Genomic DNA, 71,389 nt, shown 5'->3' on the forward strand with positions numbered 1-71,389 from the left:
CATCTCTACCTGCTTTTTTTTTTATTTTACTTTTTTCTTTTACTTTCTCCCCAAACATCCTTGGGGGGTAAAAATAAAACTCTGTTATTCGTCCGTTAGATCCTGTACAAAGAGAAGTTGTGAGCGGCTGAGTCCAGCCTCCTGGAGGGTAGGAGGCACAGGAGCTTCCTCAGTGGGAAGGCAAGGCAACACCCTACGAGGAAAGTTTGCCACAATCTGGAAATGCTCCGGGGTCTCCTTCAGCGAAAAGAGGAAATCATGAATCACCTGCAAAACAAAAATACAATAAAAAATTTAATTAGCCTAATGTGACATTAGGAGAGCACACAACAATGTAACAAAGAATAGCTAAAGTGGCTGTAATTAAATTGGACCCATGTATATGTAAAATCAAGGCATTCTCTATATATCTCTCTATATCAACCAGATTTTACTGTGGTATTATTAAAGAAAGTCATAGTTGTGGCATAACCACTACAATTGGTGGACTTACTGATAGGGACTCTGTAAAGAGGAACCTCCGCTCTACTCTGGTATCATTTGGCATCTTGAAAATGATTTTCACACTATCGGGATGGTCCGGCTGTGGTTCTACAGGAAGACACTCTGATCTGCGTTCCTTCTCTTCTTGCAGGGTCTGGAAAACAGGTTACAAAGAAAGTAGAATTTAAGAAACCAACAGTAATCCAGTAATAAATACTAATCCAATTGTATACAGCTAGTAAAAATACTTCATCTTCTCCATTTGCTTCCTGTATTCCCTTGTACTGCCCTCACTCAGACATGGCTGGGTTTCTGGCATCATAGCTGAGCTGCGCATACCCATAATCATCTTTTGTTGCCAGGGAAACCGGGCAATGCCAGCTGTCCTTGCGTGTGCCAGGGATGAATGATCTCCAATGAGCCTACGTAGAAGTTAGCTCATCCAAGCATGACCAATCAAGATGGCCAAAGTTGTCTGCACCAAATACTATGGCTCAAGAAAGAGAAGTTAGTTGTACACTTGTTCTGTCAGTTTATGAACATTACCCTTTTCTTCCTCTCCTCTGCCAGCTGCCTGAGTTGTTCCTCCTCCTCTTCTCTTCTCTTTTGCTCCAGTTTCTCCCTCTTCTTACGTTCCTTCTCCTGATCAGCTCTCAGGGATGCTAGGTATGCTTCATCCTGTTGCTGTCTTAGTACCTGCGTCTGGTTTCTCTCTTCCCTGAAAAAGAACAACAAATTACAAAGTGGCCTTCCTAACACGGCTGTAAACATCATCCTTCATAAATGCATCATGGCTGCAGCCACTGCCAAGTGAAAATCTTTTGGGCATTTTTTGTGTCTGTGCTGCATTACAGTGCACGTTAATCAGTGACTAGTCTGGTGGGGCTGGGATAGTATGACACTTCAATAAAGATTATACAGGCAGGATTCAATGAAAACAAGTTTACGGAAGGAAATACAGTATTCGGTCTTCTTAAATGCAGCTTCAATTTACTGCAGATTTTGCAGTGCACGTTTAAATCCTTGTATGTCATAAAGCCACACGCTGAACACCTTTGTTGACTTTTTTGTTTGTTTTTTTGTTTGTTAAAGAATTTGAACGTTTTGCAGTGCCAAAACTATGATGTCCTAGAAAGACTGCAGACAAGACTTTTTGCCTTGTTCATCAAATTGTCAACAGATGTGAGGGAATATATACCAAACTGCTTTCTGTGTTAAGCAAGAAAAAACAAAAAAGCGTCTAATTCTTTTTAAATGGGTTAAAAAAGAAAAAGTTCTTTTGGTAGTGTTGGTAATGATTATGTAGTTATAGAAAGGCACGTTGTTTGTCAATGTCAGATAACACTATCTATTAATTTATCAAAAGAATACAATTTTTATCAAAATATTGCGCTGTATGAATTTTCAAAGTTTACCACATTCTTTATGCAATTGAAAACCACAAAAAGGTTTTCCATCCACAGCTGTCTAGATGACTCACCGTTCCAGTCTCTCAGACACCAAGTAGGTCTGGTTGGCATCCATGATAAAAGTCAGTTGATTAATTAAGTCCTGGGGTTGAATTAAGCCTTCCAGCCTCCCCACCACTGTCATTCGGCGATCCTTCAGCGTTATCATGGCCAGGAATGGATAAGTGTTCTCACGCAGGGCCTGAGAAACTGGGGGGAAAAAAAATAAATAACTTTCCAACATTCATACATCTTTAAAAATGCAAAAATATAACACAAGGATACACTTACCTCTAAATCCTTCTGGCTTGTTAGTAGAGCACGCCCAAAACAGCATTCTGCTGTTGATGAACTGAGACACCTCTGATGTACATAGAGTATTCCTACAGAAATGGAAATAAGCACAACCTGATCACAAAGCCTTCAGGCTCAAGCAGTTTAGGTCAGGTCCATGTAACTGACCCAACTTTGGATATAGTGCATCAAGTAGAACAAATATTGTTTGAGGTACTAGTTAAAGCTACAGTATAATTTTGGATCACTCATGTGGCTTTACTTGAATAGTTGTAGTGCCACCTTCTGTCTTGTACCATAGTCTTAATATCTAGCCTGTATAGCAGTCTCATGAGATATACACCTCTCTCTGGTAACAGGCATTTCTTCATATTTGCACATCTCTTGTGATGTACACCTCTCAGTTAGCAAGTAATGTGGTTATTTCTTCCAAACATCTAATAGAGAACAGAAGCTCACCTGCAAAATTCATCTGAGTCTTGATGATCCTCCCCATGCAGATACACCAGCAAAAAACGCAACTCCTGTTTGGCATCATTTAGAGCCTACATGGCAGACAACTCAGATTAATAGTTAATCAACAATGTTTTATTGTTTTTGCCAGGCAAAGAAGTATGCTATGAGAGTACCAGAGAGAAGAAATGAGTTGTTTTATTAGACAAGGACACAGGTCAATGATGACAATGTACGTTCTGGATGGGAGTTCTCATTCTCACTACAAAGTGGCATTCTATTTAAGCCACATACAATAACAGCACTTCTGTACTATTAGGTATTACCTGACTGTAGGTCCCTTGGTAAAACACAGGGTGAGTTCTGCCATACTTCTCTTCAAACATTTGTATGAAGGAGACTATGTCTCCGACAGGGTCAGTAACTCGGCTGCGTGGGTCTGGTCGAATAAAACGAAGAGCAAACCTAAAATTGAAAACACATAATTTTTACACACATTCTCTGCTATAATCATAATCTAAAAAAAATAAAAAATAAAAAAAGTACCGTACCGTAAAAAAGTCACGTACCTAAATATATCAAGTAGTGTGTAATAGGTGATGCGGAATGGAAGCATGATCAGGTAATATCCCCAGCCCAGGAGCCCCTAAAGTAAAATACAAAAATGATAACTATTTACATTAATGGTATTGGCCAAATCAGCCAATTAGATTCTTCTACCATTAGGATATGAAGTCCTCCTGGGTTTTCTCTACTCACCCTGGGCTGGGGCCGGGAAACCACATAACTGTATACTCTATGGTCGGCTGTATTTACTTGCAAAGGCCGGTTGGGTGCTGTGTTAAAGACACTAGGAACACCCTCCTGTTCATTCAGTCTGTCCTGTACAGCTGCCTAAAAAGCAAGATCAACACTATTGTACCCATCTCCATTCTCCCCAACATAATTTAAGAGCCTCTCTTCCCTCTTTTACCTCTATGTTCCAGTTGTGCTGTTGCAAAGTTTGGCGACATTGGTCCATTGACTCTATTCCCGTCAAATCCTGGAAACAAAAAGGAGATAATAGATCTCTGAATACATTAAAAACAAAAAGAATTACAAAAAGACAAAACTATGACAATATGGCACCTAGCGGTTCATTATGCCAGGTGACCATCTAAGTCATGCTATACCCAAGTGCAAGATTGTTAAGGGTGATTTTAGGGCATTCTGTTCCTTAGGTTCTTCACCATAGTTTTCATTACCAATGTATTTGTGTGACACTAGCAATGCATTTGCAGCAAGGAACAATTCTTTTTAAGATTTGTTTTTCATAAATAGCCTCTGGACCAACACAATTTTAAAATAACGCAGATCCTTGCAGTCAAGGCCCTGGGGCTAAACTGATCATCTGGTCCCCTACTGCATTCAGAGGTTTGATCTGCCGACCCCATGTCAATAATCGTGTTCTGTAACCAGCTGCATTTTTTTTTTTTTTTTAAGCAGCCTGTCTGGATCTTGGAATTTGTTTAGATCAAAACGCGTTTCTCTAAATGCAGAGTGATACGTTAGGTTTACTGTAAATCACTACTAAGAAACTACACTGCTATATATTTACCACATTGTACCTTCAGTGTAATTACAAATCTATACATCTTCCTCATCTATGCTATTTTGAATAAAGTCATTCATTCATACATACATATCAAATTTATCATACAATAACTAATGAAGAACTATGTTTATTGATGGATTTATGTGTTTATTATCTGACTTATTTATGGATTCAATTGGCTCAACCAAGTGAAAAGTAATAAAATAAACATAGGAGCAGCATTTGTCCAAAACCCCTGACAATGTCATATTACGAAGCAGGTCTGGTTCAGGACAAGTAAAGCTCTGTTCCTGTGAACCAATAAGAATGTTCCATTTTGCGTTTCATACGTCAGCCATGACAATACGGCATTGAGTGGGAGGTTGGAATAGAAATAGTCTTTCTCTCAATAACATTACAGGAAATCTGTGTTGTCCTAAATATGCAATTTGGCTGGGTGGCTTTGTCTTCATTGTGAGTAGCAGATGCTGAACATTTATACAGCAAGTAAAGTTCGGGTAATATTAGAACTCCTAATCTGAATGATGGTGCTACATCTATATAATATGACAACAATGCTAATTGCCTTGATCAGCAATGAAAGCCTATGTGTTTCTGTTTTACATCCAAGAGAATTCAGAATTTTGTCCTTCCTGCCCCCTCCTAGCCTGTAAATGGACCATGAAGGAGCTGCAGCATACTAAGACATTAACCCAGTTCCTCTTTGTTAATATGCAAGCAAAAAAACTAGGATAAGTGTACTCCCTGTATGGAAAACCCCGGCTATATCCCATTATTCCCAGTACTACCTTCACTTAGGCAGTGACATGATGCTGATATACACCGGCTGGTGACATTAAAGCAGACAAATACAGGCAGTGCCGAATTACTTGTAATAGTGCTAGTTGCCTGGCTGTCATGCTAACCCTTAACGTTTAATACTTTGTGTCACACATGGGCCATGTTACCAGTCTGGTAACTCTCACAGGTCGCCTGATACCACATGCTTACACAGAGGCACAAACCAATACGCTCGCCAGCTATGGTAACAATTCTGTCTGTTCAACCCAAAGCTGCAAGTAGGGAGGACATAGAGGGAAAGTTTCAGACATAAGGTTCACCTATTGCTATTCTTCCTTACAGTTAAATATTGATGACATGACATCTATACAAATATATTCTTTTTCTGGTGGCTTACACCCAAATTTTAGTGAACCCAAGCAGTAAATCCAATGCTCAAATGTTTATACTTCATACTATTTAGGTTTATTGGGAGTTTATGGTTCCCTAGCCAGTCCCCGACCCTTTTAGCCTTATGCAACTTTTTCAATCCCCCCCCCGGCTGTTTTTGGGTGGTTACTGAATAGTTGGGTCACAATACAAGGGTCTGCCACCCACCTAAAGCTTCTTCCCACCCAGCCTAAAACAATACTGCCTGGCCCACACTTTATATTTGATTTTTCTTGGTTTATTCACTCATTGGTTTTTAGTAACTGAGATGTTCTGTGTAAGTCCTCCCTCTGATGGACCAGCCTGAGAGGACAGAGAACCGGGCAAAGAAGTCAGCAGGTTGGGTATCCAGCAGTAACAAGCTGTAGTTGTACACAGATATGCACCTAGAAAGTTCATCTTTCCGAAGGTTAAGGCTTTATGAACTGCCAACCCGCAGAATATTAGACACCACAAATCTGGAATCAAGCTAGAGAGGCTGGGGACTTGTGGCTCTCCAAATCGGGCCAAAGTGATATTTTTTGGGCTTTCCTGACGCAAAACAATGTGATCGGTGGTTTAATAATGATGATCTGGCTGGCAATCTACTATTTTGTACATTTGGAATAGAAATATGAAAGTCCCAATATAATCTGTGCTTAGAATATACCTCCAGACATCAGTCAGAGGCCACTTCCATACATTTCACCACACGACGCACGCAGTAGCTCGTCTGATGTGTTTTACATACGGTGCCTCATTTTTATCAAATAGGCACAGGACAACTTCTGATTGGGAAAATGTCATTTTTCCTGTGCGGTTTAGAAACAGGCCCTAAAGAAGAACCCTATCCTCCATTTGTGTATGTGACAATGATCGCCCGCCAGTCTGACAAACATCACTTCCCAGCTGTCCTCTCTGGCTCCCCGGCACAATACTCTGCTATTACAGCTGCTGCCCTTCTGGTGCTGGATTGTAAAGTCACCCTTCCGAATCCAATGAACTGAGCGATACAAATGGCTCAAACAACCCCCAGCAACCACCTGAGGGATTCACCAGTACCCCCTGCTTACATCCAAGGCTGGTGGGTGAATATGAGTATCAAGCAACATATCACAATATTCCACAGATTCCTATAGACCACACAGGACCTGGTTGTTTCCGGAATTACTGGTGGCAGCATCCAGGATAAAGGTTACGATAGACTCCGACAAGCCCTAACGTTTCAGAAAGATGTCGCTGATGTTCCGGCTATGATACTGTAATCTAATAATGTATTACAAAGTAATATTCCTAATAAAATCTGTGCCCAGAGGTCAGGCCACTGCCATACACGCAATCCGGGTGGAAAGTACAGACAGGGAAATGGTTGTAGCCGGAGGATCTCAAGTCTCCGATTCTGATCTCTCACCACAATCACAAATCCTGCTTTCAGATCATTTTATTCCGGCATGTTGGGAGGAATGATAACGATATGATAACAATGATGGGATGAGGCTATGGCACATTTATATCGCTATAGATGGTAATGTGAGGCCTGGGAATGACATTTGTGTCACAGTGCACGCCAACTACATACAGATCGCCAATAAAATGACTGGGAATCGTACAGATTTCCAAGATATATAGCATACAAGTGCATCTGCTGCCACTAAAATGATTTACAAGCAATAATGGGTGAAACAAATGTAACACAACAGCCATCAGCAGCAAGTGCCAGGCCGCAGAGCTGCCCTCCCTCCATATAGGGTGATAGAAGGATGGGTTGTGATATGTAATGAATGGGGCAGCTGATGGATGGGTAACACCTGGCTGCCCACACACTGCCCCCCGGTGTACCCAGCACAGCTGTGCCCCCTCTACTGAGATGCCAGGCTGAATCCTCACAGTCCTGGCTGCCATCCTCTCCGCAGGGCATCCACACAATTCCTCTACCTGGAATTGCAGCAGTTTCTCGGTCTGCTCCTGGCTCAGCTCCCGCTCCTCCGGCGCCGCCATCTTCCCTCTCCGCCTTCTGACCCGTCACTCCCAGCCACCGGAAATGACGGATTGGATTCGTGGGGCTCGGAGGTGACGAGTTTCCGGCGGACATCTTAATCGGCTGCCTAGCAACAGATGGTGTGTGTGTTCTGTGAGGGGGGCTGGGTGATCCGGCCATTACATAGAAGAGCACGGCTCCTGTCCAATGTGACTCCGCACAGTGCTGGGGAAAAGAGAGGGTAGTGAAAGGAAAGAGCTGATTGGTCGCTCATGGGGCATTGGGGTGGAGTCAGGAATCTGAATGGCTATCTGCTGCACATATTGCGAGGGACTGTCTGTGCGCCATTTACACCATTGTGCTCGCTTTACACCGCTGTGTTCAATGCAAGCTACAAAAGCTTCCACCATGTGCTGCCTGGGCACTCTATTTCTTCGTTTAACCTCAGTACACTCTTAACAGGTCTGAACTGGAAAAGTCATTGGCCACACCAGGACTGTGATGCAAATAACAAAAACCACATTTCTTTGTGCATTAGGACTTTTTGCGACCTGGAAGTCTGCTGCTGGGGTCAATGGACTTCATTGTTTTCTTGTGAATAAATATGTTTAAAAAAGGTCCATTGTCAAGGACAATAAAGATTTATTCATAACCTATTTTTTATGTGGACGCAGAATAGGAGGCGTGGTCAGTGCAGTCACGTGTACAGCACTGGTGTGTATATATAGAGGAGTAACCTATAACAGGTCACACAGATATCAATCAAAAGTCCTACAGCTTGCGTTGAGCTCCAAGGCTGACAACTTTACGAGTTTAAATTCAAAGGCTTTACACATAGTATTGTCACCAGAGTTGCTTGCTTTAAAAAAAAGGGGTGCAGCACCACCCCTTAATTCTCGGCTGCTTAGGTGATCAAGAATGAATGGGAGTGCAAAGCCTCTCGGGATACCTTACGTCGGGCACCCCGGGAGGCTCTTGGGCACTCCAATACACTTTCATCAGAGAGAGAATACACTTTCAGCAGTGAAGCTGGGAGATCCAGCAATGCTAGAATGGATCTGGTCCAGGATTGAAAACATTTGCTAACACTTAGCGAATGACTATTAGGAAATCCATTTCAGGTTTAATGGATCACCCAGCTTCACTCATGAAAGTGTATCCTCCCTAGCCTTGGAGAACTTTCATAAATCAGGCTGAACAATGTTTCTATGGCCCTGATTTATTAAAGCTTTCCAAGGCTGGAGAGAATACACTTTCATCAGTGAAGCTGGGTGATCCAGCAAACCTGGAATGGATATCCTAAAAGTAATTAGCATTGTTTTTCAATTCTGGACCAGAGCCATTCTAGGTTTGTGGATCACCTAGCTTCACTGATGAAAGTGTATTCTCTCCAGCCTTGGAGAGCTTTCATAAATAATTTTATATGGCTTGAACAAAATAACGTGCAGTTACTGGAAATGGTCACCAGATGGCACTATAAAACACAGCATAATAATTTTCAGCAGTAGTCAGTCACTTCCAAAAAGCAATACTTGTACAGTACTGTACATTCTTTAGTGATCAATGTCTCTCACTTTAGAGATGAGAGCAGCCTTTGGAAGCAAGGGTTATCACCTAGGATACAAGGCCTACGGGACAGCAGGCCACTCCATTGGAATTGGGACTTAGATAATAATTAGGAAGGTACTACAAAGGTAGCCAGATCTTCCAATGAAGCTGCATTATTGTTATTATTCTTCTTATTATTAATGATAATATTAATATTATTATTATTATTAATAATAAACAGGATTTATATAGCACCAACATATTACACAGCGCTGTTCATTAAATAGGGGTTGCAGATGACAGACAGATACAGACAGTGATACAGAAGGAGAGGACCCTGCCCAGAAGAGTTTACAATCTAGGAGCATGCTATTTGGCTTTCTGGCTGCCCACTCACCTGTTCTGACAGTGGAAGGTCACTCACCTATCTACAGATCACTTGCACAGCTACCTCTATCTTACGTGTGACCTCTCTGAGCACCTCAGGAAAGGAAACCCCAGAATTTTATACCCAGTCGGTGTGTACAGGGACCCTAGGCATCATGGGAAAGCCAGGTAAAGTAACCAGTACCCCCGTGCTAAGTAGACATTCTGTTACACACAATGTTGGATGGAGAGATTGCCTTGGATTACGCCTAGGGACATTGCCTACATAATGTACATAAAATAAAAAAAAACAAAATTGAAAGGTATACATACGTTCCCCTTTACAAACCCCCACAAACATTTGGGTAACAAATTGTAGAAAACAGGCTCTGTATTTCAACCCCTCTGGTATGGATTGCAAGGATTTGTGTAGTTGTAATGTTTTCATTACTTTAGAGAAAAATGTCAATACATTTATTGATCTGCATATGTTTTACTCTTTTCCAAGTCTCAATATTGGCCAGGTCATATTGCTTTTAACCCCAAGTCTTCAGCTCCCAGCAACCTCTTACCTCATGACAGCTGATGTACCAGACACACGGGCGGAGAGTTGAGTAAAATTAGGTCCTGGTACTATACCAATGTTGGTGACATGGGCACATAATCCTTTACACCTGCAGTCGATGGGGGGTGCAAGCACAGAAAACTTCATTGTTTTTTTTGGCACGAAGGTTGTTACCCGATCCAAGGAAGTGATATGTTCATAATAAAAACAATACTTCCTTTACCTGTACAGAATTACTAACGTAATAAAAAATCTCTGAGATTCCACATAACATAACATGCTCCTAACCCATGCTTCCTGTTCTGATTTTCAAAGTTAATTCATAAAAACAGTTTAGAGCAGACATTCTCAATTTATTAACATAGATAAAACTATTAAAATAACTTTCAAGTCTTCAGGGAACCTCTCCAATAATTTCTATATTCACTTAAACTGACCTGAGAGAGGTACAACTTGTTAGCAAATCTCTAGCAACCTCTGGAGGAAACCTAGGATTACATTGACCCCTTGTTGAGAAACACACTTTTAGAGTTTTAGTAAAGTAACAAAAACATATAAACCAGGTGTAAACATTTTCATTGCTTAAAATATGATAGATGAAATGAAAACATCACACAGGGCAGTAGTAGGAAAAAGTCTAGCATTGTCAAAGGCTATATGAGATAACATTGTCTTTCCTAAGGAAAACTAGCTTTATCAAAGGCATACACAGATGCAAAATGATGATGAACATTGCCACCAATAGGTGGTTAAGAGCAGTGGTCGCCATTGGTGGTCCGCAAGAAAATTTTGGGTGGTCCATGGCTCTGGCCGGTGCGTCCCCAAGTGGGGTCAGGAGAAGGACCCTGCTGGGGGGTTCGCACCGGCCAGAGCCGCGGACCATGTCTCCTGTATACATCGCTGGCTCAGGGCGGTTGATGGGTTTTTTCGAGAGACACAACCCGCTTACTCTCCCATTGCAGGCTCGGACCTGTGATGGGAGAGTGGGTGGATTCTGACACCATGATGTCACTCTGGAAGAAGTTTCTTCCCATTTGAGTGACACACAGCTCCCCGTGCATGTACGGTCCAGAGTTTGTGAATGTAGTGGTCCTTGACGTCCAAAAGGCTGGCGACCACTGATTCAGAGGGCTAACAAACAGGAAGAATATTTAATTACCTTACTATGATAAGAATTGATAAACAATATTTGTTCACAAAAAAAATAAAAAAACTTTGTCCAATTTTTTTTCTTTACTCTGTCTTTCCTTTTGTTATATCCTTGCCCTCTTTTCTTAGTCTATAGATCCCCCTTCATCCCCCTCTTGAAAAATGAGAACATTCAGAGCTAGGATTAAGTGTTTGTTATGGCATCTTGTATTATTACTCAGAAATGTATTATAGTGAATTACTTGATCATTAATGGTATTCTTTCTCTGAATGCCTGATTACTTTTTTACAGTATTTGTGAGTTCTCAATAAAACTTTCATTCATAAAAAATAAATAGATAAATAAATCAAATAAATCTTTATTCACACTATCCCCCCAAACAAACCAAGAAAGTTTACATGTCCTGCTGTAATGTAGTACTGTTGCCAACAGGTTTAACTAAAGCTGACTCTACACATGCAAGTTTCAATCACCTTCCACCCATCAGGGATCATAATTTAAGAAACTAAGAAATTGATTTTCCAGTCAAAACTGCTCCTCCATACACTGACATTAATACAATGACTTTTAGTTGCCTTGGTTTATCACTGTAATGTCACATTTTGTTGATTCTGGTGAAACACAGGCTGATATACTCACTAAGTGCAGTGAATATTTATTGATCTAAAATATGCTATGCAAACTGAAAAACATTTCAACAGCTGATAATACACTCCGAGATGCTTTTTGTCTATGGCATAATCAACATGTGACAACAGATCTTAATTGTGATTCACATACTGTACCTACAATGTACATCCAGTGTCATAAAATACACTGTTTTCATCATCTAATTCATCTGCCTGTTTGCTGGGTAATAAAAAAAGTGTGATTACAAAGATTTGTAATCTTAGGAGCAGGCTGAAGAGAGGTATAGACATTAAAAACTTTAAATCTGAACTATGAAATAAGTGTATGATCTGCTAGCAGTGTATGATCTGCTAGCACACCATTTGGGGGCATTTCTATCTGGTTGAGGTCTGAACTTTAACTGGGCAATTTCAACACATTAATTCTTTTCTTTTCAGCCATTCTTTTGAAGATTTGCTGCTGTGCTGGAGATCATTGTCCTGTTGCATGAACCAATTTCAGACACACTTTAGCTGTCACAAAGATGGCCCCACATTTCACTCTAGGATACTTTGTTATACAAAGGAATTTATGGTCAACTCAATACCTTGCAAGGTACCCAGGTCCTGTGGTTGAAAAACTACTGGCACTTAAAAAAATTAAAAATAATTACAATTTTTCTGTTACATATAAGAGTTATCTTATCGAGAAAATTTGATTAACAGCCCCTGGCTCCTACTTCCCCTCTTGGTTCCTATGGAAGTAGAAAGGGTGTTCTAAATTTTCACACATTACTTCTGCATTTTGACTTGGTCTTTGTTATTAAATAATGACATGGTATAATATGTCATGTGTTTTTACCTAGTATTTACCTGGTTTTAGACTTTTTTTATTATATACTAAAAACCTTGAAATTGAATTAGAGAGAGTGGCTTTTTCTTAGTAATACAAATGCCACTCACATTGGTTGAATTTAGAATAAACTTTGGGCCTGTTCTAAAGAAGATTTTACTTAACAAACCAGTTGTCTGCAATCCTAGATGCATTGCTAACATGATTCCATTTAACGGGTTACACATATCTTTCTATGTACAAGTTTTTGTAATTCTGTATTTGTGGGTTCTTTTAATGTGGGATGTTTATCTGTATTATTTGTGATTTTTATGTCACGTACGAAATAGTTACCAATAACAGTAAATTCTTTAAAATTAAACAATTGATTAATTGCACCCTCCTATGTAGGCCATACGATTCACACTCTCTAAACTAGGTTTGGAGAACAAAAAAGAAAGAAATTACAAGTGTCTGCGCCGTCATTTTCTGGAAAATCTGGTCATTTGAAAATGGTAATTTGACTATCTGTTTTTGGTATAGAAACCACATGCAACAGTTTACCAGAAAGTGCGCACCAAACCTTTTAAAGTACCCACAAAAACATTTTCCTTAATGGCCTAAATGACAACTTAAAATCTTTTCATCATAGTTTCCAATTTAGGTATTTTTCTTTTCTACTATAGTTTGGTTACATTTTCATTTTTTTTACAAATTCCCACTTTGTTTTTACATTTTTCCTTGAGCCCTATTTTCAGTATTGTTCCTAATAGACTGGTGATGACACCTAGTGGTTCATCGAGGTCATTACTATGGATGAAACGACACAAGTTTAGTTCTTTTTGAATTTGAACCAATTCTATAGCAATTACATAGAAAGTCAGGTTGAAAAAAGACATAAATCCACAACCTACATACATGGTTTAATTAGATTAATGTAGATTTACATTCGAGTTTCCATGCTAACCATTTGAACTTGCTATTATTTTGTTCTTCGTCCGATTACCACTTTTCTACTCTTGTGAGTCAACCAGGAAGACATTTTAGCTGGGTGTGTAGGCAATGAATATAAGTAACTTGTTGTTTTTCCTATTTTCCATTACTTGGGCAATGTGCAGAGCTGTACAGCAGGAATGAGAACGCTTTACTCATGTGCAGGGTCAGATTACCATTAGATATGGCTTCTCTGCTTAAAACTATTGACCATGAATTTTTCCCTATCACCAGCAGGAATATTTATCCAATTAAAAAAAGGTCCAACGACAAAGGACTACACGATGCATGACCGAGTGATGTACATACAGCACCGTTCTGCTCTATGGAGAGGGGAGAACGATGGAGCAGCACTCTGCAGCGCGGACTCTCTCTTCACTACCATTAGGATCGTTCATCGTCCATGGATCCGCCAGGACGGTCATTCAGACGACTGACTACGGGCACTGTACACACGCCAGATTCTTGTCCGATATCGGCCCTGAGACAATTATCAGACAAGAACCATTGCAAGTGTGTATGTAGCCTAAGACCAGGAAAAGAGGAAAAAAATGTTACTTAGGACATCGAAAAAATCTGCCTGCAAAATAGGAGCCTGGTAGCTTTAGGTCATATGTTAGCACATAAGTCATAGTGTACAGAACCAAGCATAATCCTCATGATTTTTACTATACACTGCATGTGGATATGCATGCACAAGGCTACAGCATATATTTGGTACTAAAATATAAAAACAAATAGACTTGATTTTTTTTTTTACTACTACTGCCCTGTGTGATGTTTCTATTCACCATATTTTAGGCAATTAAAAATGTTTTCATCTGGGTTATATGTTATTTGTACTTTACTAAAACACCAAATTATGTGTTCCCAATTAGGGTTTCTCCAGAGGTTGCTAGGGGTTCCTATGGTCAGTTTAAGTGACACCAGTGAACTTTTTGGGTATCTGTAATAATGATATTTTTCCGACTGGCCAGCTAAGTAAGAGGTATTCTTCCCACTGACCTCCACACTAATGTACTGTAAAGTCACGCTTTGATTGGGAATACAGATTCTTTTGTCATTTAGGCTGGATGGAAACGTGTGTGTGTGGGGGGGGGTCTGCAGGATAAAACGACAACTGACTGCCATAGAACTTTATATTGCTTGATCTGATGGCTATGACACAGAGGAGAACAGGTTCTTCCCCATTGTTAAGGTATAGGGGGGCTCTTTAGGGCGGGAACTTTCCCTGATAGCCACCAGCCAATAGGAACCCTTCCTACTCTATACCTAACAATAGCACTGTCAGCTATTATAGTAAAGAAAGAGAAACACTCTCATTGGCTGGTGGGTGCCAAAGGCAGAGCCTACTCCATACTGTATCTGAAATAAAAGTGGGATGTTTAGATGGATTTTGAAATCAATCAAATCAGCATTAGTTGCAACTTATATTAAATCAAACTTCTGCTGAAATCTGTTTAGTGTTGGACCACAGTAAGGTAAACAGATTGAATCAGGGAGACATTGATTGCATACCGATCATATCTACTAGCGTAAGGCCAGCCAATTAGGCCCAGAAAAAGGCAACCTATACCCTAATGGAAAAATATCATGGATACCCTAAAACTGGCCATACACGTGCTTTGCATGCACTTAGAATTGAACTACAATCTAAAGTGGCTGCCTAAAGCCACGGAATCTACAATTGATAGGATCAATTCACTACCTGAATTAGATTGATCAAACAGAAGTGACAGTTTCAATATTAGTTATTCGAAGAATCAAGTAAAAATTGAAAAAAAGCAATCTGTGAACAGATACAATAAAAAAAACTTTTTCAGCTACATGTCTTCAACGCTGCCAGATGATGTATTCTGGGTTTGTAGAAACAACAACCAACTCTTTATTTTGTTTTGGCTGGTTAAAACCAACAAAAAAGAAGACTTCATTTGTACAGATATAAGTAATACTGACAAGCTTAAGGGGGCACGATTCTTCAAATACTAAGAAATCCATTCCAAGTTTGCTGGATCACCCAGGTTATCCTATTATTATTATTAATAAACAGGATTTACATAACGCCAACATATTATGCAGTTCTGTACATTAAATAGGGGTTACAAATGACAGATGAATAAAGACACAGGAGGAGAGGACCCTGCCCCAAAGAGCTTACAATCTAGCAGGTGGGGGAAGTTACACACAATAGGAGGGGAGATGATGAATTTTAATAAATCAGGTCCAATGTGTCATCTATATCCATAAAGAAAGTGAAGTATAATACTTCTTGTATTCAATTTTTACAAATAGGGAATTTTATCAAATTGAGTGCAGGACCAATCACCCCTTGCTGCCTATGGTAGTCCCTTTTATTGTATACATGATCATGACACAGCATGCAGCCCCATTCATTTCATATTCTCCTGGAGCACAGCGCCACCTGCTGGCGGCTCGCCGAAATGCCTCTGATGTCATTGCCTTGGTCCTGCCTCTTGATCAGAGAGCAGCAGTCACAGGGTTGGGTGCTGTTATTTGTACACTGGGAATGGCTTGCACCTCCTGGTAGGATCAGCCCCGATCTCTAGATCCACACTGGTCAGAAGGTCACATCCATCAGTGCGGGGGATCAAGCAGCAAGGAAGATGTCTGATGATTTTGGCTTCTTCTCCTCCTCTGAGAGTGCTGGAGCTGCAGTGGAGACAGAAGAGGACCCAGCTGCTGCTTTCCTGGCCCAACAAGAAAGCGAGATTGCTGGAATAGAGAATGACGAAGGGTTTGGAGCTGTGCTGGTGGGCAGTCAGGCTTCCTCCATTGAGCAGTCTGACCTGGGTAAGTCACATTGTGATCACACATTCACCTGTGAATCCTTGGCCACGGAGCTTTCATTCTATGCTGTATGGATCATCAGGGAGATGGGTTCTTTTCAAGGTCATGGTGGATTCTATAGCAGGTGCATGATCCTGGCTAGGATGTACTGGTTACATGGAGATGATCTGGGGCTATGGGATTCCTTATTTCTGACCAGTCTAAGCTCTAAAGTGAATGGTGGAACCACAAATACAAGATATTACAATGCTAATACTACTGACCATGGAAGAATTCATTTTTGCTTTCATTTGCTGCAGTGCACACGGTCACCCAAGAGGCCAGAAATCCCATTGCAGCAATATATATATATATATATATTTATATATATCATATACAGCAATATATCATATATATCATATACAGCAATATATCATATATATCAGGCGCACAGCCGGAATGTCTGTCATTCTGTTTCAGATTTTGGGGGTGGGTGGTTTGGGGAGAGGAGAAGGAGGGTAATTCTGGGTATATTCAGCTGACTGGATATGGTTCCTCCAAAGATGTACAGGTAAGCATACATACAGGATTATAAAATCACAGTGCCTTCTATGTTCCACCAACCTCTGCAAACATCTCACATTGTAATTTACAGCAAAATAATCCAACAGACCCATAGCATTAGCATCCCTCTAAAAAACACCACTGTCTTGGTTTGGGGTAAATATGTCTGCTCCTTTACCCCATAATGCAATGCTCAGTACCTTATCACCAGGCCCGAGCATTATCAAATGGAAAAGGCATGCTAAATGCAATTCTGACTTTTTTAGGAGGTCAACATTTACATACATATACTGAAGGGATGCATAGAATGAAATAGTATTATAGGAAAGTGCATGCTATGTATCTTCTAATTCCTAGCCAAGTGTGGTGTATATGCAGACAATGCTCATTGCTTGACAAGTATGAGGGGGGCTGTGTATGGAATACTGCAATAACTGAGCCAATATTAGATGAACTGAAAATTTTCAAAAGGTCGACCAATGCACTAAGGAAGTTAGATGAGAAATCTACATTCCTTGTATTGACTGACCTCAAAACATGCAGTGCATATCCAACCTGTTTTTTATTTTGCTAACAAAGCATTGAAAAATTATTCAGACAGTTAGCATTTTCATTGGATGGCACTGACAGTGCAAATATTTTAAATATAAATATGCCAATATCTCTGCAGCTACTACAATATATTGACCTAATAAAATTATTGTTTTTTTTGTTTTTTTTTATTTAAAAAAAACCTTAACACACATAAAACAATGTCATCATGTGCATTAATTCCAGAAATGTGTTTTAGGTAGTTGTGTATAGATCCATGAGAGACCAGTATAACACCTAGGATGTGCTGGGCCTATCAGACAGGACGTATATAGGGAACTACTCAGTGAATGAGATCATTTCTGCAGAAAAAGAAAATATAGGGGTGAACCATTCCTGTGTATTCTGTCTACACAGCTATATTGTTCTGCCATTGTGTTAGTCATTTGAATGATGTGACAGTTGACCCCATGTGATACATTTTACAGGATCTTTGCCTTGGACTCCCCCATCATAATGGTCCAATGCACACATAATTAGCCACAAGGTAATTCCGGCATCTATTACCATAATAATGGAAGAATGACCCTGGTCCCAATGGATATACATACATCTTCAGCTTCAGTCCAAAGACAAAAGACACAGCTATATCTTTTGAAAGCCTGAACAATGGCAATATATAATTGTTGGCTGGTCATAGCATCCAATCAAATATTAGCTTTATTGTTACACAGGTATATTAGTTTTCTTATAACACAGTTGTCTAAATTAGTGTTGTCTCCAGAAGATCCTTTATGTAATGTTGGTATTGTAACTGGTCCTGAAAAGCATTGCCTATCTCAAATTTACTCAGCCTGATCAAATAACCAGCAACGTAGCACGGAAGTCAGCAGAGCACAAAGCCTGTAAGCATGAAGCCTATAGTCTACTATTTCCTGACTTCACAATTCCTGTATATATCCATGGGACATTGCTGTTTTATGGCAGATCTAGGACTAATTCCTCATTTCTGCTTATGTTACTTAAGTTTTAAAAAAATATGATTATTCATTTTTCCATGTGTATGAATGTGTATTGTAGTTTGCTGAGCTCAGCAGGAACAAAGCTTTCCAGAGAAAAACATAGAGAATGTCATTGTTGATTGCTAAATGGTCATGCTGACCCTTCCTTTGAATGACTAATCCCCTACAAGTATGCAGATAAGGAGCAGTGGTTTGTTAGACTTTCCTGCTAGGGTACTCCAACTCACTGAGCATGATTTACTGAAGAAGTAGAGACTGTTTAGTCCAAATAGTCAGTCATATGCAAGAGAAATTACACTGACGTGGCACTTTACTGTAACGCATTAATGTGAATGGGCCCTTTCTTGATTTTGAGATGATGTTCTGGTAGACCAGGGTTTCCTGAACTTTATACCATGGGGTAAGCCCTTGTAATACCTTTTAGGTAATCAATTTTCCATAATTACTATATCCGCATCTCACAGTATATTAGTGTGGTGGTCAGTGGGAATAATGTCACCCTTACATATAGCCAATAAGATTATTGTTCTCAGTGGTAACTTACCTGAGAGTCACAAATTGCTCAAGGAACCCCAAGTAACCCTAGGGTTCCTCCAAACTCTTGTTAACAAAAACCTTTAGTAGACCCCACATGAATTCCTTCTTCCCTGTCTGTGGGGTATTAGCCTCCAGGATTTTCTGATGCATTTGGGGTAATAATTTAGTTCTTGTTCAGCAGCCCCAGAACATCATATAATGAGTGGCTGTGCTGGATTTCTATACAGATCTCATAACCTCTGTTCTTCATAGTACATAACATCCCTATCTGTACTGTCTCCTTCCTACTGTGCCTGGAAACAATCATTACAATCATTTCCAGTGACAATTATTTAGCATGTATACTAAGCTTTACAATAAAACTGACAATTACATACAGAAAATAACAAAAGTATTGCAAATGTATTTATATAGCAGAATCCAGGCATTTACAATCCTGCAATACTTAAGCAGAATAATACAATCAGCAAGAAAGTATGTTTTATTTTAAAGTAGAACTCAACTTCCTGGCTCCTTTGCCAGGCTTTGTTTTATTTTCAGAGGTGTTTGGGTACAACATTTGAAAAGTTTACATTCATGTGAACACAATGTAAATGAATAAAGGTTCTTTTTGTTATAGTAGTGATGTGTTAAATGAAGGCACCAGTATTTCTTGGATGTAAGCTTTGTGTTGGAACTTACATTATATTTTCTACTTTTTTGTATTATGATTTTTTAAATATATTTAAAAAAATATGTATTGAGAGAACAGATTTACTACAGGACTATGCATGACCTTATCTCACAATAAAACCCAAATGGAACACAAAGTTATAGAATCTCTATCATTATATCATGGCTGAAAAATTGTGTTTGTACACTTGATTTATTTAATACAAATTACATTAGTGAAGATTATTTTTGTCTTAACAGGGGGAGCAGACAGTAGTCCAGCTGCTGTAAAATGTTACCCCTGGATGATGTACACACTGGCCTGATTTATTAAAGTTCTCCAAGGCTGGAGAGGATACACTTTCATTAGTGAAGCTGGGTGATCCAGCAAACCTGGAATGGATTTCCTCAAGCATTTGCTAGCAAATGTTTTTTAATTCTGGAGCAAATCCATTTTCAACTTCACTGATGAAATTGTATCCTCTCCAGCCTTGGAAAGCTTTAATAAATCAGGCCCATAGTTTCCCTTTTTATTATATCCTACATAAGCGTGACCCCACCACTGGTCTTATATTGGGGAAACAAACAAATGAATGAGATAACACAATGCAGTCTAAATACTAGGCTTCTATTGGCCTCCTCTATCCAGAGGTGTCAGTAGGTTTAGGTTACCCAGCATTTGATGCCAGTGGGTAACTTACAGTAGCTGAATACAGCTTGAACAACATATCAGTCTGTAGATGAGCTGAGCAGGGAGGGGCAGACAGACTGGAATGTCATTAAACACGTTTGTAATCATAAAGAAGGGAGGATACCGTGTATGGGACAGGATAATATACACACCTTGATTAGCCAATTTCTTTCAAACGCAATCCACCCATCTTCACCTACGGAAATGAGCATTGCAGTGATGACAACCTAAAGAGAACCTGTCATTATTAGAATTATGCAGCAATGTAACACATTATTTTTAAGAGTTAAAAATTGCAGTGCAGTGGGAGGGTGAATTCTGCTCTTTAAATTTATCCACAATAAAACAGTATGCAAATAAATAAAACTAAACGCTGCTAAATTTATTATTTAAATTCTTACATAGAACCAAAAATTTTTTTTTTTTTCAGGAAAAATAAAGCTTATATCATGCTTTACATTACCTTGCTCCAAAATGATTGGGAAAATGTCAGTTCTGGAGCTACAAGTCCTAACTACCAGATGCAGTACATACAGATCAGTGTACACGTTGACGCCATTGCTGTGGGTTATCAGTGCTTGTCTTCAGACAGTGGCAAGCTTTAGCACTGGTTAAAGTCTCAGTTGTGACCAATAGGAAGTGTTTGCATGTGTGGCTAAGATTACCTCCAGGAAAAGTCAACATTTGCATTTAATGTTAACTGTACACACACAGATCTGCTTATTATTAGGGCATACCATCGTTATTCATGGTAACCTCTGCTTATGCATTTTCCATCATATTCATATGTTATTATTAATATTATTAAACAGGATTTATATAGCGCCAACATATTACGCAGCGCTGTACATTAATTAGGGGTTGCAAATGACAAACAAATACAGACAGTGACACAGGAGAGTACTCTGCCCCGAAGAGCTTACAATCTTATTATGCCTTGCTAATTCTTTTATTATTCTGTAAGATTACCAGTAAGGGTCTGCTGGATTGAAAACAATAAACCCCCCAGTGTCTAAGGTCATACAACACCCTCATTGCCCCTGGTCCTGGTTGCCCCGGGGGCTTTACAGCAGCACTTGTTTATTCATGGAAAGGAAAAGAAGCCTTTTTATTTCAAATTATGTGATGAGTTCGTGAATACACATACACTATTGATATGAATGTTTATGATAAGTCCACTGAAAGGAAATTACCAGTATATTTATAAAGCAGTGAATATGATATTTACTAAAACATTCCTTTTTAGAGAATCTTCCAGATCCGTGTGTTTTATTGGTAATAATTGATTCTCTACCATGCAATGTTTCAAAGTCACTGCTTTATAAATAGACCCCTATATCACTATGTATTAAATGAAAGGACAAAAATGATAACACAGAAGTGTTGTTGGCATCTAATTTTTCTCATGTTTTGTTGTTTGTAGCAGTAGCTAGTAAATGGATCTACAGGGTTGGCGGTGGGGGATCTCCCCAAACAAAAGAATAGAGAACACAAAGCTCCTGTGAGCTGTTCTATAACAGTGCAGTATTGTTTTTTAACAAGTCAGCCTGAGAGATAACTGATGAAATAATAGACATTCACTTACATGAAGAAGAGAACATATACTGGAGGAGTGCATACAACTGAGCAGCTCACTGGTGAATGTTGTAATAACGCGTCAGCACTTTTGCACCCTTGCACAATTAAATGTTGCATCAGTTCTGTGCTCTGTACTCCCCTTGCTTGGCTGCATGAATTATTCTGGATTTAGTGGGATAGTTTTAACATGCCTTTTGTCATGTGGAAGAAAAACATTCTGTATGTCAAATGTCTGATTGTTCATTTTACAATGAAAGCAATGGATAACTGTTTGTAAATGTCCACTTTTTAATTTGAATTCTAAACCCCAGTGTCCTTTGGTTATCTATTTCCTCATCTTTGTCTGAAATCGATGTATATCCCATTTTATTTGGGTGCTATGACCAATGAATTTTCTTTGTATCTGCAATGAGGGGAAGCAATGAAATGTACTACTTAGCTTAGTAATTTAGGAGCTGACAGTAGGGGTAGACTGGTTAAGAATTGTGCTGAATGTATTTTATGGGTGCCTTTCCTATACATTTCACAAACCACTCTATCAGGGACTAAGCCACCCATAATGAGCAAGTCACTGGAATATATATTGTGAGCTATCATTGCAGCTTACCTTGCATTGGATTCGGAAAGTGGGAAGAACTTTCACCCACTGCATATTTACCGTATGACTCTACTGAAGAAACAGCTTTTGTAATTTACAATATGACCTTTCCAATTAAGGTTTTAGAGGTTTGTTTTTCAGTGTTTTTACCCATGACTCATAAACAAGGTTTACTTATCTCCCAGATGAGATTTAGTTGGAAAATGTGTAAATCTTGGGGGGAAATTGTGGGAATCTTAGATGAAAAAATTGATAAATGGTATCCTTAGGGCTGTCTTTATAAACATTCCCTCAAACATTCCCTGGTGCAAAACTATGGCATTGAAACACATGGACCTGGAAAAGTGTATATTTAAAATGTAATATTTCAGCCATTTTACAGTGCATTGTCTCAATCTTGTCTATGGTGGCACAACTAGAAGCTTTGGTTGTAGCAAAATGTAATGCAGCCTGTTATGCCTAATACTAAAACTAAACTCTTTCTCTTGATGCCCTAACACCTCAGCAAATCCTCCAAAAACCTCAGCATACTCGTCCAAGGCTCAATCAAGCGCAGTCATCTAGCAACACAAATCTTCTTTAGCTGCAGCCTAGGAATCACATTAGCATTGACACCCTGTGGAAACTGTTTTCAGGCAAAACCAATGGTTAGCCTGGTACGAGTCTACATTATAAGCCATTTTCATGTAGTAAAAACATGGCTTTGGGAACAAAAGATTACAGTGAACCAATCCTAAAAATGTTCCATCTCTAATATATGCAACAGTGTGGAAACTCAGCTAGTCAGAAATATTTGCAAATTGTAGCACACAGACATTTTGAGGTGCTTGCTGCTACTTTGAATTTAAAGCTATAGATTTGTCTGATTAGTTTATTAAAACGCTTTGATAATACATGCTCATTATTGTCTTCAGAAATCTGTACTGTTAAACTACTTCAAATGTTTTTTTTCATTATTGAGAGGCATTGACCTAGAACAGGGGCCGGCAAACTCCGGCCTTTAGGCCAGATACCGCCTAGACGGTAGTTCGTTCTGGCCTAACGCCCCCTGGCCGATCCGGCTGCTCCAGGAAAAGTCAACATTTGCATATAATGTTAACTGTTCACACACAGATCTGCTTATTATTTGGGCATACCATCGTTATTGAAGGTAAACCTCTGCTTATGCATTTTCCATCATATTTATATGTTATTATTATTATTTTTATTATTATTATTAAACAGGATTTATATAGCGCCAACATATAGCGCTCCAGAGCCCCGGGATGCTGGCGGATCAGCCAGGGAGCGTTAGGAACTACCGGTGCCGCCCCCTTGCTGTTTCTCTCCTATTTACCGCGGCCGGCGTTAATATTTCCGCCGCAACAGTAAAAGGGAAAGCTCCCTGAAGGTAAATCCCTCTCCTCTGCAATGCATACGGAGGAGAGAAATTTCACTTCAGGGGGCGTTCCCTGGTGATGTGCGGAGCCATTAGGGCAGGTTTGGCCTAGTGTGCTCCCACCCACCCCATAAATAACCCAGTGGCCATAAAACTTTGCGGACCCCTGACCTAGGACTAGTGTGCAACTCAAGAACTCAAAATCGAGTTCTGATTTTATTAATATTCTGTATTTTCATTGTGCCAACATATTACGCAGCACTTCCAGTGTATAGTCATGTCATTTTCCTCACAATTTAATGTTGGTACTATAGTCATATGTCATCAACATAACCTAAGATTACGTACACACGCCAGACGAATGATGACAATTGAAGTGACGGAAGAAGAGCACAGGGTGCCGCTAGCTCATTCTCCCTCTCTCCATAGAGTGGAACAGCGCAATATGTACAGTGATCGTTGATTCATCTTTCGGTCTTTTGTCATTGGAAATGATTGTGAAAGATTGTTTCCAGTGTCAAAAATCTAACGCCTGTACACAGCCACTTCTCACTGACTTTACTTGCAGCATGCTTTTTCAAGACCAGTGACTCAGTACATAGTGTAGTCAGGTCTAGCACTGTCTGAAAAAAAAATGTCACCATTTTCAGCCTTTGTATTTCTTTCAGGGAAAGTTTCTATTACATGGATATGTGAGTCATAAAATTACAGGAGGTTCACATTTGTATAAAAAGACACCTTTGGGTTGTTTGTGCATAGAATGATGTTTTTAATACTTTTGGTCATTTATTGCTTTATTATGTTTTCTAGGTGGGTATGATGACCTAGTAACTACTCCGGTGAATGGAGATTTACACCAGGTGAGTGTAAAATATGGATTCTTAGTTTCAGGTTGTAAACAAAGCTATGGATTTATTGCAATTTACTGCAATTCCCATAAAAGCAGATAATATAGAACCCACATAGAAAAAAACATCAACAAAACAGCAACACTGTGCAATCAATTCTTCTACCAATCCACAGGAAAAACACCCACTGTATTACGAGACCAGCAAACTGATAATATTGAATCCATTCCTTTCATTGCATGTTTGTTTGTTTTATTGACTAATGTATTGTTTTTGAGCCCTTAGTATAAAGGTATATTCATATCTGAATAAATCAGGCCTACCATCCAAAAGGAGTTCCTGAAAAACATTAAGTGGAGCCTAATTAACTTTTGGTTTAATTTGCTAATATATTGCCCTCCTTAGTTCCTTTTCTCCTCTCACATCAACATCTTAATGATATTTTAAATAAAATTGTTTTGCTTTCATTACATACTTTTTTTTAGAACCAGTGACATTATCACAGTTTTTGTGTTTCACTGTGCAATAAAGCAAAATATTAGCTGATGAGAAAAGGCTGTAGGGAGCTGTACATATCTTCCCAAAAACATCAGCACCATGTCTGATAGAGACCAACCTAGGTAATGCCCACATGTATTGCTGTGAGCCTTTATATTTTAAATATGTGAAATCCAAAGAATCAAAGGGGCAGGCTAGAGATAATAAGGACGGAGATTAAAGGGAAAGGTGGTGCTGAATGTCCATCAGCCAGAACATAAGTACATTTATACTTGATTTGCTTCAGCTTCTAATGCACACTGTGAAAAGCTTACAGGGTGCAGTGTAATCAGATCAATATCAGTACAGACGAGGAACATGTACAACTATGCAATACTGCAGGTGTTGCAGTGGATTAACATATACTCATTGGAGCCTGTGTTGACGGACTTTGTGGCAATGTCATCAGATATACATCAGAAATGCTTCTGAGATTCACCAGGGTTATTATCAGGAGCATTTGACCTACATTTGATTTAATTCTGATCTGTATTTGTGAATTCCCATAGACATAGGAGAATGCAATGCCTGCTTAAAGGGAACAAAGTCCCACTGATATCCTGTAGGCTCTAACTCATGGTGTCTGCAGGGAGAATAAAATATGCCTGTTTAGGAGGATCATGTGACTCATCCCCTACCAGTCATGTGGCACACAGCTGCTCAGTCATTGGCCCAGTGCAGAGCGAGCGAGAACCGGAGATATGGGAGTCTTCATCCTTGTGTAGGCGCTAACTTGGAGCTGATAATCTTCCTTACCTCACTCCCAGCACCCTAAATGGAGCATCGGAAAAGCAAAGGAAAGGTCAGTATGTTATCCTGAGAAGGGCGACACTGAAGCACAGCCTACAGTTTTGCTTGCTCTAGCAAAGTAGAAGTTTGCCTTAGATGTTCGTCATGACAACCGCTCAGATGCTGGCATAGCTTTTCTAAATGGCATCACCAATATGTCAGCTGGAATATTTCGATTAATTTGTCATAGAAAAAAAGAAGAAATTCAGATGATTAAAGTTCTGTATTATAGTATAATCCAATGGCTTTAGATGGTGTTAAAAATTTATAGTTTTGTGATCTGCTTTGTACTTAAGTATTATTAATATTCATAGGAGACCCACAAAGGTGACATAGACCAAGGCTTAAGCTACGTACACACGTCCAATGGTTCTCGCCCGATTTTCGGCTCAGGGCTGATATCGGACGAGAATCTGGCGTGTGTACAGCTCCCATCGTCTGAACCACGGTCCTGGCGGATCCACGGACTATGGACGGCAAACGATCCTAATGCAGGGAAGGGGGAGAGAACGCAGCGGGGTGCCGCTCTGTCACCCTCCCCCTCCCTTCTGCATAGAACAGAGCGGTGCTGTATGTACAACACTCGTGCAGTGCTTAGTTGTTGAAAAAGATCGTGAAAGATCCTTTCCAACGACTATAATTGCACGTGTGTATGCAGCTTTAGAATATATTAGTAGGGAGGAAAGTTGTCCCTGATTTTTCTAGAGTTGTGTGGCTGCAAGGATCTGAAGTCATGAAATAGACCTATGAGGTCATTCTCCCAATCTCAGCACTGCATACTATAAATATATATAGAGGAAATGATTTTGTCTCTGTTCTAGGATTCTTCAGGATTCAATGATGGATATGCAGCAATAGCGCAGGCTGACCGTCTTACCCAGGAGCCAGAGAGTCTCCGCAAATGGAGAGAAGAACAGAAGGAGCGATTGGAAGAGCTGGGTACGTTTTGTTTGGTTTCACTTAATAGTAATATTTATTATTAAATAAAAGAAAAACTTCAGATGTAAAAGATCTAGTTGCCCTGGTCAGCAACTTGAGCTGCTTCTTTTTCTAAATCAGTCACAATGGTTTTTTGTGAATCTGCTTAAATGAACATCCACTGTTGCCTTAATAACCCTGTTTTGTTTTAATTCCTATAATATTAACACCAAAAAAATTGCAGTTTTTTTTAAATAAACAATTCCATCTACCAAATACTGTAATTGTGCAATAGAGATCAATATTTGGCATACTCATGTGTCTCCAAATACTGGAATCCTCTTCTAGAGTGCTATCATACACATGCTTCTGCCATTTATTAACCAGCAGTCAAATCTTTGTAGTTGTTTGGACCCCATTAAGGGTAAAGCAAGGGGTCTTTCAATAAAGCCGGCCTCTGCAGCATATTAAATGCACCTTCCATCATTCCTACACCACTTGTTTGCTACTGGGTGCAAGGAAAGGACATCACATCTAATTGGCTCATAGACAAGGCACCCATGAGGCACATTTGCGCCAGTCACTGAACATCGGAGCTGTCACAGGAGGAAGATAGTGAAGATAGTCTCAATATAGTAGTCTAATGTGTAAAAATCTGGACATTGATTAATTGAATCATTGATTTTCAACAATTTCCCAATGTTTGTGACTTGCATGTTACAGATGCAGCTGCCAAGGTGACGGAACAAGAATGGAGAGAGAAAGCCAAGAAAGATCTTGAAGAGTGGTATCAGAGACAGAGTGAACAGATAGAGAAGAATAAGGTTACAAACAGGTTAGTAGCCAGACTTCCTATTTTCAGATACAGCATTTATAAAACAAGCTTCCATTTCACCCCCATCCCCAGGGAATTACCTCCATATATTGCTACATAAAATTCAGGCTTTCCAAAGACTTTTCAGGAGTGGGGATTATAGACCCACAGAACTCTTTATTAGAAAAGGGAAAAACAAGCATAATAAAAATGAAAAAATGATTGCTGCACAATTTTTTTATGATTTAATATGCATTTCAATCTAGAGCCATGATTTTCTGCATGGCATTTCTCAGGGCGAGTTTCCTGATGGACAGAATAGTAACAACTGTATTCATTTTCTCCTATGGTAAAATCCTTTTTTTCTGGTTTACTGTTTTTTTAGGGCTTCACCGAGCATGATTTTAAATGACTTAAAGTACATTATTTAGAAAATGCATTGCATGCTTCACTCTTAAAAAATGAAAATTTAGGATATCAGGGGTGCAGTATTTCTTATCACACCACTGAGACTGATCACAATGTTATAGCAAAGGCAGAAGCTTCCTCTATAATAGTTACTGAAATATTTATATTTTATAGACACATTTTATTACTTTAAACAAATCATTGGGGTTATAACTTGGTAAAGATAATCACAGAGTATTGTTTTCCCTTGAATCGGCAGAATTAAACATCTCAGCAGGTAATGGGTAGTCACTTTGTCCTTTATAATGTCAGTGGCAGACTATGGATTGGTTCAAAGCAGTATTACTTACTCTAGCAGTTAGAGTTTCCCTTTACGTCAAACTGATTTTTAGAAAAATGGCCCATTCATACCGTCTTTTTAACCAGATGGCACTTACTGTATGCTAGCATAAAATCTGCTACCAAATGGATAAATGCAGCCTACCCCTAGAAGTTACTATTAAAGCAAAAAAACTTAAAAAGTTAATATATTTGTATTTTTGTCATTGCCATTTCATTTTTCTGCTTCCAAGGCAGATGCAAGTCCTTGCAATTTCCTGAGGAATGCTGTGTGTATAGTTGGCATAATACTTGCAATATGGCTCTTTATTTCCAGCTGTACTTTGGAGTTGGTTAAACAGTGTAGTAGGAAGGTGTGTACCAGACAATCAGCTAACACTAATAGACAGCGAGAGTTAATCATTAAGCCAGACAATGGTTCACCAAGGCAACACCTCTTTAGTATGTGTAGTAAAAACTTGAAAGGAACATGATTCCTTAGGTGACATAGACTGCAGAAACTTTGTACAGATCATCTCCTACTAACCTAAAATCTGCAATCCACAATGATTTACATTGCTCCAAATTTTGCATTTCCCATACATAAAAGTGAAAATAAATCCTGGCAGAATATAGTTTGGTAAAGCAACTTACTTAACAAATTATATTTAAATAAAACACTTGTTTCAAACATTTTTATTCCTTTGTTGGCTGCAACCTTTTGCAGACACTTCCTAACTGTCTGCATACTCTCCAATGATGGCTGAATGGCATTTCCTAGGGAGGGTTTCCTTATGATCAAAACAGTGGACAATTTTTGCATGTTTATTAAAACAGCCACTTGTAGTCCTTTATCTAAAGCCCACCTGAGAAAAGTGACAACATAGGAGCATATTTAGGAGAACTATAAGCCCTATAATAAGAAGTGCCTACGAACCATATATAGTGCCTAAGAAGGACCTATAATTTAGATGATAAGCTGCAGATTTTTTAATACTGAAAATTACTTTTGAAAATAGGAAAAAATGCCAGTGAAGTGACAGTGGTTGTCCCTGAAGGTTGTTTAGTGATCTGCTAGCTGATTAGCTAAACACAAATCTGCTTGCTCCAGGTCAGCAAATCACAAAGCTGTAAATTAAAAAAATAATGATTGCAGTCCTGGGGTCTGTATCTTCAAAAGCAAGTCAACAAATATTTTTAAATTTTTCTCCTGATTTAGGCTGACAACAAAGTAGTCTAATTATTTAAGGTTTGAGAACTTAGTGCTTTTAATTTATTTGTTAATATTTGCCAGTGATAAAACGTAACATTAAATAAATACGTTTATCAGCAGGGAGGGACTTTTTGTTGAACTTTTTTATTAACTGAATTAATTATGAAACAATGAAACACTTATGATGTTTTATATATGTCTTGATATTTTGGTATCTCTCTCTCCCCCTATTGGGATCCCTTAAAGTCCATATTTGGTTTTTATCGCTGACATCAGTTTGCACTAACTCTGTTTTCTTCTTCTCACCTTTCTCTCTTATTATCTTTTGCATGCTGTTAACCCAGGATTACGGACAAAGCATTTTACCAGCAGCCTAATGCTGAGGTCATTGGCTATGTGTATGTTCTCTCATTTATTCTCTCATTTGATTCCTGATATTATCTTTCTGCTGCTAATTATAAATACAGCTATCTCAATATAATTGTAGATACTAACAGTACTTTGCTTTCTACATTCTAATACAAGATCCTGTCCGTACAATTGTCCAGTATATTCTGAACTGGTTTATGGTATTACTCTTTGAAGCCTTGTTTATTATATCAGTTCCCATGCATTCTATTCCTCTACATCAGAACTAAAGGAAGTATCGGTGTCATGCTGTTACTCTTAGATACATAACACAGTTGTCTGGTGTTAACCCCCAAAGGTACAATATAGCTACAACATGATGGGAAGAGTGACCATTCCCTGGAGTTCATGTACACTAGGAATCCCAAAGATAAGAATTCAAGACACATCAGTCCACATAATTCTTTATGTATTCATACTTATATCCCTTATCAGCCATTATAAACATTAATGCATGCTACCAGGCATCACAATGTGTGCCTTTGTCTATCAGAATTTACTTTACCAGCATGTCAGAACAATTTTTAAAAATGTTAGCAGTGATCCAGATTTATCTTGGAAAAGGTTATTGTAAATGTGCAATACTTGGAAATAAGCATGCCCATTGGTCATCTACATGGTAACTTTTATACTGTTCTTTTACCAGAGCGTCAGATGAAGTTCTTGCTTCTGAGCCCAAGGATGAGGAGACTGGCACTGAATGGGAACGTGTTGCCCGTCTTTGTGATTTCAACCCCAAAAGCAGCAAGCAGTCAAAAGATGTGTCTCGTATGAGATCTGTGCTTATCTCCTTAAAACAGACACCTCTGTCTCGCTAACTTATCCTATCCGATCCCACTTCACCTCCCTGCTTCACATTAATACCAAAGAATCCATTCTCATTGGTCGGAGGCCCATGTGTTTATGTTACGAACATGACCAAGGCACCAATCCTGCATTGTCCCCTCAGCAAGTCACCCTTTAATGAACTCAAACTACAACCCGCAGTACAGCATCACCACTTCAACTTTTGAGTTGTGATTTTTATGTATTAAGAATGCTGACTGTCAGTACAGAAGCATGTGGTGGGGAGAAGAAAAGCTATAAGATATTTTATTTTTCTGTGTGCCTGTCTTTTTAGAATGCTTGTATATTGGTCATATATTGTTTAAGAAATGTAAAGCTTGAAAGGGTGCAAAGTACTGTAAGTTCCCTTAAAAAAAGGGTATAAAACTATGCAGAGAGGCTAGGACACAATATGACAAAGGTCTAGATAGAAATGTTAGCTATCAAAGAACTTTGTTCTTTAATAAAAATTGATAGGTTAGATAAAAGAAAATCTAAGTTTTGTTTAAGAATACTTCCGCTATGACTGCACAAGTTTCTCTGCAGGTCTTCAGGTAACTGATCTCTTGATATGGTGTAATGCTGGTTGCTCCAGTTGTATAGCAAGTATCCAATCGCAACACAGTTTATGAAGAGATGACCACCAGTTTTAGAGTAGTAAAACTTATTTCTTATAAACAGTAATTTTAGGGCATTATATAGAATATTTTTGTCCTTGCCTATAGATTGTACTATGAGGAGTTCTTGACTTATTTGTAACTTATCAGGATGACCTATTTTGAAACCACAGGTTTCAATAAACCAACTTCGTAATCTGCAGGGCCTTCCTCCTTAATAAATAAAGATAGCGTCACTCCAAACTAATAACATAAAATATATATATCTAATTTGTGTTCTATCATTTATTATTGGTATTGAAACAATAAATTGACCCCAGTATTATTTTAAAAGAAGCCGTTTTGTGTTTCTGCCTCCCAGTATTTTATAAGCAAAGTCTAAAAATATATTTTAATTTCAAACCATTTTGACTTTTGACTCTGCTGAAATGTTATATATTACTGGTGTAAGTAACCCTGCAACCCTATATACAAGTTTTGCACCATGTACATCTAGTTCAAGTCTTCATCCAGCTATCTCTGTCTAAAACAATTATTTAATCCAATGATATATATATATACGGTTTTCGGCACCAAGACAGAAGGAGCAGCAAGAAATCATTCCAGGTTTGCTGAATCACCAAGGTTCTTCCAAGATAGTTTATCTTCTCTAGTCTTGGAGAGCTGTAATAGAGCAGGCTCGTTGTGTCTACCAGAAAAAGAATAGAATATTTGATATATGCCCATATATTTAATAATTCTGACAGGTCGTCTCCAATTCCAATATGTTGAGGATGCCACCTTTCAAATTCTGTTCAATAGTGCTGAATGTAAGCATTCTGCTCCGATCTTTTGAATTGTACTGAACTGTTTCTTGTTGCACATTCATATATAGATACACAAAATAAACTTGGTGGAACATTGCTTATAGTTATGGTACAAGTTGAAGTTGTCACTATAATGAACAACAGTTTTCAGCAGGGGAAACCTACTGCATTATATAGGACATGTATGATTTGTGCACAATGCATTTTCAAATCAATAAATCTGAAAGTATAAACTGTAAACCTGTCATGTTGTTTTTGTGAAACAAACACGTCCCTCTCCCTCTACATATGCAAGTTTCTTAGCTGTTATACTGAGCTCATTGTTTAAATACTATTGACCTAAAGTATAGGCAGGTCAGAAAAGTTCTGCTTGTTCTGGATTATTGATTCAAAGTACTGAAACCATGAGGCCAGTATGACATCCTGGCAATTTGCAAAGGAAACGTCATCTTCAAGGTTTACTTTTGTAACATGTTAACATTTAACATTTTTTATTTTTTGGAAAAACATATGATCAAACCAAACATTTTATTGTATTTCAGTTAAACTGTTAGACACTGCAGAAAAGCACAATCACTAATCACTTGTGATTGTGAGCACTGGGTTTTTGAGGGTTCTTTTGTTGTTATTCTGTTTCTCACAGCCACAATAAACCTACCTTTACAATTATAGACTGATCATTTCTTTGTCAGAGGGCAAACATACAAAATCAGCAGGGGATCAAATACTTCTTTCCCTCACTGTACTTTGGTGTAGACTCTAGGCCCCCTAAAGTTGGGGGGTTTGGGGATTCCAAAAACACAGAGCCATTAGGAGTAGTCAGACAGGCCAGGTCAGCAACAATTCAGAGGAATTGTAAAGCAGGGCCATGCCAAGCCAAGGTCGGTAACAGAAGGAATAGAAGAAACAGACAAAAACATCAGGCCATGTTTAATACCAGTGGACAATCGGCAAGGATCAGGCATCAGGTAATTGAATTAATGAATAACGCAGCAATGCTGTTAGGCTGCGTACACACATCCAATGGTTTTCTGGTGTGTGTACAGCGCCCATCGTCCGAACGAATGATCGTAATGGAAGCGAAGAGGGAGAGCGCAGCGGGGTGCTGCTCCGTCGTTCTCCCCCTCCCCTCTTCACAGAGCATGTTCATGCATGGTGAAGTCCCCAGTCGTTGGAAAGGATTGTGAAAGATCCTTTCCAACGACAATTATTGCATGTGTGTATGTTGCTTTAGGTCCACAAGAGACTTATAAAGTGTGCTACTTCCTCCTATAGTGTTACTTCCCCCACCTCCTAGATTGTAAGCTCTTCGGGCAGGGTCCTCTCTTCCTGTGTCATCGTCTGTCATTTGCAACCCCTTTTTATTGTACAGCGCTGCAAAATATGTTGGCGCTATATAAATCCTGTTTTTTAAAAAAAAGCACCCAGGCTATCAGCAATAGGTGCATACAAATGAGCCCAGAGCAACAAAGAAACACTGTCTGGATGGGATTAGAGCTCAGCGCCCAGCGGAAAAACAAACCTGACAGTCTGCTGCACACACCCAAAAAATCTAAGTACACTGGGCGTGTAACATGCTGTCTTTCTTTATGTCATGTCATCCTCTGAGGACACTGTCATTCATAAAGCAACAAACCTGCAGCTTCCACATGAAGGTTGGCTACAGTCCCATGGACCTTAAACCTAATTATTTTTGGAACTGTTGTCAAAGGAACATCAAGCTGCTTGGTCATAAAGCCTTTAATATGCTGGTCCATGATATTCTATTTGATCTCCTCAAACAATTGTCTTACTTTTCTCTGGTTCATGTTTAGTGTAGAATACACAAAGATACCAAACCGCAGTGACTGCTTTTTTCCTTTTAAATAGTCTGCATGACTGATTTTATGATTGTAGACATGCAGTACTATTTAAAACAAATAGCTGGTTTGAAAAATCATTCTAATCCAACTACATCTTACATTCTTTTCTAGTACAATAAATGTATCCAAGCCATTTTAGAAAAACTTTGTAGAAAATGCTATCATTTCACTGTTCATACTTGATTTTCTTCACACAATGGCACATCACATTTAAATTTAATTTAAATATTTTTAAGCATAAACTATTTCAATAAAGGTAACAAATGTCCACATGATGTATTAACCTTTCCCCAGCAACTAGAGGTGTTGTACTCTGGAGAGATCATGGTGAATACACTGGCCAATCTCTTACAAAATGCTGTCACTGCACTTTGTTATAGCACTTTCTTGCTAGATTTGACCTACTCTGCTTCCTTGAGATTGTCATTCCCCCTGCTGAATGGAAATTATCAGCATATTTCCTAATGTTTTATTCTCAAAGATTTTTTAAATATTGTGCGATTAAGCATTAGTGAGGGAGGAGACATTTGAAGCCCAACAAAACTGATTAGGGCAAACCTTTAAAGCAATCATATTAGACTAGTGCAAAGTATACGTGTTTTATATTTTGTACCAATTTTTCACGTTCAAAATCAAATGTTTAGGACCACAACTATGTAACTCCCACCTGGTATTGTACTTAGTATTCACACAAGGGACTAGCAACAGGTATAAATGAGCTGAAAACTGTAATTTTAGTTATTTTTTTTTTAATTTCTTGTTTTAAAGTGTATTTATTAAATGTATTTTTTTATATTACATAACTTTGGAAATTGTTACCTGAGATTACTAGATGCCATAGGCTTGTGTTGTTTTTGTGGTCAATTGTTTAGAAATTAAGTCCTCTTGCCTCTTCATTCTTACAATTGCTCACCACCTACTTCTTGTAAACTAAAATACCTTGCCTCTTTCTACTGTAAGGCTACGTACACACTTGCAATGCTTCTGGTTCAATTATCGGCTCAGGGCGGATATCGGACGAGAACCTGGCGTGTGTACAGCGCCCATCGTCTATCGTCCAAACGACCGTCCTGACGGATCCATGGATGATGAACAATGGTAATGGAAGTGAAGGGGGAGAGCGCACAGCGGAGTGCAGCTCCATCGTTCTCCCTCTCCCCTCTCTATACAGCAGAACAGTGCTGTATGTACAGCACTCGTTCATGCATGGTGTAGTCCTTAGTCATTGTAAAGGATCGTGAAAGATCCTTTCCAACGAAAATTATTGCACGTGTGTACCCAGCTTAAGGCTATGTACACATGTCCAATAGTTCTCGTCAGATAATTGGCTTAGGGCCGATATTGGACGAGAATCTGGCATGTGTACAGCGCCCGTCGTCCAAACGAACAATCGTAATGGAAGCGAAGAGGGAGAGAGCACAGCAGGTGCCGCTCCATCGTTCTCCCCCTCCCCTCTCCATAGAGCAGTACAGCACTCGTTCATGCATCGTGCAGTCCTTAGTTGTTGGAAAGGATCGTGAAAGATCCTTTCCAACGACAATTATTGCACGTGTGTATGTAACTTTAGGTCCACAGGAGACTTATAAAGTGTGTTACTTCCTCCTACTGTGTGTTACTTCCCCCACCTCCTAGATTGTAAGCTCTTCGGGGCAGGGTCCTCCTCTTGTGTCACTGTTTGTATTCGTTTGTCATTTGCAACCCCTATTTATTGTACAGCGTAATATGTTGGCGCTATATAAATCGTCCAAACAACCATTCTGGCAGATCCATGGACGATGGACAATGAACAATCTTAAGGGACGTGAAGGGGGAGAGCGTGCAGCAGGGTGCTTTTCCTTGTAAAGATGTCATAATCACACCTGATTGACCTTTTTTCCAGCCTAATCCAAAATTAGCTGTCGTAGTGTGCAAGTACAAATAACTGATGGAACAGATAGTCTGTTGTTCATGTAGCTTCTAGACACCATTGTTATTCACTGATACAGAAACTTTAAGAATTTACTTTATTCAATTTTAAGTTTAGATGGATTTTTATCCCATGCATTGATTTGCATTGTGTTTTTGTCACAGTTGGAGTTGGTCATTTTGGTAAGGCTGGAGCTTTTTCTTTCTGATGGTAGATCCTCCAGCAAACAGAACATTGCATAGAGTGGCATTGCAAAGTCTGACTTTATATCCACTTAAAGAATAGCAGTTAAAAGCAGCAATGTACCTATGATGCCCTAGGCCTAAGAGCACCTAGGCAACACTCAAATACCGGATGGTGCACTACTATTTTTCTGGATTTTCTGATCCAATGCTTATGCACTTATAACTTAGCAGACGTTAACTTTTTAAAGGACATGCTCACTTTAATATAGTGCTCTGCCCCATTAATCATCATTGACAGCTTGTCCATTGTAGTATGTGAATAGGGTCATTGATTGTCTCGTGGTAAAGCTGGCAATGCATCAGGGTCCTGTAAATTCTTTGGTTGTATAGCATATCCTGCATATCTGAGATCCATCTAAAGTGGTTTAATAATGTTGATTGTGAACCTAAAGCAAAGGACTTTTAGACCTATAAATGCAATTTTGTCCCCAGTGTTTTCCAATAATGTTCTGAATTCATGTTGCCATAAATGTTTACTAAGTTCCCTCTGATGCTGTATGTCACACTGCTCTTAATAATCATCTATCCACTGCCATGATTTACAACGGTGACTACTTTTCCACATAAGTAGTATTTATACCATTATTTAGCAACCCTTTTTAAAATGGATAAATCCTTTAAACCAGCGGTTGCCAACAGTGGTCCACGGCTCTGGCCGGTGCACCTCAGGCTAAGGACTTCATTGGGGTGCGTGCACTAGCCAGAGACGCGGACCATGTCCCATGTACAGATTGCAGGCTCAGGGCAGTGGCGGTCTGTGTCTCTAACCCAACCCACCCACTCTCCCATCACAGGCTCAGACCTGCGATGGGGAAGTGGGCAGGTTCTGGCATCATGATGTCACTATGGGGGAGGTTTCTTCCCCTTCGAATGACACACGGCTCCAGGCACATGCACAGTCTGGACCCCGAAAGTTTAGTGGTCCATAGGTCCAAAAAGGTTGGCGACCACTGCTTTAAACTGTGTAGACCAATCCGTACAGATAGCCAAAAGGATCATTGGTGTCACTTAATCTTATCTGAGAAGCATTAATTGCTTGTTGCTCAAAGAACCCCTAGAAAGCTCCGGAGGAGCACAACCCCTTGCAAGTTATAAATTACCTACTCTAGGACAGTGGTCGCCAACCATTTTGGTCTCCCGGACCACTAAAGTTACCTGCTCCTGACTGCGCATGCGCGGGGAGCTGGGCGTCACCCAAAGGGGGAGAAACATCCCCCATAGTGACGTCATGATGGCATAACCCCGTCTACTTCCCCATCGCAGATCTGAGCCTACGATGGGAGAGTGGGCAGGTTGTGTCCAGGGACACAGACCGCCCACTTCCCTGAGCCAGGGATTTGTACGAGGGACTTGGTCCACGCCTCTGGCAGGTGCGCCCCCCCCAGCAGGGTCTTTCTTCTGAACCTGCTCGGGGTGCACCAGCCAGAGCTGTGGACCACCAAAATTTTCTGGCGGACCACCACTTGGTGACTGCTGGTCTAGGAGGATGTTCATTCAGCTGTTTTACTTTGTTGGGGGAAAAAAACAAAAACAAATCACAGATATCAGACAAAACTATTTTATTTAAAAGCTGAACATTTAGGAATTGTAAAATATACCTCCAACTCACATTCAATGGCACTGATGTAATTAATGGCATAATTTGTTCAGACCAAGTCAGGAAAAAAGTTCTAAATCTACTGTACACACTGGAGGGTTGGTATGAGAGCATTTCTAGCTCTACTCTTTATTAGCCCATTGACAGCCCCAATAGCTAGTGGTTATCTATGCAGTTTAAAGTGATGACTTTAAAGTTTACCAAGCATCAGCAATACTTATTCATATTAAGTGCATGTATACAAGTATTTATCACCTCTCACAAAAAGTGCAGTTTATCCACCAACAATGCTTTTATTTGCTTTTCTCTAAAAGGAGAAAGTGTTCCTTGTTCAGGCATTAAGGCTAATCTGCTGCTAAATTTAAACAGCACTAGTACATGATTGTTTTATTCTATGGAGGTTTATCATAAAAACAATGTGCTAATGTGTACACAGCCTTATCCAAAGGCCAGCATTTACTTCCAGAATCCAGATCTGGTTCTTGCATTGTTGTTGCCTGTGTTCATCAATGTCTGTAACAGATCAGCTCCTTGCCTCAACCACCAACCCTATGGCCAACATTTAGATCTAAATACTGGTGGAGATGGGACAAAGGAAATGCTTGTACCCTCCTGCAGCCTATGTGACGTCACTAGACTGCTTTCTGATAATAAAAGTTGAACCCTTTGAGAAAAATCTCATTGGTACTGTATATTGTGACATGGTTGTCAGGAATTATTGCAGACTTGTAAAGTACCAGAAGTCTACTGTACGTAGGTGAACAGCCTGCTTGAAGTGTATGTAAACCAAAACAAACAATTTCTCTTAAGTGCTTCCTTTTTAAAAACGCCATTAATGTCCATGTGTTTAGCAGGCACCAAAACTCCCCATCCACAAGAAAACCACCCATAAACCAAAAATGTGGAGTGGAGTCCTTTTTACAAACCTTCTCAGTCATATCTCAGTCAGCAATCCCAAGACCCCTTCATTAGCATGAAAAAAAAGAAAAGCTACATTAAGACCTCTATGTAAAGTAACCTACTACCAAAATGGAGGAAGTGTTACAAAAAACAAGGCATTGCTTTAACCAACAATTGGCAAAGCTAAATAGGAAAAAAGAATATATATAACAAAGCCAGATATCAGGGGTTATGTAGAGGCCAGAAGATGGTATTCTCTTACTCAGGGAGAAGTTGTATATTTTGGCCATCAATAGTTGTAGCCATTACAATGAAGATTCAATGATACTTAGTGTATATATTTATTATCACCATATATATTTATCCCATCCGCCATTTATAGAAAATGTCTAACTTTTCCATAGACTTGCTTGGTTCTTGTTTACTGGATGAGCAGAAGTATCATTTATATCAGCCAACATTTCATAACTTTAACTAGGACGAGGTTGGGATTTTGCGGCAGCCATATAGACTCCAAACATAATGGCTGCTACTGTGAATCCTTGTGCACCAATACGTGCACGCATCATCATCTGGGACTGGCGGGTTTTCCCTTGTCTAAAAGCGATGAGCCCGTATGTCAAAGCACCGGCAGTGGCAAGGCAGCCTGTAGAAACACCAAAGAAGAATTACCTTTAAAACCAACCTTTAGCTACATTCACAACTGAATTTGTTGTACCTGAGGAAACATTTAGAGTTTACAAAAAAAAAAAAAGAGTTAAAAAAAAAAACAAAAAAACACTTTCGGGTTCCCCCTTCTTTGTTACACAACGTGATAGAATAGACATTTTTCAGATGTTGTTGATAGGCCAGGATGATGCAACTCCCATGCTTAACTTCCTGGCTTCCTCTGTGCAGGTCAGGAACGGCAAACAAAACGTACGATGCGCATACGCAGCTCAGCTTTTTCGCCAGGAACAGGGAGTGATCAGGCAGGTAAGAAAGATTATTGCAGAAAGGACATCGCCTGTCGACAAAAGTGGTTCTTTTGTTCTGCTTTAACATGCTGGTGTCAGGGGGAGAGGGAAATCAGGGAAGACAAAACAAGTTTTTTTATGACAAAAAAGCAGCCTGGTGATTCTGACTGTTTTAACTACTTGAGCATGTTTAACATGCTGACCTGATAAAAAAAAATACTCCCCTAGCCGCTCTTTATTCCTCCAATGACCTGCTAATGACTTCCTACTCATAACCTCATCACACACACGGCTCCAAGACTTCTCCAGAGCTGCCCCAACTCACTGGAATGGTCTTCTTCGGCTTGCTCCTACTTTCTGCTCATTTAAAAGAGCACTGAAAACCCATGCTCATGCAGCATCAGGCTACTTTCCCTCACTTCTAGGCATGTCTGATGTCTGGGTGTTAGGAAAGTCAGCTTGTGGTTCTGGTTGGTCATTGGAGCAGGAAGGGTAAGTATGGGCACCGGGTAGGAAGGGATGGAGGTTAGGTGCTAGGTAGGTCAGTTTGTGGTTTTGGTTGGGCATTGGGGCAGGTAGGGTACGGTTGGGCACCAGGTAGGATGAGATGAAGGTCAAGTGCTAGGTAGATTGGCTTGTGGTTCTAGTTGGGCATTGGGGCAGGAAGGTTAGGGTTGGGCACCAGATAGGACGGAATGGAGGTCAGGTGCTAGGTTCCAGGTAGGTTGGCTTGTGGTTGTAGTGGGGTATTGGGCCAGGTAGTGTACGGTTGGGCACCAGGTAGGATGGAATGGAGGTCAGGTGTTAGGTTCCGGGTAGGTTGGCTTGTGGTTCTAGTTGGACATTGGGGCAGGAAGGTTAGGGTTGGGCACTAGGTAGGATGGAATGGTTTAGGTGCTAAGTAGGTTGGTTTGTGGTTCTGGTTGGGCAATGGGGCAGGTAGGGTACGGTTGGGCACCAGGTAGGATCAGATGGAGGTCAGGAGCTGGGTAGGACAGCTGATTGCAGGTAGGCACTGGGGCACAAACTGGGTACAGTTGGGTGGCGGGTAGAATGGGATGATGTGTAATGAAGAATGACTAAGATTAGAATAGCAGGGACAGACCAGGTAGAACCAAAACGCTCAGCAAAGCAAAGTATCTTTCACAAATCCCAAATTGATGCCAACATTGGGCATGGCAACAGTGCCATGCTGGCACTATACATGTGCTCTATAGTGAGGAAGGTTTATACATGCATATAGCAGATGAGACGCCCCGACCAGGACATCCCTGCAGCCCCCACTTACCAATCGGTACGAAGGGGTTCTCCTTCGTTTTCTTTATAAACTTGGCCTTGAAGCCCTGCTTCTCCGCATAGGGGGTGGGGGTAAATCCCTCTACAACGGGGGGCTCTAATTGCACCATAGTATTATTCTTTCCCCGTCAAGGACAGCGCACACTCCTCCCCTTCTCCGTTCTCCGACCAATAGGAAACCTTTCTGGCCGGATTTACGACACAGGAAGACAGTTTGTGTATAGTTGACGACCTCTATGACTGATATCAGTCATATCTGATACTTCTACGTCCTGCCACCCAGCGGTACAGCGCAGTATTACTTATCATACAGGTACAACAATCATGTGTGCATTGCACTGATGTCTTCTACAAATACAAGCCTGACTTCCATGCTTATCCAATCCATTCAGTATTCAGTATCAGTATAGGAGAATAATTTCACTGACCCAGGATATGTTCAGATGGCCAGTGGGGACTGGCGTTCTCGGCTTTTGGCAGGTGCCATCATGCCATTCATTTTTAATATACCTGCGTTGTAACATTTGGCAGCGCACAATACTGAACCAGTTACCAACACTTTTCTTTGGACAGCGGTTGAGACATTACATGCAACATTTTAACCGCAGGCGCTGTTTACTGGTCTGAAAATAATGTCATGACTTCAGATATAGATACATACATACTGTTTTTGTATATTCAGCTATTTGGTCAGTATGAATGTTAACAGGCATTACCAATAATAAATCTGCACCTTACTTACAATATATTATTATTAATACTGGTGACTGCCATCATTACTACTCTTAAACCCCCCCAGGAATTGGTGGGGCGTACCAATATATTTTCCCATCATTCCACCTTAGAATATGTGAGTTAAAAAAGCTCTTTTCTTTGTTTTTATTCACGTTATGCCTTTGTGATGTGTGCCAATACATCTATCATGAAGAAAACAAAACCTATGCTATGCTAAGATCCGATGCTAATATATATGACCTTCTCTACCAGTAACTTTCATATACACAACAAATGTTATGATATGTGTATTGCTTGCTTAAACTACATACTCATTCGTTTTTTGTTGCCTATTATCATATTACTGTAACATCACATTGTTTCCAGCACTGTGTCTCGCAAACGTGACAATACCCCTGAGGAAGCTTTAAGCAGGTGAAACGCATCAGGTAAAGTCCTGTTACATGTATGCGAATGATGACTGCTAATTAAGGTCACGCTTGATTTTATTTTCAGGGCACATACAAGACCCCTAAAATGTACAAACAGCATTTAGTTGCTTCAACGTCTAGAGCCAGGTAAACAGCCAGAAATATGTGATTGTATGTACTTACACCACCGATGTTGTTTGTTATTGCAGTAAACAAATTCTATTATGTTTTGCCCCCAAAAAAATGTTGTCAGTTTTTACATATTACTATTTATGTGGTTACTGCACTGCACCCTCACCACCCATCTGAAATTATTGTTTAAAGGCATTTAAAGTACTTGCAAATTACTGCCAGATCCAACCTTTTGCTTACTTCTGTTAGGTCTAGAAAGTCAAGGTAAATCTCTTGAATGGGATGCAGATGACAAACTACTTGAAAGAGGTTCGGAGTTGCATCCCATTTAAAATGATTGGGCTTTTAACACAAAAACAGATAAAAGCCATGTGCAAAAAAATACATGTAAAAAAAAAAAACACACTACACAACATACAAAGTGTTAAAGGAGCCTAACACATCTGGCACTTTGACACTTATCTCATAACTTATATTAACCAAATCCATACTCTTTCCACCCCCATTCATTGAGGGGTAAACAATCAAAGACTACACAAATGCAACAACAGTACTGAAATACACAGCATGAAATCTGATGTAGAACAATAAAATGACCACCGAGTCATGTTATGCTTTTCAATTCATTTATTTTAAATGTGATTAGCTTTGCACTAAACTAGGTCAGCAGACAATCATTTCCAGGCAGTGTAGAATTTAATTTTTTCTTTCTGTGAAATAAAAAAAAATAAGTAGATGTAAATAAATTGGTTCCAATGGATCTTATATGTAATTGTTTGACAGTTTTAATAAATGAGATTTGTTTAAGCCTTGGCCATAACCTAATTTTGTTCAGTTTAGATCTACTGACTCCTCCAAGTAAGGTACACTCAGCAACTGTCACCCCAGCTACTAATATTCAGCCGTCCCTCCCTGTCATTTGACTAAAAAGACTAAAATCAACTTTTTACATTACTTTAACATGCTAAAATGCATATAGCAATTCATACTGATACCCCTCTATGCCTGATGGGCTAGGAAAAATATATATATTCTGCTAAAAAAGAGTTGTTTTACTAAAGTAATATTGTTTTCAAGGGCCAATTAGATTAGTAAATGATGTGAAGTTTTGCTGATATTACCATCCAGTCATGTGTAATGATGTGAAAAAAACACATTTGTTAAGATTTCTTGCACATAACTGTATATTCCCTGCTTAATTTTTACCATATTTAGTAAGTGAGGTGAAAATTCCCTTGCAAAGTGACAGTTTATTTTACTAAATGAACAGCCTAAACTCCTCTAGTAAATCAACTGCAATGTTTTTGAATGTTCAGAAAAAAAATGTTCTAACTACAAACAAATCTAACAAAACATTTTGTAAATCGATTTTAATAATAAATTACTTTAAATTAAAAAATAACTGTAAGAGACCAGGGTCTACATATTTGCTTTATAATTAATAGTAGTAATAATAAACATATTTTTGATAAATTTGTCATTAGTAAAGCATAAATAATTCCATCTGCCAGGTTTTTTGACTATTTACCTTCAAATATCCCAGAAGTCATCCGTGAAGTCCTCCAGAATTTCAAAGTAGGAGACCTCCGGTGAGGCCACCAAGTAGTCCTCCAGAGCCTTTTCCATTACCCCCTCCTAGTATCCCTCCAAGCATTCCACCTAGTGGTCCATTTTCTCCCAAGATATTTCCAGTAACACCTCCAAGCAGATTTGGTACAGCACCAAGTAGTCCTCCAGAGCCTTTTCCATTACCCCCTCCAAGCAATCCACCTACTGCTCCATTTTTTCCCAAGATGCTGTCTGTAAGACCACCAACTAAACCTGTTGCACCTCCCAGTGCTCCTCCTGCTCCACATCCTTGATTCCCTCCTAACACCCCACCAAGTAAGCCTCCATTACCTCCACCTAGCGCTCCTCCCAGTAACCTACCATCCAGTAGGCCAGACAATAAGCCACCTTGTCCCTTTAGCAGCCCCCCCAACAATCCTTTATTTAGTAGTCCATTTAACAAACTATTCACAGGAGATAAAAGTTCTCCAGCTGTTCCTCCTACTGTTCCTACAGTATTAAGCAATGGAGAAAGACTATTTGCCATAGATAACAACGACGTAAGCCCCCCAAGTGCTCCACCAATTTCTCCAATTGAACGGGTGAGTCGTCTGTGCCCATTTATTTTGGATGTTTCACCGGAAACATTTTTCAGGATGTCCTGCATGAAGAAAAAATCAGAATTATTGTACTGTTTATATTTTTTGCTAATACATCAGAACAATTTAAAACCAAAACAGAAAGGAGAAAGAAGAGCTATGTGGAATCTGAAGAGCTAGGAATCATAAACATATTTATGTTATAATGCTCCAATTGGCTTATTTCTTATGGTAAAATGAAAAGGACACTGTGTTGTAACCCATATTAAACAAGCAAATTATTACTGATTTAATATATTGAATAAAATCAAATCTAATGGTTAGAGAACTAAAACTATACAGAGGGAAGTGGAGGAAATGGATAAGATCAAAGAGGTCAAAAGAAATTAAATAGGAGGGAAAATGGAAAAGGCTGTGAGCAACTACTTGGTGCTAAGGCAGAAGAAGAAAAAACTTAAAATTCATGTAGTAAGCCTTTTAAAATCCAAGGATGGTATGGAACCTAGGTGCCTATTTATACAGATGAAAGTGGAGGAAATGGATCTAGAAGGAATGGAGAGGCGTTAGTAAAATGAAGAAGAAGACAGGCATGGATGGAGGTGAAACTGACATAATACAAAGGAGAAAACAGAAGGTATAGTAGAAAGAAGAGGTGACTGGAGAGAGAAGGAGGCAAAGAGTTATGGTAATAAGAATGATGAGAGAGGGAATAACAAAAGGAGAAGTTGGATATGTAGAAGCAGAAGCAGAATGAAGAGAGGGTAAAGAACAATAGGCACAGATGAAAGTTGGAGAAAATGTTGATGATGACTAAAAGGTAGTGCATAGATGGAAGAAAAGAAAACTGATCACTAAGGGAGAGACAGAAGGATAGAAGTGATGAAGTAGAATCAGAATGGGTAAATATGTCAACCAGTCCGGGGTGGATATAGCAATGAGATGCAGCAGCAAAGTAATAAAAATGTAAAGATGCAGGTCTAGATAGGAGCAACAAATAGATCTGATATTCAGTGACAAAATGACTTTGTTCACTCTCCTTTGATCAAGAGGAGTGGAGCGCAGAGCACTCCAAAGATTTGGTTAATGCACTGTGGAGTAACGGAACAGTACAGATAAGAACGCATAGCTTGAAGCACAGAGGTAGAAGTAAGCAGTCAGGCCATTGAGGATTGCTCTCTTCACACAGACATGACCTTCTCCACACAGAAACATTTTTCTTAGTTTTTTTTTTTGTTTTTTATTTTATTTTAGAGAGCAAGAAGCTGTGTTAGTAATAGGCCATATACAAAATTAAAAATCACTATATTTATATTAGTGAGATTTACTTTGTGTTTGAAATAAATAAAAGGCGGGCACCTTAAATTAGGGTAGATTGCAGGTCAAATAAAGTGTCAAAACAGAAAGTTTGTGGCAAAAGTTTATAGAGTTTTTAATGTGTATAAATGTATTAATTTCGATTAAATTTACTTTAAATTTTTCTCTATCAATTTTAAGGGGAGAACAGTCCATTTAAAATCCTATGCATGCACAAGCATAAGGCATCTTGTTTCAAATAGCTAATCCAGTACCTAATAATATGAGATGGCATCCAGATCTCCTAAATGAAAGTGTCAAAACAACCACTTTACAGACACCCCCTGCCATCCACTTTTTCTATGCAAATCAATAGCGATTGTCTGGAAAAAATCCTAAATTATGAATCTTTGGAGATGGTGATGTCTGCAGAGACTTGAAAAATCTTAATTTGTTTTTATTCTTATTTTTACTCAACCATATTGGGCAACGATTATCTCATGTCTAAGATATCCCTAGTAATCTAATTCCTACATCTATTTATCAGCTGGTCTAAAGGTAGAAGGTAAAGTTCAAAAAGAATTGAGATGTAGCACTAGATAGCATGGTAAACCTGATAACATAGTAATTCTGACAACATGAAATCTATAATAACAGGAAGACATCACATCTAGAAATGGGACAAGAATGGTGTGACTCTGTTGAGTAGTTTTGGTACCATATCTTTACAGCAATTAATTTGATACTTAACATTGATGATTCATTTTGGGATATAGGAATTCTTTTTAGGCAGACATTATTGTCATGTGATAAATATAACGTTGAATCCTGTAATTTAAGGTAACAAATAACAGTGGTCTGCTACAAAGACTTTTTGTGATCTAAGGCAGTGGGAAATTTGGTTATGAGAAGTGCTTGTATTATTTGGATTGATAATATTATTATTGGAATGCTGCATAGTAGTAACAAGCTACTGCAAAGAATACATCATTTGTTATACATATAAAGATATGAATTCTCAATGGCATGTAAACAATTTAGTACATAGCACAATCCAACCCATATTCTTGCAACATGTCTTAATCCCAGTTGACTCTCAGAAGCAGTGGCCCCTTCCCTGTTAGTTTTAGGATTCATCAGACCCTATATGCACCACTTTTGTAAGGGAACTAAGTTAAAAAGAAGCCAAGGTCCCAAGATATACCTAATCCAGCATTAGGGGTCTGATTCAGTCTGGGTGATCAAAGTTTCCTGGATCACCCAGGTTCTCCCAAGATAATTTATCTTCTCCAGTCTTGGAGAGCATTAATAAATCAGGCCCTATCTGTATTGTCAATTATTATGTTTAGGAATGAATTATAAATAAGTAGTTATATATAATTAGTTATATATAAGTAGTTATATATAATTATATATAAGTAGTATATAATTCAATTCATCACACATAAAATATTGTAAAAATGTGTTGCAACAAGGAACTTACCAGAACGAAACAAATAGCTCTTGGTATATCATTTTTATGTAGACGTTTCTGCACAAAGAATACACATGTAAGCAATGGCATGAACATGAGATTACATTACAAGATAATGAGAAAGGCATAAAGGTGACACTTTATAAAAAAAATAAATGCTAATCAGGATTGCTTAGAAATTTAGGTAAACTATACTATATTTTATAAATTAGTAATACTTGTAATGAAGACATTTATTAGAGGTTATGCAATTTTTGTACTAGAAGAAGAAGTAGTGGACCCTTCTAAAAAGTGACCATTGCAGAAATCGGCCTGTGGAACTGGATATTCAGGAGAAACTAAAACAAAAGCCTTTATGAATCAGGAAATGTTTCAGCTTACACCAGTGAATCTCTACATGTTCTTCATGTTGTATGTCCTGATAACTAAAATTTGCTATTACAAACCACTGCAGTTCCTTTCTCTTTATCAATCCTAAATGTTTATTTCTAGTGTTAATTAAAACATGCAATAAGTTAAAATATTTATATATTTTGTTTTTATAATATAATACTGTTTTTTGTATTCCTAATATTATGTCAGATTAAAACTTTACAGTATGTTGGTTTATACCACAGTTGGTAAATCTTAGAAATCATTCCATCTGCATTATTGAATGTTGGTTTTACCAGAAGCTGCTTCACGTTTATTATCATCTTTTGTACTGCTTGATGGTCCTCAACAAGCTCCTCCTGGAAAATGCAAACAAAGGACCAATGAATAAATGACAACGTGTGTATTTACTACTGTATTACAAAATAGCTATATTAAACTATGATAAATATACCATAAAGTAATGTTAAGGGAGAAACTTTTTAAAATATAGAATTAAACTTCTTACCATATTTGCATCTGATCCACAAAATTCTAGTTGGGTGCAACCAGTCACATTCTAGTTAAGAAAGTAACAAAAAAAAAGTTCAAAAACAAACTTCAACATGCTAAAATAAAACTAAATACTTTAAGCTTCTTATAATATATATATATATATATATATATATATATATATATATATATATATATCTGTCCTAAATGAATTTATTAAAAGAATGTACCTGTTCCAACTTACATACAAATTCAACTTAAGAACCTACAGGTCCTATCTTGTATGTAACCCGGGGACTATCTGTATATAAGCTGCTATCGCTCACCTTCTTTTTAAAATATGAGTTGCTTGGCTTTTATGCTGAACATCTAGTCTCAGTACTAACCAAGTAATAGTTTCAGGATAAGTTTACAGATCACAAAAGCCATAGTAAAATCTGAATTTCTTTTTTAACATCTACTTGCTGTGGGCTAATGTGTCATACCCTTGTTTCAGCACCTGTGTTCTTATACCCTCATCTCTGTCTCTAACCAATACCAATACCACCTTCGGCTGGTATGCAGAAAACAATGTGAAAGATGGGGCAAAACATCTTTTGATTTGCTGGCTGTGATTAAAAAGTTGTTTTTTACATGTCTTTTTTTTTACTTTCTGGCTTTACTTGTATGGTATAGAAAAGAAGGCAGCACCCAATGTTGGAAAAACAAAGTATCTGGGGAAAGTCTAGAACAGACGTACGTAAATAGACTGTTTACGTATTTTGGTAGCAGGTTCTGTAATCATTAGCAAAGGAATGGATTTCTTTAAGATTATTTTAATAAATATTCACATATTATTCTTATATATTGTGTTCTCTATTGTACAAATTCAATATAGTTAATGTGAAACACAGTTCTATAAATACCATGTCAGAACAAATACATAAAAACATAAAGCGCCAACCAGATTTCCTTAATGACCTAAATGAGCTAATTTCCCTAAAAAAATAATTTGGGATTTACTTGCTATGTTGCTGCACTGCAGACCTTTATTTGCCTTTTAGAAATCCTTGCATCTTGCTGTAGGAGTTTTTACAGTGCTGTACTTTTCTGATACATTTTCTACATTTCTTGCAAAGATTATATATTCATCATAATATTTGATGACAATTGGAAACAATGCCACAGGGTGAAAATGAGCATTTTATTTTTGGCCAAATGAAAAGCTAGGACAGTATATATTGCAAGTAAATATTGTTTATAGTATACAGTACTTACCAGAATGTCTTCAATGATTTTGATCAAGTCTTCTTTCTTGTTTGGATCCTAATAGGTTTTAATTGATACAAAAAAGTTTTATTTATAGTAACATATCATAGGACAACCCCCCTTACACTATCATAAACCAAACAACCCAGCAAGTAACATTCATATTTGGTCTTACCATGAACTTGGGCCATTCACACAGGAAGTCAATCATCAAAATTGTTGCATTTTCTATCTACAAAAAGCAATTGAAAAGTAACACTGAGCAGTTGTTTATAACACTGAACGACTTACAATATATGATGCCCATAAATAGATCTACAGGTCTCATTGTGTACAATTTAAGAGGATTAAAAAGCCTCCTCATAATACCAAAGTAATTTGTACTGATGACATTTAATTGATTGGGGTATATTGAACAATTTACATAAAAAATAAAATAGATCATGACTTACCTTTGGTGTTGACAGGCAACTAATCTTTTCCGTAGCATATTCTTCATAACTATTAGTATCAGGAATGTAAAATGATCTGCCAGGAGCTGAAAAACAGAAATAATACAGGTAGTTACAAACTAGATAATAAATCAGTTTCTTCTCAAACAGTATATCACAAACAAGTATATCACATACGAGACTTTATTTGTAATTTGCACTAATGTTTGTTATTTTCCTACTATAATGTTACTGTCAAACTTTATTTGGTCTGTTTGCCCAAATATATAGTTGTGATTCATCAAGCTGCTATAAAACCTAAAGAACCCAAGGCTTGCTCAATTAAACACCTACTGTAATCCTTCCTTTTACAAGGCTATATACATTGGTGATATCTATATACTTCATTTTAACTTTAACTAATAGGTAAGATATACATATCTTATCCTAGTCTCTAGCCATTAACATGCCATATTGTTCAGAAAAAAAGATTTTTTTTACAGCCAGTCTCTGCCCTAAAGGAGCCTAAAGTCCCCACTAAAGAGATACATATGTGAGCTTAATTCAGGTTAGAGGTAGTTATCCTATATATTCTGGTTTAAGGAAAGAAATTGAATCACCTAGAGGGAAATTACACAAACATGGGTAGAACATACACACACCAGGCAAACTGATTCTAGATCACTAACACTGCAAAGCAAAAGTGTTTGTATCATGATATTTCATAATCCATAATACATTTTTAATACATTTTTATAAAAATGTGGCAATAAAATTGCTACTTACCAAAGCAGCAGGTGGCAGCTATGAACAGAACAGCCAAAATCATCTTTTTTTCCGGCTATAATTTGTAGTATAGGACTCGGGTTGAATCAATGATCTGAGCTACAGTGGTAAAGATTTGGTCAATTTATATAAATCTCAGCTTTTAGTTCATACAATACTAAATAAACATGTCTAACATGTGGTAGGATGGTGCGACATTCACTCTGAAATATAAGAAGTTGCATTGTTAATCGTAAAGCTAACTTATCAAAGCATGTTATGATGATCACAGGACCATATTGTAATGTTTACTGTTTCTATCAAGTAGAACAAATCAGATTTTATCTTTAAAGTTTGCCTGGCAGATTAAAACAGGTTAAAACAAACTGTACTTCCAGGGTGTTAGTAATGGTAAATGGCAAATCACTCTGAAAAAAAAAGATTTAATCAAAATTCACTTAAGTCATGCATAGTCAAACCAATGTAAACTGGTTTAGAAAAACACTTCTACTCAACTTCATTCTTAGTGGCAATAGCTACCATTTCAAATGGGGATACAGACAGGGAATAGACAGATGGTCTAGCCTTTGCCCATTATATCTAAAACTCAAAAAGGTTTTGCTTAGAGGTATACTTTAACTCATCATCTAACTTCCAATGCTCAAAGGCCGGTAAACCATTACTGAAAGTGGCAAGTAGTGAGAAATTTGTCTCTCCCCCTTGCCATACCACTTGAGGCTGCCACATTCCAACATGGATAATGTCACCAAATAAGTCCTACCTAAAATCAAAAGCAGACTTTTTCCCAGGTATGAGACCTGGTTGGCAAGAAAAAGGGGGGGGGGGGGGGGGTAATAAGTATGTGAGCCACACTAAGCCCCCTAGAACAAAACCTTTTCTGGGAATAGATGAACAGTACCATGCACCACTGTAATCTTGATCTTTTGAGTTTACAGATTGGAAAAAGTTCTCTGCTCTTGGACCCACACAACACTGGAGTCACATCATAAGGGATGGCCTTCCAACTGTTGGGTGCAGAAGGGTGTCTAGTATGTAAAGCTGTAGCTGTGATAAAAGTCGAATGAGAGGTGAGTGGGGCCTAGTGCATATATATTCAGGAGCAATGACTGTCCCTTAGGCCTGAGAAGGAGGCATCCCCCCACAAACTCATTGCTCAGGTAACCCAAACTAAACAGGAGGTAAGTAGAGCTTTCTCATCATTCAGTATCTGGCCCTCACCAATACGTAGACATGCCTAACTTGCAGCATGGACTTCTTATCATGGACTTTTGTCTTGTCGCCCGGGGTGTCTCCCTCCAGGACCACATGCTTCTATCAGATTTATATTTATTTATATGTTTTAGATATTTATTTTATTGATTATAATTATTTATTATATTTTTTATATTTATATCAGTTTATTGTAAAAGAAAGAGTGCAGTGTTGTGCCCACCTGGTGGTGCCATGGCCCCTCGGTCACTCATTCGGTTTTCATTATGGCTTCCTACAACCCCATCCCGGCAATATATTGTGAGTGTACCAAATAAAATTTCCTTATTTTTATTAGGTTTACTATGTCAGGAGTGTTGTGTCCTACTGTCTGTGGTTTCTACATGGTTTACTTTCACTGTTGTTCCTTAGTGTACTGATAGCTACATTACCTGAATTATATTAAAAATTTTTACATTGCAGCTTCTTTCACCCTGCTTTCCTGTTGAGGAATACAAAGTAATTTGTAGATCACTGTTTTTTCTTTGCATGGTATGGCCAAGAGAGGGGCTACATACACCTTGCCACCCTTCATTTCTGGCCAGCCATGTTCCATAAAGCCTGGAATAGCCAGAAGGGCTCACAAACTTGTTTCCTCCCCTTTTGCTTGCCTGCTAGCTTTCATACCTGAGAAAAGAGTTTGATTTTAAATTTCGGCAGAACCCATGCTAATGCTAATTATCTCTTGATAAACTTTTTTGACACTTATAGTTATACCTATACATTTTCACTTCCTACATGTTTGCACAGGTCACCCTGACCTGCAAGCCAATTCTGGTGACAATCTTATATTTAGGGTTTTTGTTATTAACTTTAACAAGCCAGTGGCTTACATTACGAAAGGCTATTCCCAGCTATTCTACATTTTATAGAAAAATGACATGCTTTTTATTTGTATTATGCCTTTTCCTATTTGTTTCTTTTGGAACAATTTTGTATATTCCCCCAGGCATCCGCAGCAATTTACAATTGACAATTTAGGTAGAACTATACATGTGAAAGAAAATTACAACCTGGCATTTCTTTTTTATTTTTGCAAAAGAGACAGGAACTGTGCCTTCTTCAGTTAAACATACTTACCTTCATGTTCACAATCTTCTTAGCTAAGTACACTGAGATTTCTTAGCATCTTCACTTTCTCCTAGGAATGGATGAACTTCTGTGCACATGCAAATTAATTATGTAATTCCAGCCGGGGCAGTCAAGATGTATGCATGACAGCACAGACAAAGACAAAAACAAGAAGGTCTATTTGCAACAGTAAAAGTTTGGTCACCTATAGTTGACATAGTAGCTAGTAGAATCCTTCTTCTAATATATTTAAAACCTGCTGAGAATAATTGATCTGTGACACCTAAATTCAGTGTTTAGCAGAAACTCGCTCAAAAAGCTTTTTTTTCAGAACCAGGTTATTTTTCTAAGACCAGGAAGCTTCTAATTTTATTCTTTGGTAATGTTAACTCTTGAATTCACAAGGCCAGTTTTAGGAGTATATTTGTATGCATTTGTGATTCTTTGAGATTAACGTTGCATTAAGCAGGGTTTCCCCAATTTTAAACCAAACTTTCCCGTATTGTGTGACATCATATTCTCGGTAGATCAAGGCCTCCTTTGTAGTGATGGCCAAATATGCCCTGTATCATTTACCAGCAAGCAGCATTGAAGTCTTGGTCCAACAGGAGGGAATATAGAAAAAAACTACCCCTGGAAATAGTGGATCTAACAAAAGCTTTAAAAACACAAATTTAGAGCTCCCCATAACCTGGAGGGTTTTGATTTTCTCCACTTTGGTGAATGCCAGGGTACTTATTGTATGCAAATCAATCATTAAACATAGCTCACAAGCATTCTCTGAGTTACAAATATGACAAATAGTACAGGAAAACTTTTTTTTATTGAAGAATTGATGTTAGGTTGATACTGGAGTATGACATTTTCACGTGGATTTGTTTTAATTTTGATTGTGGCTATGACAGTGTGACAACTTTGTATTGTGTCCATAGACAGGATGGAAAGGTAATTCTCACTAGTGGAGAACAGAGAAAAATGACAAGAGTTCAAACCATTCTCCTATTCTGTTCGAAAAAAAAGTTTGGGTTTAATATCGGATTTAGGTGGTCAGTAGTTGGTAACTCAATCAAGCTAATAACCTACATGTGAGATGCTCAGAGGACAGGGCAAATAGTAATACAACAAAATATAAAAGAACCCCAGCTCAATGCAGCCAACAGTAAACCTCCAATAAACCGGTCATTGAATTTCCTCATATCCATCAACATGAGGGCAAAATCTAGGCTAACTGCAATTTTGGGGTGGATCCTACACAAATAATAAGCGTACGTAATAAACCAGAGATTGTTAGTACAACCATTGAGATAAATCTTGAGTGTATAGGGCAAAAACATTCTACCTGTCTACTAGCCAATCTGGGGATTTGCCATTTAGACACATTATAAAACCTATCCTGTTTACACCCCAATACGGGCAATGCCAGCAGCTGACCTACATGTTCTTTAAAAAGCACTCTGACTTTATGGATGCTGGGGGCATTCGGAATTGGCATGCAAGGCTGTTTACCTATAAATGTTTGAACTATAGGAGTCATAAGACTAGGGATTTATATTAACAGTACATGTAGTACTTTTTAGTAAATATATCAGTTTCAGAAAAAAGAACAGTAGCACAATGCGAAGATTGATTTTTATTTGTTCTTAAAAAAAGCAGGTCACATAAAGAGTATAAAATGAGACAGGTCAAATATTACAACATATCAAAATCAAAGCTTAGTTACATTGCCACGCAGTTGTTGGAATTATACTAGTTAAAACAGCCTGGAAAATCTCCTAGGTTTTAAATTCAATACTCTTCATCCAAAGTAATTCAATCCTAATGGTATATTTACAGTATGACTAAAGTTGCCTGGTAATAGAAACTGATTTTTGGATATCCATTTGTTTGCATTATAAATAGGGAAATACCGAATACTTGGCAGGTCGATAATCAGATACTGTGATGAGACGCAAGATGCCCTTTTATTATAAAAACACTGTCCTTTTCAAACGAGATTTTACGTGATGATGCAGATGGAAAACAAATATTGCCGACAACATTTTATAGCTTTGTGTTTATTGTACTTATATAGCTGCTAAAACACTATCATTACTTGCACCACATATCTTAAATTACCTAGAAAATCCTAATCCATCCAAATAGATGAATCAAGCTAATATTTACCATAACACAAGAAGCTTAAATGTATAAATTATGCATATATAAGTATATACTACATATTTCTCATTTATTTGCATTGCGATTATTTTGTCCTGAAACTAAAGACTTTGTTGAGTGTCCTTGGTATAAACTCTGGTTTAACAATTGTTTTCTGGGGCCCTGTTGCTAGTAAATTATGAACCCCATCATTTGTTATTTCTCTTTTATAGGGTGTGCTGTGCTAAGAAAGGTTAGTGGATAGCTGCTGTTGCAGGAAACTTTAATGTATATAAATGTAATTTGTAATTAAGAGAACAGTTGTAAGGCTAACTCTGATGGCTGTGACTGTTTGGGCACTCATGCACTGGATACGCACAAGTTTGTGGGAATACAAAAGCATGATTGTGTGCAGACATATTTTACATAGGCGCATGTCTTTGTGCAGCTAGGCAGACCCTTGGCATCATGAAATGTATGGAAGCCTTTTCCCAACAGAATGGCCTTGCTGACAGTTCTGAGCAGCTTATTCCCTTAAAGCTTGTTACTTCCACGTACTTCCAAATTTCGACCTGCCTTTCCTGACCTTGTCCTCTGTCCATTCCTACCCTGACCCTTTGTTCATTACCAAATCTGATCTGTTCGCTGCCTGCCCTGACATTTGCTTGTTCCATGACCATGATCCACCCACTGTCTGCCTGGACCTCAGTCATTCTAGTACCTGAATACATCTACCATTGTAGTCTAACCAAATGCTCTAATTCTAGTACCCAATCTTCCCACAAGAGACCCAACCTATGCCAATGCATATAAAACACTAATGAAGAACCCCATCACCTGTTACTTATGACAGCTTAAGAAAGCCATTTCCCTACATTTAATTTGCAAACCATTTCACACGCATCAAGAAGTTTTTTTTCTAAGTGTAAGTTTAGTTCCAACTAAAACCAACTCCAGTGCCTGGCTTTGACCTGTTATCAACATTTTGTGGTCCCAGTAAAGCAGAGATGAAGTACAGAGTGGAAGCAATACAAGAAGCAAACTTAATAGGAACAAAAGCAGAAAGACAGAACAGTCAAATAAACAGTTTATTACTTTGCTGCTTCATATTTCACTGATCAGATTGTGTGGCTCCTGGATGATCCTGGGAAGTGGGTTGAATGATGCCAGCTATCAGATGAGGGACTTAGAACATCAGAAAAAAATAGTGGGAAGAAATCTCAGAAGTTAGCTATATATTGCAGTAAAAGCCAGTTTTGTTATTAAATGCTTTAATGGATTAAATGTCGTTGGAGAGCTCTTTTATTAATTTGTTACTTGACTAGTGTCTGTTATCAATTTTTATTGTACTTAATTTTTGTCTGTGAAACACAATCTTTAACCGTTACCATTACCTTTTCACAATCTGCTTACCAACCACCCCCTCTTCACCTCCCTTATTATTATTATATAAACGACATACTCCTTTTGGACTTAAATTGGCTGGCAAGCAGCCATTTATTTACAAACAATTAACATAAATTTGCATTAATAACCATAAATTAAATAACTTAACATACATAACCTTAGTTAACTTTAAATAACATAAATACCATAAATAACCAAACATAACATTAATATTAACAAATGACCCTGAACATGAATAAATATAAATAACTATATATCTAACAATATAATAACAGTATAATAACTCCAACTATATCCTTTACTTCGCTTATTAACCCTTAACATCCCGATTAACTCTTTAAACTTTTCCTTTTTACTAGGCTGCAGGTTCTGAAAGGTAAAGCCCGCCCAGTTGCAATATTTGCAACCCCCCATAATCACCGCTAAGGCCCCTAGGCCCACCTTGCCTTAGGGGCTCCCTCCAACATCTTAAAGGGGCACTCCACCACCAGGGATGCCCCCTCACCACCCACTTACCACGGGCACTTACCTTCCCCCCGACCCCAACCGCCACCGCGCCCAAGGATGACTCCTCACCCTTGAGCGCCCTTCCACACTCGCAGGGCCCTCTGCACCCCATCCTGCAGGCCCGAGAACCACAAATCCGTTCCAATTGCATTCAGGTGTACACCATCTCTTCTCAGGAACCGACCTGTGTCCTCCTCCAGCTCCCGGTGCCGTACCACCACTCCTCCATGCCTGGCCAGAAATCCACCGACCTCCTGATTCACCTTAATCCTTCCCCTATTAACACCTGCCATAGATCTCGCCCCCCTCCACGAGGTCCTCGCTATTATATCAGACCATACTATCACCATCCCGGGAAACTCCACCTGTAACCTCAACAAATCAAGCCTAATATCCCTAATCAATTCCCTGATCCCCCTCTTACACAAATCGTTACCTCCTGCGTGGATCACCAGTACATTAGGCGGCCTGTCCAGCGACGCGAATTTCCTCACCTCCGGTACCACACGACTCCAAAGCATACCAGAGATCCCAATCCACCGAACCGTGGCTTCAGACCTAGCCACCCCCAGCTGCCTGCCGTCCCTCCTGACCTCTGCCCTCTTGGCGCCCCACCACACATAAGAGTGGCCAATGATCCACACCAGTCCAGGGGCCGCACCTGCAAACAAAACATATGCCATGCCAGCATCTCAGATATTAAACATTTGCAAACCCCTCCCCCCCTTAGTATCCAACCCCCCAACACATGTAAACAACCTGTTAAATCAAATGCGGTCGCACATACACTTTGAACCGCCTAGACTCCCACCTCGCGATTTTCTTAATCACCGATTCATCTACACCCCATCTTGCCGTCTCCGTGGCAGCCCCAATCCGAAATGAATGCGAGGAATAATCCTCAGCCTTGACACCCAACCTACCCAAACCTTGCCGGAAGACAGACACAAATTGAAAGCGGGACAAAAACGTCCAGTCTGCATGTTTCAACAGCGGACCACCCCCCTCAGGCCTAACCGCCAACAGATCCGCCACCGCTCGCACCGGACAAACCTTTGAACCCTGTAAAGCAAAAAGATGCACATAAAAGCCTTTACCCCCTTGATCCGTCTTGGACCGCCTAATCCTCAGACTTACCTTATCCGCAGTAACCACAACATCCTCCACAAAAATTCCACCGGGCCTATCCTTCGCCGGACTCACCAGTTCTCCAATTCTCATAGCCCCAAAAAATGCCGTTACAAAAGCAGCCCTAAACAGTAAAACCTCATATTTTCCAAAACAAACAACCCCCAAACCCCCAACCAACCCTTGTAACAATTCAAAAGTCACAGGCCTCCTCCTATCCTGTACTTGCTTACCCCTCCGAAACCCTTTTAGCGCTTGCCTAACAATAAAGGCCTTAGTAAAATCCTCCTCCCCCCTAAGCTTAAAACCAAAAGCCAACCCCGCCACAAATCTATTAACACATGCCACCGACACCCCTTCAGCAAATTTTTTGGCCAACAGCCACAAAACCCCTTGAAGCGGTTGCAAAGCACCACCCTTACCTGCCTCTGTTTCCCATGCCTTCCATTCCTCCCATACTTTGGAATACGCCCTCCAGGTTCCCTCACTCACCGATCTCTGAACTAAACCTTCGATAATCCCCTTGCAATATCCCAAAGATGACCCGGGCTCATCCGCTAATGGAACCCCAAATCTTTCTGCCACATGCTGCAAAGTGGCTAACAACACTCTACACACCTGACTACCCGCCGGCCCAATCACTAAGAAATCGTCTAAATAGTGAATGACCGAGTCTATTTCCGACACAAAACGAACCACCCATTTCAAAAAGGTACTGAACTGTTCAAATAATGCACAAGAAATAGAACAACCCATAGGGAGACACCTGTCAACATAGTACTCCCCCCCCATTTACAACCCAGCAACCGCAGGCAACCAGGGTGAACCGGCAAGAGCAGGAAGGCGGCCTCAATATCCACCTTCGCCAACAAAGCTCCCAGCCCATACCTGCGCACCCACTTAATTGCCGCATCAAAAGATGTATAAGCTACTGCACAAGCCGCCGGATCAATGCCATCATTGACCGAACCCCCCTGAGGGTACGATAAATGATGTATCATCCGAAATTTACCTACCTCTTTTTTGGGGACCAATCCCAAGGGAGAAATTACCAATCCTTCCAGCGGTGGGCAAGGAAAGGGGCCACTCATCCTACCTAGACTCACCTCTTTATCCAATTTAGCCTTCACCACCTCCGGAAATCGCAGCGCCGAAGTCAAATTCCTGGGTTCCCTCGCCGTGCCCGCCACTGCACTGGGAATCCAGAAACCCTCTTTAAACCCTTCCTCCAAGACCTTAGCTGCTGCTCTATTGGGGTATTTATCTAAAAAGGGAGCATCCTTCCTACCCTCATCGGCGTCGCCCCCTTTTCCAACACCGTCCCCCCCTCTCCCTGAACCTTGCTTAAAGCATCTTGTCTGTCCATGGTTGCCCCCACATCCTGCACATTCATGTCGAAATCGACAACTCCCCCCAAATTTTCACATCCCTTCATTAAACAGCCAACATACCCCTTTTTTCTTGCTCCCTGACTGCCCTCCCCCCACCTGGGTACTGGAGCCAAGAAAAAGCTGTCCACCCCCCGTTCGCCTCCCCCCAGCCATCAGCCTCATCCATAAGCCTATATCTTTATGATCCCATCTCAAAGATGGTCTCACCGCCTTGCGCTGACGAAACTGTTCATCATAGCGCAACCAACACACTCCCCCATACTGCCTATAGGCCTCACGAACCGAATCCAGGTAGCAAAACAACGCCGCACACTGATCCGGCTGTTTTTCACTAATCACCCCAGCTAGAATACTGAATGCTTGTAGCCAATTAAGGAACGTGCGCGGGATCATCCTATGTCTCCTCTGCTCGCTCTCATCCTTACGTCCCTCCCCCCCCTACCAAATTAAACCGCTCCAATGGAAGCAAGCAAAAATATGTCCACATATTCCCCTTCCCCTTTTAATATTTTCTCTCTCGTTTCCTCTTTTAAATGAACCCCCAATGGACCCTCAAAACACACATATACCTCCCCCCTAGCAGCGTCCCCAATCAATTCCTTGTCTCCTCTCATTTTCCTATTCCTCCCCCTGCATCTTTCAAACTCCCCCAATCAAAAACCTTCGCTGCCAACTCCTGCCCCCCCTTGCTCTTTTCCCTGGGCAGCCCCTTACACCCCTGTCATGAGGCCCTGCTCTTAATGCTGTGGGCCTGTCTTTAAACTGGTCCTGTAAAACTCACCATACATTATTATGTGACCATATCATTTCCTTTTAATCCTCTAACTAGTCTCTCATTGGTGCATGTGCAGTCCTAAAAATGCCTGATTGGATTCATATCAATTGGAGAGTTTAGATATTATATTACATCTTTTTGCTGATTCTAAAGCCGATTGTACAAAGATTGTACAGTCCGAATGAAATGTATATCGTGAAGTTTGAAGTCATTGCTCTTCTCATAATTCAAATCTTACTTCTCCCACTGCAGGCTGTATGTGAAAGAATTCTTGTTATTTTTCTTTAGAAATCCTTTCATGGTACTGCTAAGGCATGATTAATATTGCCAGATGTTCTCTATAACATATTTGGCACTAATTATAAAACAATAAGTCAGACATCCCTTCAAACATTTACCAGTGGGAATCTTCCATGTGTTTTAATGGCAGTATTTTATTGCAATGTCAAATTCACTGTTTTATAAATGGAGCCCATTGACACTTTAAGTCTTGAATTCAGTTTTAGTTTAATGGGCTATACTACTTACATGGCTGTCAGAACTGGCGGAATTTTTGCATTTTCAGAAGCTCTAGCAGGCCTCTATATTTTTCAGAAAAAAACGTCCTGGACAGAAAACTATCTGCATGGAATCCTTAAGTTTTCCCTGTGTGAGTTTCCTCCCACATCCCAAAAATACGCAATTAGGTTAACTGGTTTCCCCTCAAAACATACCTTAGACTGTAATATTGACTAAGGTAGGGACATTAGATTGTGAGCACCTTTGAGGGACAGCTAGTGACATGACTATGGGCTTTGTACAGCCCTGCGTAATATAATGGCGCTATATAAATATATATATAAAAGTTAATAATAATAATAATAATAATAATAACTAGGGATGAGCGAGAATGCCTAAGGCATTTTTGTGAAAATTTCCTCGAAGTTCCGATGGGTCCGTGAAATTTCGCCGAAATTTTGTGAAACTATTGAAAATCCAGGAAACCACTATAGGAGGATTATCGCGTCTGCATTCATAAATACAGCCACGGGAATCGTCCTGTCAGTGAGCGATCCCTGGGCTCTACAGGTGAGAATGAGGGCAAGCCAAGTCTGACCTGTATCCTCCGCGATATCCTCCACAATACTCCTCCTCTCAGAGCGCGTCATGTGGCTTGTATTTATGAATGAACACGTCCGTGGGAAAAATCAAAGGATTTTTCCCAGGCTGCATTCATTCATGAGTAGCCAGCGAGACTCACACTGTGTTCCTGGATAGAGAAACTCTATACAGTAACACATACTACAGGGCTGCAACAGCAACAAAAATCTGAATCAGATTTTCAAAAAGCTGAATATATTGACAAGCATGTGGATAAAATAAATTTAGGAAGCATAATAGAAAAATGAAGATGTATATTTACAATAAACTTGGCAAAATGTCAGAATAGGAAATATATATAAAGCTAGTGGAGGTAATGAATTGCATTAAAAAAAACCTTTCAGTACAAAGCAAGCAGCCTTTATAGCTTTATAATACACAAAAATGAAATGCACGCCCTTTCTAAAATGTACTATATTAGTGCGCTGAATGTCAAGCAGCTCTCGTTTTAATTGGCTAAAAGTGATTACTTGCTGTCTGCTTATTGGTTAGGTGACTTCGATAACTAATCTCTGATTTGTTCGCAAAGCTCAAGAGAACGAAGTAGTTGTAACAAAAATGGGTCCTAGTCGTAGCCTTGGAATTACGTCTTCCGCCATTTTTGATGAGGCCAATCACCTCAGTAGATTATGGAATGTTCTCCAACAAAATGGCACCGGATGTATAACCGATTGCACCGTACAGAAATTTCTCTTGCGATTTAATAATAGTATATTGTTTATTGCATTAATGTCTATCCAGCGACCATCTTTAATGTGGGCAATGTTTCATAAAGTGTGGCGTATATCAGATTCTCTTAGTTCAAAGATACTATTTTGTACCAGGCGGACATTTCTTTAGACACCGGAATGTCTGCTGGCTGTGAATTTCAGTCGTAGTGTGTCTTTCTAGGATAGAAATGATACTGTGTGGTGTGGGCTATAGAGTGGGGGCGGATGTGACATATGAGGAAGCTGGATTGGGTTAGTAGAAGCTAATGATGGCGGCTCTGTACATCCATAGTTTGCTGGTTCTCCAGTCTCTCCTCAGCTTCTCCATTCTTAGGGCCGCCGGAGACCTGACAGATGGGAACAGCGAGCACATGAAGCGGGAGCATTCTCTTATTAAACCTTACCAAGGTGAGAGAGCAGAGAATGGAGGTTCATGGCTGCGATAATATAGGGCGAAGAGACCATTTGGATTAAAGAAGAATTATAGTCCCCCTTTCAAAACTTGTGATCAGGCAGGGCTTTATTAAAGAGATATACAGGCAATAAAACATACTCACCTGCCTGATGCTCTTCTGTCAAAAACACTGGGCTGCTGCATATGTCGGCATACCCGGCGCAACCCGGATTCTCCTGCAGCTGCCAGGACTGAATTGACTCCCACAAACCTGTGCAGGAGTTGTCCGCCCAGCCTGGTAAATCATAAAGGTTTGCATGTGATGGAACAGGGAAAGGTTATATTATCGCAGAAGGGACATCACCTGTCCTGCATGATTACAATTTTTGTGTTTCACCATCTACAGTGTAACTAGTAATATTCACATCATGTAAGTATGTTACGTTATAAGAATCTTTTTGCACAGGTTTGACCAGATTGCTAATTGATTAATATTTCATAGCAAGTTGCCTATCAATACTTGTAAGCTATATTATGTTAATTTGCTTGACATCATTTAACCCAAATAATAAGTGATTGCTGTCAGCCAATACAGGTCTCACCCAGTCTGATTGTTTATGTAAAGAAAAGGCCACAAGATAGAATAGAAGGCATCTGTACTGCAAAGATATGCCTGAAATCATTTCTAAATGCAGCAGTATAGATATCAGTCTCTTGAACATTATAACGGCTTTAGATCGAGTGATTGATCCATTTGTAGTGTTTTTTGTCATCCAAATAAATCTCAAGTTCTGAAAATATTAGTTCAATACTTTCTGAGCCATGGGTATGCCATGAAGGTGAAGTCAACTCCTAATCTGTTTTATTCTGTTTCTTTATCGTTTTCTTAGGTGTAGGTTCCAGTTCTATGTCACAATGGGACTTCATGGGCAGTACAATGCTGACAAGTCAATATGTCCGTTTAACTCCTGATGAGCGGAGTAAAGAGGGTTGTATCTGGAATAGAATGGTAAGTTATGGTGTTATAGAAAACCTAAGTTAAATAGATCTGTAAAGATGAGTAGATTCCAGAAATCATTTGTTTTTGTTTTTTTTTTCAGCCATGCTTTTTGAAGGACTGGGAGCTACATGTCCATTTTCGGATACATGGAGCAGGAAAGAAGAACTTACATGGAGATGGCTTTGCTCTTTGGTATGCCAAGGACAGGCTAGAGCCAGGTAGACCGTTATTCTCTTTATCCTCATTTATTTTTTTGATGCTTGTTTTGTTGTTTAAAATTTACTAAGAACTTTTCTTTAACTTTAAATAGGTCCTGTGTTTGGAAACCAGGATAAATTTCATGGTCTGGCAGTTTTTGTAGACACCTACCCTAATGATGAAACAACAGAGGTGAGTTGTTTTGATGCAGCCTGCTTGATCTCCTTTTCTACTTTGACCCACTTTTTCTTCCTGAAGGCTTGGGATAATTGCATGCGTACATATTCTTCAAATGGTGATAAAACAACTCAGTAAATTGCATTTTTTTTGCACATTAGACCTGTAAGTGACTGTTTCATTCACTGATTATTTACACTGTATGAGATTCAGCCATACCTGAAAGTCACTCACAATCTTATCTGGTGAAATCTCAATTTCCATATTGCAATGGTGATAGTAGACTGTAAATTGCAGTCTTCTTGTTATAGACATGTATGAAATGTCATGGAATGGTATACCAGAGAAACATAGAAAGCAGGCACCCCCTCTCTATCAACAGACCATGCTATTTACACATCTACATTGGTTAATTGAAGAGGGTAAACCGTTCTTTCAAGCTTTTAAAAGCTAATAAAACCTTTGGCAGGTATATCTAATAATCACAACATAAATTCAGCAATGAAGGAGTAAGGCCATAAAATAATTTGTGTTATTTAAAGGTCCTAGCTGTGGGGGGTCAGACTGTTATCCAGAGGAAGGTAAATCTGTGTATGCCCTTCATTCTTGACTCAGACACAGGTTGGACATGGGTGGTGTTCTTGGCCAGAGAAGCATTAGTTGGTTTGGTACCAACTTTTATGGTAGAATCATCATTTTGTACTTAGGTTTATTCACAACAGGTACCAATCTATCAAATAATGCCATATTTTCTCCAATTCATCTACTGTAAACTACTGATTGCCCCTAACCCCTATGTAATGACAATAAGGTGAGCAATGAAGATGTAGTCTTGTCCTGGTATGACAACCATTGTTCCTGTCATTAATAGAGTTGAGTGAGTGTAGCCTCCTTGGAACATGAAGAGTGTTATTCCCAAGATTACTAGGTGAATATAAAGAGAAAAAAAAATCAATGCAAATGCAACACATAAGGATTTGTAATCTGCAGTATAATAATCACTTGTCTTTGTGGTATTTTTTTGCCTTAGTATTTAGATGATGTATTTTTCTGCTCATTATCAGATGACATAGGCTCTTAACACCCTTCTTATTTTTCTTTCTGCTTGCAGCGTGTCTTTCCCTATATCTCTGTCATGGTGAACAATGGCTCTTTAGAGTATGATCACAGCAAAGATGGACGCACAGCTGAATTAGCAGGCTGTACAGCCGATCTTCGCAATGCCAACCATGACACATTTCTAGCAATACGCTATTCTCGTGGTCGTCTTACGGTGAGACATTTGTTTATCAGTGTTATTTTCCCTAAGCAGTTAAATATATGTGTTAAAGGTTTTTCAAAGTTTATTTTAACACTAGTTTTTGTTTTACATATTTTTTTTTCACTTTCTCAATTAGTACAAAAAAAGCCTCTGAGTTTTACAGGCCATTTAGACCTAATAATGCAAAATAAGAGGTAAAATGTAAAAAAAAAAAACAAAAAAAAAAAAACTCAGAGGGTTATATTATTAAAACAGGGAATCTGACATTCCCTCAAACATTCTCTCCTGGAAATCAATTACTGTCAGGGAATGTCTGATTTCCTGTTTTATAAATAAAGCCCCAACAAAAATAATAACTCCAACATTGTTATGTCGTTGTTGCTTTAATTAAAATGAAAAATATTGTTTTAATTGCAAGATTTCTATTATTTAATAAAGGTGATGACAGACATTGAAGGTAAAAATGAATGGAAGAATTGTGTCGACATTTCCGGTGTTAGGTTGCCAACAGGATATTTTTTTGGAGCAACTGCTGCAACTGGAGACTTATCAGGTTAGGAAGATTGTACCTAAACACAGGAAGCCATTTGTTGCTTACTATTACTCTGGAACTCATATTTAAGGTGTTTTATTTTCTTCAAATAGATAATCACGACATTATCTCAATGAAGGTGTACCAACTCATGGTTGAACACTCGCCAGATGATGAGAACATTGACTGGACTAAAATAGAGCCCAGCGTCAGCCTGTTAAAGTCACCAAAAGGTGAGCACGCAATGTGAATTTTTTTGTTGACAATTTATGGTACTGAAAATCTAGTACTAAGTGTAATTTGTTTATCTGAAGAATTGCCACAGGCTTTACAGAGGCATCTAAATGTACCTGCACATCCTTGTAGCAACCTCTATAACCTCATTGACTATTGATCAAATGGAGGATTCTGGAACTTGTTAGTACTAAAGCTTGGCTGACTGATCTTTTCGTCATTGCAGTGAGAAAAAAATGTATTATCTGACTTAGACACTAACTGCAATTGATGGCGCTATCAATAGGGTCCCAGAGCAACCTCTTTAACATTACAGAACCATTAAAGTGACTTTAGGTCCTTCCAGGAACCCCTTCTATAAATACTATATCAACAGTACATTAGTTTCGTGGTCAGTGGAAAGAATGCCTTTTACATTGCTGACCAGCGGAAAGAAAATCACCCTTACAGATAGCCAAAAAGTTAATTGGTGGCACTGATCTGAGGGGCACAAGATGCTACAGTAACCCATAGCAACCTTTGGGGGAACCCTGGTTGAGAAACACTGTCCTAGAGGTTGCTGCCAGTAGAGTCAAGATCTACAAGGTGTCCTTTGGATTGAGTCACTGTCAGCCAATTCACCTAAGACTGCAGTTATAGCCATCTCATCACAACTGTAAGTTTTCAGAGATCACACTGTAAGTGCTTAGACTGGAGAGGCAGAACAATATGGATACTAAGCCAAGCAAGAAAGTCTAAACATTTCAACAATAATGGAAGGGGGGGGGGGTATATCCTGTGACAGGGTGCTAACTGGGAAACAAACAAAAGTAAAAGAAGGTGGAAAGTAAAGGGGAGATGAAAAAGAGAAAGTGTTTTGCAGTCTTAAAAAGGGGCAACCGCATGCTAGAAGATCAGTGAATAGAGGTGATGGTCTCTTCAGGACAAATATTGAATTAGAGGACATATCGAGTCATCGAGGACCCAAAGTTTTGATAAAAGTTTTGTGAGTGTCATTTAAAATACTTGACAGTTTTTAATTTATAAATATATTATCCAGAACTGAAGGTATGAATAGTAGCGGAGCTAGCCAAGGATCTATGGATATGTGCACCTGAAACAGATGTGCTAGTAGTTTGAAAATCTGGTAATAAAAGGACAAGTCCACCAGATATGTAAAACTGTACCTGCTTCTTGGCACCCATTAAATAAGCCCTGTCTCATCTTGATTATTGGATAGGCACCATGTACCATCTCATCATCACTTTGAAAGCAGGTTCTAACATGATATAGATTGAGCAAGAGGCAATTCTCAAGTAATTCTATCACAGATCTTTAAAATGTGTCTAAAATGATGGAGGTAATTTGTAATTTAACAGCAGGCATATTGAGGTCTTTAGCAGCATTCTACATTTTAAAAAGTAATACAGAAATCACTGCTTCCAAGGGATCTAAAAGTAGCTGGGCTGCAATACCAATACTTTACAAAGCTTGGGCATTTTTTATATTTGTAATGCAGAAATATAAAATTTAAGTTGTGAGGATAGCCTTTCAAAATTAAATCTCTTTTTTAGTTGCCATTTAAAATATTTGACTAAATGTTTGTAACAAATCCCAATGACTCCTGGTTTGGCATATGAGGAATTCTAAATAAAGTGCAGTCATTTAGACTAATTTACTAATATGTGTGCTTCATTTAGGTGGGATCCAGGAATTCCAGCCCTGTGGATTGGATATGGGGGAAGGCTAAAAATGATGGAAAATATTCTGGCTAATATGTTCAAAGAGGAGAAAATTCTTCCTATTTCACATGTCTACATCTTAGATCCCACATGTAAAAAATGAACTTTTTACAAACAATGGCCCTAGAAAAAGTAAAATGTTTTGTAAAACATTCCTACAAAAGTGCTTATGCCCTGTTCACATATATGTGGTGCTTCAGCACGTGTGAATAACTGTGTGTACTCCATTCACTGCATTAAGGCATCAAAATAATATACATGAAAAATCCAACACACCAGTGGTCCAAAGATTGGGCCTGCTCTATTTTTGGGAGGGCTTGCCTTCCTGTGACCCCTATGTGATTTTGATGTCATTTAAAATGCTTTTCACTTTACTAAAAAACTGCTCGGATACATCTTAGGTGCTCGCATTGCACTTGCTAAAACATGGAAATCCCAAACCATTTCTCTAGCGGTCATATACTCCAAACTCAACTGGATCATGGTTAACGATAAACTTGCTTGCATTCTCAAGGACACCCCCAATATCTTTGAACTCACTTGGGATCCTTAGCTGGAATACAATCCTTCAAAACGTCCACCCATGTAGACGTGGAATTCCCCCCCCCCCCTTTCTCCCCTGGTTGTTAAAATGCACCCTTCACCCCCAACCAATTCTCCCCTCTCTGTTTGGATGTAATTTTCCCATTTATTTGTGTATATTTTCCTGAAAAGGTTCTTCATGCTAAAATGTATGAAAATAAATAAAAATATTTAAATATAAAATGCTTTTCATTTAGGTGCCAATAGCATGACCCCATTTTATTTTATTTCACTATAATTGAGTGAATTTTTCATTTTCTTGTCTGACATCCTTTAAACATATCCCCCTGTGCTTCCAGCCAATCCAAGATACAGAAAAGTGGAAATTTTACATGACAAGAAGCTGTGAGGTGATGCATGCTCGTCATGGTCCTCTGCACACGTGTTGTATGACAGGACTGGCAGAGGACATTTTGCTGGTTCTCCCACCCACCTAAGGACAAAATATATATTGGAAATTACCAAAATGACTATTGATAATTAAAAATATTCAAATTAAAAATTCTTCCAGTGTCATACAATTATTATGGATACTGAGGGCCTATTTACATTTCTTGGATGTGGTAACACACGACTTTACACAGGCTGGGGTTTTTGGATATTCTTGGAGGGCTGTTTAATGCAAAACATATTACTGTGCAATGTAAATACATAGGTGCTGCATTGAGTAATGTATGTGCGTTCCCCTGGACAATACCACGGTGGTAGTGACATTATGAATGTTTGTATGACAGAGTAGAGCCTCCTCCATGACTACAAAGAGGCGCCCTCTCTTCCTAGACACTTCCTATAACCACTGACGTCACCATCACTTCCTCGCAGCGCGCAGCTCGTTCTCGTCTCTGATTGGTCAGCCGGGAGGACGTGGCAGCCGGTGTGAAGCTACCTCAGCTTCCGGTGAGCTTCTCCTCCTCTGCTGAAAGATGGCTGCTGCCTGGTTGCTTCTGTCTCTGGCCGCCTGTCTTGGCCCGGTGTCCTCCCTGTATTTCCATATCGGGGAGACCGAGAAGAAATGTTTCATTGAAGAGATTCCCGATGAGACTATGGTGATAGGTGAGGCACCGGGGGCTGTAATTGTGCTGGGCACAATACATGGAGTCTAACCTGCCATATTCCTTATTTGTGGGCCATCTGCTGTATGGCTATGCAATGGCTGCACTGGGCAAGCTTCCACTTATATGAAGCTGGAACAAAATGAATGCAAATACAATTAGAATTGTTTTGATATCTCCTATGTCTGGTGTGTAATAGTTTGTTGTTCTGTACAGAAATTCATTACTGTTCTGTGTTCCTCCCAGTTCTGATCTATGGATACAGAATGATTGGCCGTCACATTATAGAGGAGTGCTTGGGGAGTTTGGCAAAAGACGCTGTGCAGGGCTGACACCTTCAGTCCACAAAGCTAAGGGCATTTCATACAAATCTAAACGTATCTGTGTTTGCAGAGACTCAAGTATAACGCATGTTGATTGGGCACTGTGTATGTTTTTTTTTTTTTTTTGGCATATGTGTTAAATGTCTGCCTGTTATCCTGAAGGTGAATGTTACCTGGCATGGTCTATGTCATTGGAGTCTGTAAATTGGGTGAAAGCTCCGCACAGTACAGCTGCAGCTCTATTCAACTATGTGAAAGCTGCACCTCTCATTCAGCACTCATTTTTAAGTTACCCCCTCTCTTCATAGCCAATCACAGAACACCTTGTAATCTGTCACAATGATACAGTGAGCAAGGTATTCCCTGATTGGCTATAAAAATGCAATGCTAAATAGGAGCGGCAGCTTCCACATCTAAAGCCGCCGGGATTAGAGGGACGGATGTACTGTGCAGGGAGTGAACACTGAGTTTTAAACAGCAATGATCCAGTGATCTGCTTATTACTATCAGCCTCGGATTAGGTAATATTTATAAACATTGTCAATAAAAAAAGAACTCCAGAGTTCTACTTTAATGATAAAGTATCCAGATAATCCAATCTATGAACTCTCTCATGCTTATGTATGCAGAGATCGTAGCTGAGGAATGTGATGAGGATCAATGTTTGATTTGTGATGATTGTTGCCTTGGTGTCAGTATAAGTCACAATTCTGAGGTTAGAAGTCATCTACATTCTTGTCTAAGTGCAGGAACTCAGGATAGTGAAGCAAGAGGCTCACTGAGTATAGCCTAGATGGTATTCTCAGTACAAGGTCCCTTTAAAACCCATTTTAATTTTTAATGGCAAATCACTTTGTACTCCTTTTATAGTCTTTAGTGGCATCACAGATACTTTCTCTACTCTTTTAGAAGTTCTTAGAGTTGGCACTCTAGTGCCGTGTGAGTGTACCACGTAGTTGCCATGTTCTATGAACAGGTGGAATGCCATCTACTATGGGGCTTGTCTGATGGCATGCGCTCACAGAAAATGAATTTGCTGGGTATCATTCACCCAGGAGGAGGATGGACTCTATAAGCGGTGAATATGGCATCTTTATATTTAGATCTTCATCAATACGTTTTTCATTTTCGTAAAGAAAACCATAATTGGGATTTGAGCAATGCTACCAAAGCTTAGTTATGGCTGCCAGCAAATGAAAATATTTCCAGGCGGATTAAAATAGAATAGTCTATCCAAAAGGAGGATTGTCAAGCCGTGTCAGTGATATTTGCCTAGCCTTTGTAATTAGGTGTATATATCATAAAGAAATAAAAAGAACAGGCTTTTGTAGGCAGCGGTATAAATAACATAATACTTGTATTTTAAAGAACATGTAAGCCTTGATTGGTCATTCAATAAAAAATTCCTCAATTTACATATTGCTTCTTACACACGTTGGTAGTATATTACTCAATATCACAAAATATTGGACTTAACGGGTATTGTGTTGATTCCCTACGCGTTTCGCCCATGATGCTTCTTCAAGGGATTATGAGACGAGAATTCAATTGTAGGTGATAGTTGGTGAGCACAGAGATAAGGGTAATCAAATATACTAGGTACTCAGATCCTAGAGTAATATGCAATTGGTAATGTAGTTTTTTTTGAGTGTTGGCTGCATTAATTAACATATGCTAGTAGGATTATGTGGAGTTCTTAGTAATTGTAAGGTGTCCAAACAAATTAATGCGTAGTGCTGGATCCTTAATTGTGTTGGAAACATCTCTACAATGGGATACAGC

At 39.1% G+C, this 71,389-nt stretch overlaps 6 protein-coding genes across 7 annotated transcripts in view; 3 read left to right on the forward strand and 3 right to left on the reverse strand.

The window, feature by feature from the left end:
- FAF2 (Fas associated factor family member 2) overlaps positions 1-7,495 on the reverse strand; it is an 8,533-nt gene extending 1,038 nt beyond the window's left edge. The window contains exons 1-11 of the mRNA XM_072401048.1: positions 7,396-7,495; positions 3,652-3,720; positions 3,438-3,572; positions 3,248-3,324; positions 3,005-3,143; positions 2,685-2,770; positions 2,223-2,314; positions 1,964-2,141; positions 1,030-1,201; positions 494-637; positions 1-267 (exon numbers count right to left, since the gene is read on the reverse strand). The exon at positions 1-267 is cut by the window's left edge and continues 1,038 nt beyond it. Of these exons, the coding sequence (XP_072257149.1) occupies positions 85-267; positions 494-637; positions 1,030-1,201; positions 1,964-2,141; positions 2,223-2,314; positions 2,685-2,770; positions 3,005-3,143; positions 3,248-3,324; positions 3,438-3,572; positions 3,652-3,720; positions 7,396-7,458 (1,338 nt within the window). The 5' untranslated portion in view covers positions 7,459-7,495 and the 3' untranslated portion in view covers positions 1-84. The remainder of the gene's footprint in view (positions 268-493; positions 638-1,029; positions 1,202-1,963; positions 2,142-2,222; positions 2,315-2,684; positions 2,771-3,004; positions 3,144-3,247; positions 3,325-3,437; positions 3,573-3,651; positions 3,721-7,395) is intronic.
- An 8,475-nt stretch (positions 7,496-15,970) lies between these two features.
- CLTB (clathrin light chain B) lies at positions 15,971-32,578 on the forward strand. Of its 2 annotated transcripts, XM_072401049.1 has the most exons (6): positions 15,971-16,311; positions 24,648-24,697; positions 26,833-26,950; positions 27,653-27,764; positions 30,027-30,080; positions 30,737-32,578. In XM_072401049.1, the coding sequence occupies exons 1-6, from the start codon at positions 16,125-16,127 to the stop codon at positions 30,906-30,908; spliced, it is 693 nt and encodes a 230-aa protein (XP_072257150.1). In that variant the 5' UTR covers positions 15,971-16,124; the 3' UTR covers positions 30,909-32,578. The 2 variants fall into 2 exon arrangements, with proteins under 2 accessions (XP_072257150.1, XP_072257151.1); XM_072401050.1 differs by lacking the exon at positions 30,027-30,080 and having other exon boundaries at positions 15,974-16,311.
- A 6,597-nt stretch (positions 32,579-39,175) lies between these two features.
- Positions 39,176-41,274, reverse strand: HIGD2A (HIG1 hypoxia inducible domain family member 2A). The gene is made up of 2 exons (XM_072401051.1): positions 41,093-41,274; positions 39,176-39,494 (listed from the first exon to the last, which is right to left on the reverse strand). The coding sequence occupies exons 1-2, from the start codon at positions 41,208-41,210 to the stop codon at positions 39,319-39,321; spliced, it is 294 nt and encodes a 97-aa protein (XP_072257152.1). The 5' UTR covers positions 41,211-41,274; the 3' UTR covers positions 39,176-39,318.
- A 2,631-nt stretch (positions 41,275-43,905) lies between these two features.
- Positions 43,906-50,759, reverse strand: LOC140322067 (uncharacterized). The gene is made up of 8 exons (XM_072398710.1): positions 50,621-50,759; positions 49,856-49,941; positions 49,579-49,635; positions 49,413-49,460; positions 48,172-48,222; positions 47,960-48,022; positions 47,301-47,348; positions 43,906-44,586 (listed from the first exon to the last, which is right to left on the reverse strand). Exons 1-8 carry the CDS (start codon positions 50,661-50,663, stop codon positions 43,948-43,950), a joined length of 1,035 nt encoding a protein of 344 aa, XP_072254811.1. The 5' UTR covers positions 50,664-50,759; the 3' UTR covers positions 43,906-43,947.
- An 11,623-nt stretch (positions 50,760-62,382) lies between these two features.
- Positions 62,383-65,966, forward strand: LMAN2 (lectin, mannose binding 2). The gene is made up of 7 exons (XM_072401052.1): positions 62,383-62,541; positions 63,418-63,536; positions 63,628-63,745; positions 63,838-63,917; positions 65,014-65,175; positions 65,602-65,716; positions 65,809-65,966. Exons 1-7 carry the CDS (start codon positions 62,400-62,402, stop codon positions 65,943-65,945), a joined length of 873 nt encoding a protein of 290 aa, XP_072257153.1. The 5' UTR covers positions 62,383-62,399; the 3' UTR covers positions 65,946-65,966.
- A 3,156-nt stretch (positions 65,967-69,122) lies between these two features.
- TMED9 (transmembrane p24 trafficking protein 9) overlaps positions 69,123-71,389 on the forward strand; it is a 7,196-nt gene continuing 4,929 nt past the window's right edge. Inside the window, exon 1 of the mRNA XM_072401053.1 lies at positions 69,123-69,285. Within this exon, the coding sequence (XP_072257154.1) occupies positions 69,156-69,285 (130 nt within the window). The 5' untranslated portion in view covers positions 69,123-69,155. The remainder of the gene's footprint in view (positions 69,286-71,389) is intronic.

This window comes from Pyxicephalus adspersus, chromosome 2 (genome assembly GCF_032062135.1).
Source record: "Pyxicephalus adspersus chromosome 2, UCB_Pads_2.0, whole genome shotgun sequence".
NCBI classification, from domain to species: domain Eukaryota; kingdom Metazoa; phylum Chordata; class Amphibia; order Anura; family Pyxicephalidae; genus Pyxicephalus; species Pyxicephalus adspersus.

Bases quoted from the DNA above. Each gene is read 5' to 3' on its own strand.
- CLTB (XM_072401049.1), top strand. From the start codon at position 16,125: ATGTCTGATGATTTTGGCTTCTTCTCCTCCTCTGAGAGTGCTGGAGCT. The intron at 16,312-24,647 runs GTAAGTCACATT...TATGTTTTCTAG, and splicing joins CATTGAGCAGTCTGACCTGG to GTGGGTATGATGACCTAGTA. The intron at 27,765-30,026 runs GTTAGTAGCCAG...CTGTTAACCCAG, and splicing joins AAGAATAAGGTTACAAACAG to GATTACGGACAAAGCATTTT.
- HIGD2A (XM_072401051.1), bottom strand. From the start codon at position 41,210: ATGGTGCAATTAGAGCCCCCCGTTGTAGAGGGATTTACCCCCACCCCC. The intron at 39,495-41,092 runs GTAAGTGGGGGC...GTGTTTCTACAG, and splicing joins GAACCCCTTCGTACCGATTG to GCTGCCTTGCCACTGCCGGT.
- LOC140322067 (XM_072398710.1), bottom strand. From the start codon at position 50,663: ATGATTTTGGCTGTTCTGTTCATAGCTGCCACCTGCTGCTTTG. The intron at 49,636-49,855 runs GTAAGTCATGAT...TGCTTTTTGTAG, and splicing joins GTTGCCTGTCAACACCAAAG to ATAGAAAATGCAACAATTTT. The intron at 48,023-48,171 runs GTAAGAAGTTTA...TGCATTTTCCAG, and splicing joins GTGGATCAGATGCAAATATG to GAGGAGCTTGTTGAGGACCA.
- LMAN2 (XM_072401052.1), top strand. From the start codon at position 62,400: ATGATGGCGGCTCTGTACATCCATAGTTTGCTGGTTCTCCAGTCTCTC. The intron at 63,746-63,837 runs GTAGACCGTTAT...AACTTTAAATAG, and splicing joins CAAGGACAGGCTAGAGCCAG to GTCCTGTGTTTGGAAACCAG. The intron at 65,717-65,808 runs GTTAGGAAGATT...TTCTTCAAATAG, and splicing joins TGCAACTGGAGACTTATCAG to ATAATCACGACATTATCTCA.